This window comes from Spinacia oleracea, chromosome 3, assembly GCF_020520425.1.
Source record: "Spinacia oleracea cultivar Varoflay chromosome 3, BTI_SOV_V1, whole genome shotgun sequence".
Taxonomy (NCBI): Eukaryota; Viridiplantae; Streptophyta; class Magnoliopsida; order Caryophyllales; family Amaranthaceae; genus Spinacia; species Spinacia oleracea.
This window is the reverse complement of record NC_079489.1, coordinates 33257626-33329714: the sequence shown is the minus strand read 5'-3', so window position 1 is coordinate 33329714 and position 72089 is coordinate 33257626. Positions and strand designations below refer to the sequence as shown.

General features: G+C 36.1%; 4 protein-coding genes across 5 annotated transcripts; all 4 read left to right on the top strand.

The window, feature by feature from the left end:
* Positions 1-379: 379 nt before the first annotated feature.
* On the top strand, positions 380-8828 carry LOC110779328 (transcription initiation factor IIB-2). Its single transcript, XM_021983852.2, has 7 exons — positions 380-928; positions 4181-4205; positions 4783-4912; positions 4998-5128; positions 5232-5320; positions 6315-6391; positions 8136-8828. Exons 1-7 carry the CDS (start codon positions 576-578, stop codon positions 8267-8269), a joined length of 939 nt encoding a protein of 312 aa, XP_021839544.1. The 5' UTR covers positions 380-575; the 3' UTR covers positions 8270-8828.
* An 11382-nt stretch (positions 8829-20210) lies between these two features.
* LOC110779080 (pentatricopeptide repeat-containing protein At5g65570) lies at positions 20211-22346 on the top strand. The gene has a single exon (XM_021983611.2). It carries the CDS (start codon positions 20308-20310, stop codon positions 22228-22230), a length of 1923 nt encoding a protein of 640 aa, XP_021839303.2. The 5' UTR covers positions 20211-20307; the 3' UTR covers positions 22231-22346.
* Positions 22347-25423: 3077 nt separating this feature from the next.
* Positions 25424-40264, top strand: LOC110778944 (uncharacterized). The gene is made up of 9 exons (XM_056839006.1): positions 25424-25796; positions 27265-29881; positions 29975-30030; positions 31024-31113; positions 31799-31876; positions 32634-35204; positions 35396-35480; positions 36908-39548; positions 39709-40264. The coding sequence occupies exons 1-8, from the start codon at positions 25752-25754 to the stop codon at positions 39538-39540; spliced, it is 8175 nt and encodes a 2724-aa protein (XP_056694984.1). The 5' UTR covers positions 25424-25751; the 3' UTR covers positions 39541-39548; positions 39709-40264.
* Positions 31802-35894, top strand: LOC110779338 (putative disease resistance protein RGA1). Of its 2 annotated transcripts, none has more exons than XM_056840100.1 (3): positions 31802-31960; positions 32634-35239; positions 35396-35894. In XM_056840100.1, the coding sequence occupies exon 2, from the start codon at positions 32637-32639 to the stop codon at positions 35223-35225; it is 2589 nt and encodes an 862-aa protein (XP_056696078.1). In that variant the 5' UTR covers positions 31802-31960; positions 32634-32636; the 3' UTR covers positions 35226-35239; positions 35396-35894. The 2 variants fall into 2 exon arrangements, with proteins under 2 accessions (XP_056696078.1, XP_056696079.1); XM_056840101.1 differs by lacking the exon at positions 31802-31960 and adding an exon at positions 32482-32556.
* Positions 40265-72089: the final 31825 nt, after the last annotated feature.

Genomic DNA, 72089 nt, shown 5'->3' with positions numbered 1-72089 from the left:
AAAATTAGTAGCAAACTTAAACCTACCTACATTTGCATGCGGTCCATCTTCACGTTACTTTACAATTAGGTCCCACATACTTAAATATTATGCGATCGGTTTTTCAGTTGTTCCGTATTGACTTTGCAAAATATTCACGTACTGATACGGTAATACGAGCATAAAAATATTCTAGTTCACTTTCTTTAATTTGTGTGTAATAAGTACGTATATAAGTATATACAATCATATTAAATCTTGTTATATTCATATACGATTATATTGTTGACGGACGCAACAAGTCAAAGTGAAACCATTAAAGGAAAATGGAGGATATATAAATTCCCTTTTTTAAAAAACACACATCAATTTCCTATGACTTTCCTAACAATCCAACAAACAAACCCCACCCCGTCTATAAATACCCCCTCAACCCCCTCATTTTCAAGAATCTCTCCTCTTTTCTCCCCAAATTTCCACCCTAATTCCGAAATTACATTCATTTCTATAGTTTTCAATTGAAGATTTCTGACAAAAGATCGGAAATTTGATTTGATCTTAGGGAGGTTTGGAATTTAGGGTTTGTGATTTGAGAAATGGGGGACGCGTTTTGCAGCGATTGTAAGAAGCACACGGAGGTGGTGTTCGATCACTCGGCGGGGGATACGGTGTGTTCCGAGTGCGGACTTGTTCTGGAGTCACACTCGATCGACGAGACATCTGAGTGGAGAACGTTTGCTAACGAGTCGAATGATAATGACCCGGTCCGTGTTGGTGGCCCGACTAATCCCTTGTTGTCTGATGGTGGGTTGTCTACGGTAATATCGAAGCCGAATGGTACTACTGGAGATTATTTGTCGTCGTCTCTAGGGCGGTGGCAGAACCGGGGTTCAAATCCTGATCGGGGTCTTATTCTCGCCTTCAAGACTATTGCTACTATGGCTGATAGGTCTGTTCTTTATTGCCTTAATGTTTTTCTCCTGTTTGAGTTATTTACTGTGGAAAGGAGTTAACAGGCTTCATTTTTGGATTAGCATAATTTTGGATGATAAGTAAAAATGGTTGAATCTTTGTTGATTTGTTTGTAGGGTTATTTTTATTTTAGACGTATAAGTAGGCAACTTGATGGGTGACTGTTGTAGTTTGAGGGAAATTTAGGAACTTGGATGAGTTTTTGGCTGAAGAGACTAAGCTTGTGGTGTATTGTATTAATGTTGGTTGGTCCAAAGCTCCTACAATAAGCTGAATTATATCGAACAGAAATACGAGTAGTGGAAATAAGTTTTTTATTGTTGGTCTTGGCTTTCTTGAGCCAATGTTAGTAATGATTTGGGTTATTCTGTGTTTTGGAGAAAATGTAAGAATTTGAATGGATGATTCCTCTTAGTAAGTACTGTTTGCAGTAAGCTCTGGTGATTTTAATATTATTGGTTGTTGCGGTATTCCCACATTTTATATAAGGATGAAATTGTATGGTACCTTGATACGAGTAAGGGAGATTTCTTATGACAGTTAGGGGTGGAGTATTTGGTCATGGCCGAGTGATTATGTGGTTTTGGTTTGTTGCTTTTTGTAGGATATTTTTGGAGACTATGTAGGCAGACTGATCCTTGTAGCTAGTAATATTTTTGGAAATGTAGTTAGTATGTGGAAGACAATATAAGGGGTGGCGTTAATATGCCTAGTTGGTGTTAAACTCCTGTATGCGTCTGAATGTAATTGCATTTACCTTATCATATTAGGCCTGCAATTTGTTTTCTTACATGTGTCAATTGCTTATTTTCATGAACTATGTATATTTTCAAATTTATGTCCTCCAGGGGGAGGCCTGCCATTTGTTTTCTTATAGGTATCAATTGCTTATGCACAAATTTCTAAGAATCCTGCAGTAGTATATGCTTTTGTAACCTGCGGTTTCTGGTTGTGAAAAGAGAAGCTGACTTACAGCAATTGTTGGTTATGTGCTTATTTTAAACGAATTGCTGAAGTTAATGTTGTTTTAGGATACTATGTGAAAGTTTTCTTTAGCTCACACCTGAAAGAAGGAAAGTTGTGGCTTGGTGGTTTTGCTGATTAACCCCAATGAATGGTATTGTGGTGAAATTTGGCATATATTAGGCTCACTTTTTAGTGAAATTGTTTTTGGAGGTATCTCTTTTTATAGTATAGAATTTGAAGTAGAGTTAACTCATGAATTGATGCGCCATGATTGAGAGAAAGGGGTGGTGAATCAAGACTGAAGGGAAAGGAAATGGAAATGGGAGAGTGAGTTCATTCTCCAAATTATTTGGGAAGCAAGTTTAGTGTCTGTAACCGTTTATTAAATTATTGATCCTATATAAGCCATAATAATTTCAAATTAATGAGGTGGGATTCATGGACCAAGATGTCATCTCTTAAGTTGTACTGGATATTCTTTTGGGGAGATGAAGTCTATCTAGTGTATAGAATTTGAAGGGAGGTACTAAACTGCTGAATTGATGCACCGTGATTGATAGAAGGAGGTGGGAATCAAGACCGAAGGAAATGGAAATAGGAGAGTGATTTCATTCTCTAAATTATTTGGGAAGCAAGTTTAGGGCTTGTTCGTTATCACTGCCAACTTTCATTTTTTGGTTTTTTGGTTTTGTAAGTCATATGATTTAGTTTGAATAATGAACTAAAAAATAATCTTACTTATAGTAATTATGTTGATTTTGAAAACGGGCAACAAAAAATTGAAAACTACTTTTTGTGGTTTTCATATTTTTTGGTTTTTAGTTTTGTAAAAAACAGAAAACTGAAAACAAAAAACGATACTGAATGGGCCCTTAGTGTTTGTAACACGTTTTCAGTTATCTGCCTATTGAGTATATAGAAGCCTTAAAAATTTCAAAAGGACGGTACATGCCAAGATGCCATCTCTTAAGTCGATCACGTGAATCCTTCTCCTTCACTTAATTCATTCTAACATTATTCTTGGTCAATACTTTAATGTCACGTCTTACCCCTACCATCTTGGTCATTTTAGAGCTGCTGTTTAAGGAGTGGGTTCAATTTCAGAAATAAAAACCTATTCACTGCAATGCTTAATTTGGTGCTATCTATATTCATGCACCACTGATAAATTGTTTGAATTCTCTGTTCTCTAGATGAGAGGAAATCCGTTATGTGGCCTTTCATTGTGAAGTAGTGTTGGGATTTATTTGAGTTGAGGATTTTAGGACTGTGTTTGGTTCCTTTCTGTTCGTTGGCAGACTATTAATTATTATTAGTTAAAAAAGATGAATCATCCCCCTCTCACGGAGTTGAATGTGAATTTCCAAAGAGTTTTTTCACAATTTGGTCTTCAGTTTTAAAGAAGATTCTTAAGTAGACTCTATTGTTCGTTTTCTCTTTGTTTGGTTTCCGAGATCATTAGTTTTACTGTCTTTCTGACAACTGCTCCACAATGTCTTATGTCAGAGTAGAATTTTGAATTGATTGTTCTGCAGCATCATGTCAATTTTTTGCATCTGATTCCTCACTGAAATTTCATCTCTTGCCCTTTCTTCATTTTTTAAAGTATTTTGCCCACTTTACTTTTTCTCTTCTCGTGTTCAATGAAAGTATTGGAATCCTTGAGTGACAAGGATCTTGATTGGATCTTTGTCATAAAAGCTGTTTACGTGATCACTGATTTCAGCAAACTGTCAGAATTTTTGCATTTGGTCGTGGTTTCCGCTGTTAATACTTTGAATGTATTAATTTGGAACATTGTTTGTATATCAACAGCACTATTCCACTGAGTGAAATTTACTTTGGAGTTGGGAATGAGTATATTAAATGCTCCAAAGTCAGTTTTCTCTACCATGGATCTTTGACTTGGGAGTTTTTCCTTCTCATGTTCTCTTCTAAATAGTTTCTTGCTATACTTAGACCACATGTGTACTAGCATACGTAGTTCTGTTTTTACAAGTAAATTTTTACTGGGCTAGCAGATTCATATGCCATTTAAAGCCTCACTTTGTACATGATTGAGCTCTTGATGGTTTTGAAATATGCCAACTTATAGATAGTTGGCCCCGCATTTGTTATAAATCCTGAAAATTACATAACATCATTCATTGTAACTTCTGCATTATGTAAAGCCAATTGCCTTAATCAACTTTTTAGTTTGCTTTTGAATGTTGAATATGAAATTACGAGAAGCTAAGCTGATGGAGTTCTTTTGTTGTTTCAGGTTGGGTCTTGTTTCAACCATAAAGGTATAGACTTTAGCTTTATATGGTTTAATACTTTAATGCCTTTTGAATACTGATCTGATTGTCAAACATGCTGGCTAGCTAAATGCAACTTTTTTGTAATATTCCTTTGCTTTCCTATGTTCACTTGTACAATCTCTTGTTTTGATTGGTTTACATTGTTTGATTGGGTATAAATCTGCTGGATAAGTCTTTATTAAGATTCCTTACCCATAACACTCTTGGTTATGTACTTATGTACACTGGTAGTGCAGATGGGAATTTATATTCGTAGAACCCATAGAGGTGACCGAGATTAGGGTTAGCACCTTCAATGTGAATTATTAGTGCACCTTTGTAACTGTGATGATTATTACGGATCTGTAACTTTTTTGATATGGAGAACTCTATTAAAATCAGGATGTTCCCTGAAAAGTGTCTTATTTTTTATTTTTATGTTCACTTTTGTTAATATCAACAATGTATCTTCTTGATGCACTTCTTGTACATGAGAAATTTATCTTTGTGGCTGCTTGTGCATTTGAATATGGTATAAAAATGTTTGTTAATCATTTGTGATGGTTCATTTTATCTTTTACAGGACCGAGCTAGTGAGATATACAAGAAAGTAGAAGATCAGAAGTCTAGTAGAGGAAGAAATCAAGATGCGATATTGGCTGCATGCCTGTACATAGCTTGTCGGCAAGAAGACAAACCTCGGACTGTAAAGGGTACAGCCTTAGATTTTTATAAATATGGATCTTCCTCCATTTTTGTGTGTGTCTGAGCTTCATTGAACATGTGGATTTCATATAGAAATCTGTTCTGTCGCCAATGGAGCGACAAAAAAAGAGATTGGTCGGGCAAAAGAGTACATTGTGAAACAGCTGGAGGTCGAAATGGGGCAAGCAGTGGACATGGGAACTATACATGCTGGAGACTTCTTGGTAAGTACCTCTTTCCTTAATAACATGCTTTCTTGGTGATTTTCAGTTTGGTGGTGTGCGAGGTTAACTTTATTCTCTTAACGTCGATTGGAACTTCTTACAGAGGCGTTTTTGTTCGAATCTTGGTATGAACAATCAAGCCATGAAGGCTGCTCAAGAAGCTGTTCAGAAATCAGAAGAAATTGATATAAGGTGGTACTTCTAAGTGTACTGTGGTTTAATCTAGTTTGCTTTATTAAAAGAGGACATAAAATGTCAGAGTTGTTCCTAGCAAGTTAAGTATATCTTAGTCAGGTTACTGGTTTGAAAGTATCATATTATCTAATTATCTTTCAGTATCCTTGTTGCATATGGTTATGTGTTAATTTATTAAGGCCTGTAGTCAGTCGTCATATAGAGGGGAATCGTGGGATGATTAATATGGGAAATGATAAATCCAAGGAAGAATTCACTTCTTCAAAGGAAATCAACTTTGAAAAAAGGTAGATTTCCTTGGAAGAAGTAAAGATTTCCTTGGATTTATCACCTCCTGATTAATATCAGGAGGACAACATCCTGTATTAACAAGACCAAGTACTAAATTAAGATGCATGAAACTTGAATTAGCATTCTATTATTCCAAGTTGAGGCATTCTCTGAAGTTTCTAGGCTATGTTGGAATGTGTGTATGCATGTTTAATATCCGTAGAAAACTTTGGTTTAACCATGCCGAATATTATCTTTAAAATTGAGATCCATGAAACTAGAATCCACTAGCCAAGCATTCCATTGTCCCATATTGAGGTACTTTCTTAGAAGTTGTGAGGCTGTATTGGTCTGCAAAAATGCATGTTTATGCATACTCAATAAACCTAATTGAATCTCACCATAAAAAAAACCCAATCGAAAGTTAGAAAGGTGTTGGAAAACTATAACTCCTCGCTGTATGTTTTGTGACCGAGAAAAAGAGGAAATTCATGCACAACTTTGATGTTATTGTTAGCATTGCAGTGTAGTGTACCGTTTTGTGAAATTCTGCTGTTTCAGAGTTGAACCGTGTGTGATGAATTTGTAAAGATCTTTTTTTCTATAAGAGAAAAGCTTATATGGGTCATGCGGCTGTGCCTCAATTCATTTAATAAGTATAATGTTACATAAATTAATAAGCACGCATGCACTAACATGGTCTTTCTTGCAATACTTACAGGAGAAGTCCCATATCCATTGCAGCAGCAGTTATTTATATTATTACTCAACTTTCGGAGGAAAAGAAACCCCTGCGAGGTTTGTATCTCTTGTTATGTCTTTTTGAATGCTTTTGTTTTACACGCACGAGTCTATTCAGATACTCCCTCCGTATTTAATATGAGTTGCACTTTCTAAAAGCGGTTGTATTTTAATATGAGTTACACTTTCTATTTTTGGTATGTTTTCTCATATTTAATTATTTCTTCTTTACCTCATGGCCCTCACCCAGAATTATATTAATCTTTCTGCCTCCCATGGTCCCGCACTTACTCACATCCTCCTTTTCTCACAAAAAATAATTCACCTATTATCAATTTCTTACAATAAACAACTACCCCACTATCCCACTTGCAATTAGTTTATTAATTTAACTCAAACCTCCTAAAACTATGTGCTGGTCAAAATGTAACTCATATTAAAATACAGAGTGAATATTTATTCACTGGAAGAATTCCTGTTGCTATTGTGCAAATATCGAGAATTGGTGCATGAACATAACATAAATTTCTCTTCTTGGTTGTGGTAGATGAAGCTTATTATAATGTGGGAGATGATTGTGTTTTGATCAAATTCACATTTTCTATAGACATATAACTGTTGAAAATAGACTTCCTTTGAAAAGCTTAGAAGGGTGTGGGGATCAGTGTTGTTTTATGCGGATTTGTACTTTTCAAAAGAGAACTGAAGGTGCCGTAGCCTTTTTTTTCCAAATAGGTTGCTAGGGCTTTGTGCTTTAAAAGATAATTCAAAAGTTCACCATTTCCATTATTTCATAGCAAAGAGTCGGACAAATGAACAATGTGCGAGTAGAGAAGAAAAAGGGGATGCATGTATAAGTTTTCAGTGAGGACATATTGGTCCTTCGGCTTACTGTTGCTTACCGTTAGCCACATGGACATGTTCTAACAATTAGGGCTGTTCTTCCTTGCTTGAGGTTAAAATGTAGCATCAACTTCTTTTTAGGCATGGACTCTTTCTTTTAGTTATTGGGTCATACCAATTTGTAGTACCACAAAGGATTTTGAGGAGTATTTATGGCCTTGTTTGGCATTATTACTTGGCTGTTTGCATATTGGAATAATCTTTTAGTGGGACTTTGTTTTTGGGAATTCTTGGTAAAGGTCATGGATAGGGATGGATTAACCTTTCATAATAAGAGGTGTGTCACTTGGATGACTTGGATCCACTAGTTGTAGTCATGTGCATGCACCTTGTGCTGTTGGCATTCAGTTTTAGGCTCCTGATGTTGCCTGATTAGACATGGGGGTCAAAGTGTGCGTGCATTCGTGCAATATGAGAGTTAATTGGTTCGGTAAGGTGTCAAGGGTCATGCATTGTATCTTACCAACTGTCAAGGGAATTTAGTGCTATGATAATCTCTTTGGCTCAGGGTTTGATGAGAGGGAAAAGTCAAAACCCATCCAAAATGAGTGATTCTGGAGATTGTCGGATTGAATTGCCTCGAATTGCTACTTCATTTATTGATGAAATTATGAATTTCGGCCTTCTTTGCCGATGGGGTTTAAATACTCCGTAATTCGCATTGAGGGTCTTTCCCATGTAAAAATTACATCATATGTCTCTCTGCCTTGATTGTTTGTTCGTAGCTTGGTTGTTTTTGTTTTATGCTTGAATATTACCGATGATACCTCGTTAAGAGTTTTAACAAAAATGGTCTTTATGTTATAGAGTTCCTCTGCTTTCAATTAAATATGAAGATTGGGGATAACAAGGTGGGTTTGATTATTGTAAAAAGCATGAAAACTGTCCTTTTGTGCAGATATATCACTTGCTACTGGTGTTGCGGAAGGAACCATCAGAAACGCTTATAAGGATCTTTATCCTCACATCTCTAAGATAATTCCCATTTGGTATGCCAAGGAGGAGGACCTGAAAAACCTGTGCAGTCCTTAGAAGAAACATGGGAGATTGTCTTACAGATTTTTGCCCTTTTGGTGTGGGGATACAATACAACTGGAAAGCCTGCCCTAACCTTAAAAGTGTAACTCGCATAAAAGTTGCATAACTCCTGAATGTGCAATTGTTTTATTTTTAATACACTTCCCTGTTGCATTATCTCAGCATAATGTAGAATCTGAATGCCCAGGGAAATGGGATACGATTACAGACGCCGCTGAAGAATTAAGGAACTGTTCTCTCTTTGCTGGGAGTGGGGTATGATACGAAAAACAAACTTTAGACTTCCAAGAATTTGTTCAAGGTAATTTTTTTTACGGGGTTTATGAAATATGAACACTACGATGAGTTTCCCCTTTTTGTCCTCGATTGTTTTAGTTGGAAACTCTCTACCTAGTCTGGAAGGTTGAGGGGTCCATGATGACATTCTCATCAAGTACTTTCTTAGAATAATTTGTGCTCAACCTTCTCACGGTAATTTTTCTGTAAGATATGAATGCCAGTGAACAACTGATTGCTAATCGTAATCTGCAAAAAATGTGAAATGTTATCTGAATGTTTTAGAGGTTGTTGAAAATTGCAGTATGTTATTCTTCCTAATGCGACGTTCTTATTACGGAGTACGTTTTTGCCACTAAGTCTGTCTTTCAGCATTGTTTATGATATCTTTTAATACAGTAAATACACTGAATTTCATGTTCTTTTGAGTATGTTTGCATTGTCCGTATGATCTGGTGTTAATCCACCTATAATACAAGTTGGGTCCGGACTCAATATGTTCTTTTAGACATGTTGCAATTAAAAGAAACATAGAAAATCATTAAATTTGTGGAGCGCTCAAAGCTGTCCATACTCTTAAAAGTTAAAATTGTCCTATTATTTTACATTTCTGAGCGATTTCCTTCAATATTGTTTGAAGATCCGTAAATTCCCAAAATATGCTACATTATCACTTATTTCCCATCTTACCGTCCACGTCTGCTGGGTAAACATAAAACTATTTTTTTTTTCTCTGGTTCAACTTTGAACTGCCAATTCAATTGGCGGTTTGGTGTTATGGAAAACCGCCATTTGAATCGGCGGTTTAATGAAATAACAAAAAAAAAAATTACAAATCATGATAATATCTAACGAACAAATTAAAGTTACATAATAACATCATCAAACGAACTTGAATATACTTTAATTTTGAATTCGCAATTTCAAGTTAAAAATACATAAAACAAATTAAACGAAACTAAACATACATAAATCAAATTAACAAAAAAAAAAGGTTAGGGCATGTAACCTGATTTGATTGTAGCCACTGCAGCTGGTGGTGCTGCGACAGAAATGATGGCACCCAGGGAAGGAAACACGGAGGCTAGTGGTTCCTCGCTGCTTGTAGCTAAGCACTACTTTGGTGGTTCTGCACACTCCGTCGATGGTGGAGGTAACAACAGCCGACAATGGGGGCAACAACAACTGACGAAGGGGGCAACAACAACCGACGATGGGAGAGGAGTTGCACATCAAACTCGATGGTAGTTGAGCGGCAGAGGGGAGTGAGTTTTGGGGTTGAGCGGTAGAGGGGAATTAGTTTTGGTGAGTTTTAAGGGTTAATATTTAATCGCTATTTGAGATAGCAGTTCATTTACTATACAAACCTCCCATTCAGTTAGCGGTTTATGTAATTAAACCGTTATTTCAATTGGCGGTTTTTCGCTGAATAATAATAATAATAAATAAAAAAAAGGCAGGCCAGTTTTCTTGCTCACGTGGACGGTAGTGTGGGATTATAAAAAATGGGACGTATTTTGGGAATTTACACATTTTGTAGCATTATCTTTACATTTCTATCTTTACTTTAATTTAACCTTATACTTATATATATTGAGCTTCTACTATTTTATGAGCTTAAACGGCGAATGTTTACACCAGACTCCCCTAGTGACATAGACATTTGTATATTAAGTTCCAACTATTACATAGACTTGTGATTTTTGAGCTTCTGTTGTAGTAAGTTTATACCACGGTACAAGCTCAAAATTCATATATCTCTACTTTTTTTTCCCGAATTAATCACATATGCCTCACCTATGTCTTTCATTTCAAATTTTGAACTTAAAAAATCTTTTGTTTCATTCATTCGATCCAAATCAGTACCAAAAATTAGCATATCATTCACATAAAGATAAATAATTACACAACTAGATGAATCATGCTTGGAGTACACACAAAAGTCACCTGCATTGACATGAAAGTCATTACCGGTCATTGTGTTGCCTGGGTGCTTGCTAAAGTCCATACATTGATAGACCTATTTACAAGACTTGTTCGGAACAACAAAATATTCTGGTTGAACCATATAAATTTCCTCATTCAAATCACCATTTTAAAATGCAGTTTTTACATTCATTTGATGCACAACAAGATAATGAATGCAAGCAAGAGCAATCAAATTAAGTTCTAATAGTTGTAATTTTAGAGACAGGGGAATAAGTATCAAAATAATCAATACCATACTTTTGAGTAAAACCTCTTACCACAATCCTGGTCTTATTCTTGTCAATGGATTCACATAATTTCAATTTTTTCCTAAAGATTCACTTACAAGTAATTGGCTTGCAACCTCTACGCAGATCAACCAATTCCCACGTATTATTACTTAGGATCGACTGAAGTTCGCCATCAATAGCCTCTTTCAAAAATACTGCATCAACTGACCTCATTGCTTCTTCAAAGGTTCTTGGGTCGTCTTCTAAAATAAATACATACACAAAATCATCATTAATCAAGAAATGTTTAGTTGAAAAAGCAGTAATAAAATCATCACCATAAATGCATAAGAGTTGTTAGCATCCTTGACAAGGAAGCGATAAGAAGCACTTTGATAAGCATAACCAATATGAAGGAAATGATGCCCTTGGTCCAAGTATGCATTTAATGGTAAGTCTAATAAATGCGGTTCAGTATTAATTATACAAGTTACTAATTCAGTGAGATCAAGTGAACTGTATGCCTAGCTAGAGGCCGCTTCAGTTCAAGTGGGTTAATGATATTAATCCACAACTTACTCTTGACTGAACCCGTAGGGTCACACAAATAGTACGTAAACGGATCAAGTATTTTATGGCATTAAATACTCCATCTATGAATATTCGGAATCGATGGATCTTGGTTTCAGTGGGAGCTGAGATCGTCAAAGGCAAATAAATGAATACTCCGGAAACGATGATATTGCCGGAAACGGAAATATGGATCGTATCGGAAATATAAATATTATCCAAGTTGTAGATGTTGCCGGAAACGGAAACATGGTACGTATCGGAAAATATTTTCGGAAATAGAAATATTGCCGGAATCGGAAATATTGTCGGAAACGGAAATATTGTCAGAATCGAAAATATTATCGGCATCGGAAAATAATTCCGGAAACGGAAATATTAAATATTTGTTCGAAACGGAAACTAATTCCGGAATCGGAAATGTTAAATATTGTTCGTATCGTAAATGAATTCCGGAATCGGGAAATTAATCGGAAGCGCGTCGTACGAATTAGCATCGGACGAGCATGCTAGACGAAGGCCCAACACGAAGCCAGGCCCGCGTCCAGCAAGCCAGCGTGCCACACAAACAGCCAAGGCCACGCCAGGCCCAACAGGCCGTGGCTGCGAGCGTAGCTGCGAGCAGTGGGCTGCGAGCAGGCTGCGAAGCTCACGTGGGCTTGTAGCTCGCGTGGGCCGAGCGACCGTGTGGGCTGTGCGCGGGCATGGCCTGCACGCTTGCGGGTCATGCTCGTGTAGTGTTTGTGCTTCCGTACGAAACCTAAAACGTATAGGATTCGTTTAATGATTAAATTCCTAATCCTAAAGGATAAATTAATTAATAAGAGTTCTAATAAGATTCTACTTAATTAATTCGTATCCTAGTAGGATTCGATTACTTTTTCCATAGCCTATAAATATGAGATCAATGCTCATAATTTACAACGAGTTTTTAAGTATTCTAAAAGTGAGAATTTTGAGCAAAAAATTCAGTCACACACTTTGCCCATATTGCCGAAAATAATAGTACCTTAAGGGCGATTCTAGTTAGTCAATCTTAAGGCGAATCCGGATGTGCTGTGGACTTTCTACGTAGGGACGACACTTGGAGTCCTAAAGACTTGTTCTTGTTCGGTTCGGGCGCAGCAAGGGAGGGCACGCTACAAAGAGTATGCATCCTAATTATGCTAATTGTTATGTGGCAATTAATTTGGAATCCTGTCGTTTATGGTTTTTCCGCATGATTTATATTCGTTTATATGTATCATAACCTAACAGTGGTATCACGAGCCTCTAATTAATTCCATAATAATTGCTTAACATGGTTAAATTTTACAAATTTGCAAGGAATTAAAAGGGGTGATTAATTTTCGTAATTGTTAATTAATTGCAAATTTGCGTTTATTTAATTATATGTAGGCAGTTTTTCGGCAGTTTCTTCGTTACTCAACGAAATCGAGTGATTTTTGTGTCAATTTCGCATGTAAAAGACATTCTAAAATTTTGACAAAACTACTATTTTTCGGCCGAATCCAGAATTCCCAAATTCGAAGCCTAACTATGACTTTTCGGAGGTTTTAGTTTTTCTAACGCAAAAGTTTGTAATTTTAAGATGATAAATTAAATATTTGCGATTCTTGTTGTTAAATCTTGAATTTTTGATTGACCTACTGCATATGTTTAACAAATTTGAATGCATAAGCTTGTTAAATATACAACCTAATTTGTAATTGTAATTAATTTGTTGAAATTCGAATAATTTAGAATTGATTTGATTTTCATAATTAATTAACGATTTAATTAGGTATCAATGATTAAAAACCACCATAAAAATTGTTAATTTATGATAAATTTTAAATTTTTATGACCTTGATTTGAATCCATGATAATCGGAAATTAATTGATTAATAAATTTTCGATTTTTTGCCCTAAAATTATGAAATTAATATGTTTTATTAATTTGTCATTAATTTTGAATTAAAAAGTTTTATTTTTTTTATGAAATTCGCTCATAAAAGTTGCACGCACAAAGCAATGGACGCTACGTGTTACCCTTAAGGGGTGTTGTATAGTGCGGGCATGCGACGACGAGCAAGGGAGCTCGTCGCCCATGCGGTACGAATGCAGCGAGCAACGAGCGTGGCATGCACAAGGCAATGGTGCCTAGGGGCTGTGTGCTACGCGTGTGGGGCGATGGGCGAGCAGTGCAGCGAGCAAGGCAAGCACGCGTGGGGCAGAGATGGATGCTGCGCCATAACGTGCGTTGCCTTGCCCAGCAAGCACGCCAAGGGAGCATCCAAGGCAGCGACAAGCGCAGCACAACGTGCACGTGGGCATTGTTGGCTGGCCTGTCCAGCAAGCATTTCCTAGCAGCGCGCCAGTGCGATGGGCGAGTGGGCTGCGCGCAAGCGTGACTCGTTGGGCCTGCTGCATTGGTGCGTTGTTGCTTGGGCTTTGCGATACGATCAATCGAGTGACAAGGGGTTTGTTGCTTGTTGGACTTGACGAGGCATGGGCGCAAGCCCACGTCCTTGTCTTGACCCGATTGGTTCGTTTTAATTTTAATTTTGAATTTTCAGTTCAGAAACGATTCTAATTAATTTTAAAATTCGTAATTTAAATTGTTTTCTCGGAATTTAATTTTGAATAATCTAATAATTATAAATTTTAATTTATACTAATTATTTTACTAAAATTAAAACCTTGAATTAATTTAAATTCATTTAATTCAACTGAAAATAAATTAAATGGATTCAATTATAAATTTATATGAGCTTTACATTTTAATTAAATTTGTATATTTCCGGTTAGACTAGGAAATACATTTTTATTTTTAAAATTAGTAAAGCATGTGAATTTATTGGTTTAAGTGGGAGCATTTTAGTCATAAACTCTTGATTAGGTCTACATTCCTTTAAGGTTAAAACAAATTGATTAGAATTAATAAGGACTGAATAATTGGTAGATTATTGGTGTCCTTGATTAATTGCTGCAAATATTTATGTGATGCATAACATGTTCTACTAACCAGCTATGTGGGCCATTCATGATAATGAATGGGTGAATGGTATATATTGTATATGTACTGTTTTGCAGGTTATTGAAAATTGACTAGTATGGCCCAAATAGGATAGAAAATATGGTCTGCGTACCATTAATTTTAATGTAATATTGGTCTAAAGTACCAAATTTTATTGCTTTTAAATATGGTCTGCGTACCATCAAATAGTTGTAATTAGTTTAATTATAGCTTATCCTATTTGAAGAAAATGGCGCCTCCCATGGTGAAATTCAAGACGGAGTTTCCAATCCATTTTCAAGACGGACTTTGAAGTTGAAGCTTCAAGATGAAGTCGGGCCATACTAGATCACATTTATATCTTATGCATGTTTTAAGTTATTTATTGCTTTAAATATGTCTTTATTATGCATGAGATTATGGCTTGATTATGTTGAATGATTAAGGATTTTAGTTCACTTAAAATCTAACCAACATAGTAAGAGCCTTAAGTTCCAAACTTAAAAATTGAGTTAAAAGGTGATATGCCAAAATAACACTTACTTGGATAACCTTTACATCAATCTTAGTAATAGTTTTCCGCCATAGCGAGGTGTTACTTATTGATTCTAAAGGGGTAAGGTACACAAATAATTGTGAGTACATGTTAGTTTTGGTGAAACTCAACGATATAAGTAAGGAGTCCTTTTATGTCGTGGCAAATGCGATAAGTTTACCTAATAAGTTCTTAGACGTACCTATCAACCAAGAGTAGTTTCTAGACTATTAGCAAAGGCTTTGCTTACCTAAAATATTTTAGAATTAAGTCTAAATACATAATGTGCTTAATTCTTCAATGATTTAAGGATCTTGGAATGATTTTATTCACACCTGCCGGAACACATAATTCGAATAAAATGCTAATGACTTGTTTAAATTGCATGATTGCTTTAATTTTCAAGTTATTACTCATGATAAATGTTTAGACTTTCCATGCTTCAATGTATGTTTTAATTATTGTTTATAATTAAATATCTTGCACTGCAGTAAATATTTTTAGAAAGGTAACAGTAAATTTCCTCGATTGGTGGTAAATCCAAGAACGATTCACGGAAATGAGAGAAAATGAGCAATTTAAAATGTACGTTTCTTTAGCGACTTTTATGGTTGTTATCGAGTATCAAAGTCGAATGGCAAACCGATTGGTGCTTGTGAATTCAAAATACAATGTAGTTTTGAGATCATAAAGCATTGAGTTTAAACGCTCAGCTTTACCAATGGTTAACAACCTAATATCTTTGTCCATTTAATTTTCGAATGAGTCTAGTCCTTAGACATTCGAATAGATCGATGCTTAGAGAACATTAGAAGCTTCTGGTAAGATCATCTATTTGAAGCAAAATATTCAACGTAAACTAAATGGTTAGGACCTTGTTGGAGTGACATTGGACATGTCTAAACAAAGTGTAAAAGTCAACACTAAAGAATTCAATTCTTAAGGCTATAAGAAAGGGTACAAGAAATAGGAAAACAAGGAACAAAAGAAAAGAATTTGCATTCCGTTTCTACCTATAAGTTTATATTTAAAGAGAAGTGACCTAGCAATCAAACTTCCTTGGTATCATATAGCGCTTGAGGTTCTTACTTTGGTAATAAATCAAACAATGGAAGCTAGGCTACACTAATGGCCTACAAGTGGGAAATGAAGCATGACAATGCTACATTAATTGTAGGGTCATCTGGTTTGTTTTAAGTCCTTTCAAAGGCTGGAACTTAATGGCTATTTTGTTCCATAATCAGCATACCTAAATTTCTGCTTCAAACACAGAAAGACCCTCATTCAAGAAAAACAAAAACAATGTTTGTTTGTTTATTTGAATGAAATGGTCATTTTCGGGTTGAGTCAATATGCTTGATTAAAACAAACAACTCTTCAACAATAAGAACTTTACTAGGTTCAAATCAATCTCTTGATTTGAGTTCCACAAATCTTTGGCATTGTTACTTAGACCATATCAACAAGTTAACGTTCTAAAGCTCTATTTTGATGGACTTTTGAAAGTTGATTGATTTCTAGATCAATTCAAGACAAGCTAGTCTCACTTGTTGAAAGTAACAAAAGATATGAACTATTGTTAGAACGCCTAGACAATAGAGTTCAAAGCTAAAGAAAGATTTTATGACTTTATTATTTCACCTAAATTTGAGTGAATATTGGTTTATTTACTCAAAGTGATATGTTCAAAGATTCAGAAATATAAAATACACATGGCAAGAAATCATAAAGATCTAGGTTAGATCACGACGATGATTACTTTAAGACCAAAAATGATCATCAGTGATTGTATGTTGTAATTTCACGATCGAGCTCCATAAGATATGGCATATCTAAGTTGGAATGATCGAAGTCAATTAGTACTTGATTCGATCAATGATGAATCATAAAGACTTTTCCTATAATTCTAAAACAAAATGCTCAACTACCACCAAACTAAACCAAATTCGTCAAAGCTATTGAAAAGTAATTTCAGAATATCTTTTCATAAATATATATCTAAAGAGTTGCTAAACTCAGTGGGAGCTTAGTGTTTGTTATTCAACAAACTAAGGCCCAAGTATATATATATGTTTCATTGTGATTTATTGAAATGAGACACAAGAGTATTGTTTCTACCACGAATTTTTGAGAACATAATGTTTGTTTAAAATGGCAACATGGATTGGAGACCATGGGTTGTTGCGTGGGAAATTAAAATATTAATTTCTATGTTCTAAGATACATATGGAAAGTTTTCTACATATCTATGAACTGCTTGGATAAGCAAATCCAAACAAAGCATCACTAGCAACCTATACAGTTGAAGTAAAAGTACTTATTGCCTAAGAAGCAATAAAACAGGGTTGTTTATGTTAAAGAGTTCTTAATTGAACTTGGGTGGATCACATAAAATGCGTAGAATCACTATTGTAGCAAGAAAGACTAGATCACAAAATAAACACACTCAAAAGATCTTATCATCATATCTCGAAAGACTTTCGATGAAAGGGATATTAAGATTGCCAGAGCATGATAACTAAACCTATGCAACAAGTGAGAAGCAACACTCACATTGTAGCACTGGAAATCAAGCATAGCTTTGTATTCCATGAACTGTTTTAAAGATGGGTTTGAGGCCCATGGTTGTAAAACATTAGGGTTGAACATTTATCGTATATGAAATGTATTTTTCATATTCCATTTAATCTTGGTTTAGTATTAAATGATGAGTCCCTTCAATTTGACGATATATTCAAGATAGACTGTCAGGACCAGTCCTGTGACTAAGAAATGTCTATCAAGTGAACTTGAATGTCAAAAGTTGAAAATGGTCCCTGGTCGGAGTTTTCTATAAAGATGGACGCATAGAAAACGTTAGACGACTAGAATGCAAGATGACTAGTAATTATGTTTCTTGAACTATGGGAAAAACGCAAAATACATTCATTGTTTATATTTGGGGACTTGAGGGAAACATTTGTTTAAGAAAGCATGAGAGTGTCATGGGTGGACATGCACACAACATACACACGCGCATGCGCGCGGGCTGGGCCGTGGGCCTTAATACTTGGTACTTGGCGGTTCGTGGACCGGGTTATTCTTTTTGGTAGAAAGTTGTTTTCATTAATTCTAACGGTCAGAATTAATTCACCCACTAATGATGTTGTAACTGCCCCATTAATTAACCAGTAAATCATGGTAACCACCCACTACTTCCCGTTTTCCCATTACTAGCTGTTTTATGGCTGTTACAATTTTCCTATAAATACTTTCCTCCGTTTTTCCCTAAACACACAATTACAGAAACAGTTCTCTGCATTCTCTCTCAAAATTCTCTCACACTCTTCTGTTCTTCTGGCAAGTATTCTGGTCTCCAACCGAGCCTTGTGAGTGCACACAAACCTTGGTGTCGTGTTAACCCTGGAGGGCAACCGCAGGTGTTCTACTGCATCCGAGGTAGTGCGGAATTGTCTTTTAGAGCAGTGGTTCGGCCACGGCACGACAAAGTGTTCATTTCGTACATACGTATGATCCAGCTAAGTTGTTCTCATTATTATAGCTAACAATTTGTACTTTCAAGATAAAGTACGTACATGTTTTATTTTAAATTTGTTTAAAAACAAACAAAACGTCAATTAAAGTATTTGGATTATAGTGCTGATGTTGTAGGCCAATAACAAGTGAGTAATTAACATGCCAAGTCACTAATCCATACAAATATTAACTAACCAATAAAATTTCTTTATTTCTCAACAACTTCCAATAGGATTACGTGCATATTAAAAAACACATAGATTACTCCCTAAATCACATTTTTGAACTTGTGACTCTTTGATTCACACCCACAATATAAATACACATAATTAAATAATAAGCCAATTATATTGCCTTAAAATTTGTGCCAGTCAAACCGGTAAGAGTATTCCTGGACGGATGAAGTATTATATTCTATCTCTCCTCAACCTAAAAACTTAAAAAAAGATTTTAACTATATTTGAAATTTGAATTTGAAAGAGGTTTGAATTTTGAAATGCAAATTGAAATCGGTGGAAAAGGGAGAATTGAGGCTGAACATGGTAAGAGACTGCCACATATTGGTGTATTTAGGAACCACATACACCAAGTTTATGTGTAATTTTTTCGATAAAAGTTATAAAAACAAGAATTATTCATGATTTAAGTCGTGTCATTGGAAAACAAAAAATAATAAACAATTGAGGAGTGAATATATAAGTTACCAAAAATAAAATCGTGTCATAAAAAGTAAATGATAAACAATTGAGAAGTGCGTATAAATGTTACAAAAATAGAATTGTGACTACTAAAAAAAATACGGCGGGAAACTGTGACTCTTAACGATATACGAACGAAGTACCAAAACAAATGGTACTCCATACAATACTACAAACACCTTTACTCAAACATATTACTCCCTGATCCCTTAATACTCGCACCGCTTTCCTTTTCGGGTCGTCCCTTAATACTTGCACCGCTTTTATAAATATAATTTTTTTACCAATATTATATTATTTCTCACCCTTTCTTACTAACCCACCTACGCCCCTACTCCCTTCAAAAAATCATTTAAAAATTCACACCCCCCACTCACCACTCTCCACCCATTACACATATCCCATAAACTATATTAAAAAATACCCCACTATCCCCTCCATCTCTTTTTATTTTTTACGTTTGGTATTTTGCACGCGTTTTAACGACTAATTAATGTGCATTGAGATTCTTCTAAGTTTTTATGTAAACGAGAAAATTACGTTTATTTAGAATAATTTCACTCTTATCAAAATTCTGATATTGGAAAAATGAGAAAAAGTTAATTTCTCAATGGAAAAGTGTTAGAGATTAAATGACTCAATGGATTTAATTGGTTAAAATAATAATTGAACACAAATTTTGATAGAATATTAAATTATTTACGTGATAATATAAAAGGAAATGTAAAGAATATTTTGAGACACCCAAAAAGGAAAACGTAAAGAACAAAAAGAGACGGAGGAATTAATACCCAATCCGTGGACTATGGACCATGGTGCACATAGAGCATGGTGCACCATGTGCACCAAAAGAACACATGTGCATAAACAAAAGAACATGATACTACGGCAAAAAAACATGCAATATCATGTTTTACTTTTTTATTATAAAAAATCACAATTTATTAAAAATAAAAATAAAATATATGTCCATGTTCTTTTTACGTAACCAGATGTTCTTTTAATTATATACTAATGTTCTTAAGGTGCACCATGCTCTATGTGCACCATGGTCCACCTTCTAAATTGCGATTAACACTCATTAAATTAATAAGTCAGTTTAAATGTTCCGCATCGGTTAAACCGGTGCGAGTATTAAGGTACCGGGGAGTAAAGAGGACAAATAATGTACATCGAAGACTCGTCTGCAATGAATTCCGTGCCAGACTCATCTTCCTCCTTCGATCTTGTTTTGTGACAAAATGGCTACATTGAAATGGCGGGTAAAAGGATGGAAATCTTCAAAATTTGTGAGGGTTCTACAGACCAACGCATTCAATCAAACCCAACAAATCATCAGAAAAACGACTACATCTTCTACCCAAATCCCAAGTCAGTTGGATCTTCCATTGCATTTTCGTGTCACAAACCTCAACGAAGCCTCAGGGTTCTATATCTCTCTTATCCAACAATCAAAATCAGCTGAAGAAATCAGGAAGATTCAAACCCACATGACGAATCACAGTTTTCCTCACCTAAGATTAGGAAATAAGCTATTGGATGCGTATTTAAGACTTGGCAGCCTTGGTTATGCACACCAACTGTTCGATGAATTGCCTCAAAGGCATGTTGTTGCTTGGAATGCAATGATTTCTTGTTATATAAGGCAAAGGAGGAGTGCTGAAGCTGTGAGTTTGTATAAAAGAATGGCATTGGAAGGAGTTTGTCCGGATGATTTTACGCTGTCCAGTATTTTGAAGGCATTTTCTGATCTGGGTCTTGTTTTTGATGGCCAAAAAGCTCATGGAAAAGCTGTTGTTTTCGGGTTGGAGATATCAAATGTGTTTGTTGGAAGTGCCCTTGTTGATATGTATGCCAAGCTTGGTAAAATGAGGAATGCCCACTTGGTAGCGGATCGAGTTGTGGAAAAAGATGTGGTCTTGTTTACTACTTTGGTTGTTGGCTATGTTCAAAACGGGGAAGATGGTAAAGCAATGCAGGCATTTTATCAGATGATTAGCGAAGGAGTTAAGGGGAATGAGTATACTTTTACTAGCTTATTGGTGAGTTGTGGTAACTTGAAGGATTTATGTCTAGGCAATTTAATACATGGGTTTATAATAAAATGTGGTCATGAGTTTGGAATTTCTTCGCAGACATCACTTTTGACTATGTACTCGAAATGCGGCATGGTTGACGATTCACTTAAGGTTTTTGAACATGTTCTTAACCCAAATTTGGTGTCTTGGACATCCCTTATTGTTGGTCTTGCACAAAATGGCAGAGAAGAAGTTGCCCTGTCCAAATTTTGTCAAATGATACGCAGTTCGGTAATTCCAAACTGTTTGACCTTGTCTGGGGCTCTTATTGCATGCTCCAGCCTTGCAATCCTTGACCAAGGGCAACAAATACATACCATTATACTAAAATTAGGTTTACACTTGGATAAGTTTATTGGAGCTTCCCTAATTGATTTCTATGGGAGGTGTGGTTGTGTGGAACTTGCAAAGCCGGTTTACGATAGCTTGTTCAACCGTGATCTGGTGATTGTGAACACACTGATGTATGCTTATGCTCAGAATGGTTTCGAACATGAAACACTAGAACTGTTTCAACGAATGAAAGCCATGGGGCTTGAACCCAATGATGTTACTCTTGTTAGTGTTCTATTAGCATGCGGCAATGCAGGACTGGTTGATGAAGGCATTCACATCTTCGACACTTTTGTTGGAAAATGTAACATTCAGATCACTAAAGAACACTATGCTTGCATGGTAGATATTTATGGACGTGCTGGAAGGCTTCAGGAGGCAGAGTCACTTATAAATGAAGTTGGTAATCCAGATATTGTTTTGTGGAGGATACTGCTGACTGCATGCAGGCTCCATGGAGACATTACCATGGTAGGTAGGATTCTTAAAAAAGTAGCAGAGCTATCACCTGGAGATGAGGGAAGCTTAGTTCTATCCTCTAATATTTATGCAGCAGAAGGTAATTGGAGTCAGGTTATTGGGGTGAAGTCGTTAATTTGGGGGAATGGATTGAAAAAGAGTCCTGCTATGAGCTGGGTCAGTATAGACGGCGAGGTTCACACTTTTATGGCAGGAGATTTCTCCCATCCAAGATTTAAAGAAATAGATTACATAATTAAAGAACTCATGAAGAAAGTTAAGGAGTTTGGGTAACTGTTGTAGATGTAAGGACTGTCATAGAGGGGGTATCCTTTCACAATGGTTTAGAGGAACCGTTATTAAGTGTACAAATACTCATTTCCTAATAACCATTGCCTTTTCTTTCCAAATATTGGAGGCGAAACTGAAAACTCATTACACTCTTTTCAGCCTATGTAGGATTCGAACCCACATCCATGTGCAACAACACATTGCTCTGCCTTTTTGAGCTAATAGGCTTTAGAAGATCATTGAAGACTAAGAGTTGCAACTATACAATACTACAGAATATAATAATAAACACAACATTAAAGAACACCGGTATTCACAGCTTTTTTTTTATAGAAAAAAAGATATAGTGAAATGATAATACTCCGTAATAAGTATCCAAGTCACAAATATGATTGCAACGCCACAAAACGCATAAATTATGTAAGGCATTTAAAAAAAAAATACTTGGATTAAATATAGGGAGGAGTCTGAAGAGAATAAAAGTAATATAGTAGTGAAAGACAATCCTATACTTCAAACTTTAGCACTAAAACTCCCAAAATTTGAGTAAGAGAGCCGTGAGAATAATACATCTATGCAACGTTTTCAAATAAGAATAAAAATCTTAATTAAGGAGGGTTAAACATAAAACAATATAATGACTAGATGAGTTTTACTGAGGACATACATGTATAAATTATAGTGTTTTGATCAATAGTGAGCATATACCAGTCTGCTTCTTATCAACACTTGATTCACGCCCGTGTTGCTATCAATTAAGAACAGAAAAAATCATTGGTACACTAGACGTATAAAACTCGGTATTTGGTTTATAAAAAAAGAAACTACCACAGTACCACCTACAAGAGCGTAAATTCCACTTGAGACTGCAATAAGGAAGAACATACTATCTATAACGAATAGTACCAAAAATATATTTTTGGATGTATAGCTTAATAGGTCTAGCACTAGATAGAAAGAAGCACTAAATAATTGTCATGTTGGAATACCAAAAAACTACATACGGAGTAGTAGATTAAAAAGATAATTATACATTAGGTGATGCATAGTATTACCAGGATTTAGAAAGCGTGTAGGAGCTGATCCTAACAACTCATTGACATATATAACTACATAAGCATACATCCTTCTCCCGTCAAGAATTATTAATGTAGTTTGTTGTTCCTCTGCAGCCCTATATTGGCTCTGAACTTTACACGATAAGTAAATGGTACCAAAAATTGATAAAACTTCCATTAAACTCAAAGAGATTTGATATTTTTTTTTTTTTTTTAAACAAAGACTTTAGTTCTCTTCTTAGACTAAAGCAATTGGCAAGTTAAAGTTGGAATAATTGGTATAGCAGTATACGCCAGCATTTTCTTTTCTTACTCGAGGAGCTAAAGCAGCAAGAGGCAAGTCTAAGCTATAATTGCTCCAGGAAATGCATCAGTTCCTCCAAGTAACCTCACAATCACATATGCAAATACGTGCCACAGTTTTCGAATAAGTCTCCAAACAACAAACCCCTAAAGCCATCGCAATAAAACTACCATAGCATCGTAGTAATGATTCTACACTACATGAGCCCGAAAGAGATAGCTACTTCTAGCCAATCACCTTCTACATGAGTTGCTAGGAGAAAAACTAAAATACTAAAATACATCGTGTTCATTATTCAAGGCTAATGGACACCAAGTATTTAACAACTAAAATACTTATCAGTATCAATTCTAAACACTATCCCAGTGAAAAATAACTTCATTTTGGTTTCGAATTTCATAAAATTATGTCAATTTCACCAAAATTATACTACGTATCAATCAACCAACATGAATTCAACAAAGCCATATCCAAAACTTCTCAAATTTCTTAAAATTATGTCAACTTCACCAAAATTATACAAGTACTTCGTATCAATCAATCATTACGAATTCATCAAACACATGTCCAAAATTTCTTAAAATTATGTCGATTTCAACAAAAATATATGCTTTCGTATCAATCAATCAACATGAATTCAACCAAGACATATCCAAACAAAATTATACCCTAATTCAGAGAAATCGGTATGCCCGAAAAAAAACTAATCAATTAAACACATAAGAGAAGAGCTATTACCTGAGACAAATCTGTATCAGTTCTCAACCAACTGGAATTTCCCCAAATTGAAACCCTTTCTAAATCGGATTCTAACCCTAACAGACAATTCAGCATCAAAACTCGAAAATAACCAAGGAATGGGGAAAAGGTGAGAAGTTTTTTTTGGTAGGAAAGAGTGACTAGATTAGAAACTTAGGAAACCAGAATACAGCATGTTTAAATGTTATGTCAATCCGTGGACTATGGACCGTGGTGCACATAGAGCATGGTGCACCAAAAGAACATATATGCATAAGGAAAAGAACATGACAGTACGACCAAAGAACATGCGATATAATATTTCACTTTTTATTATAAATATAATATAGTATTTTACTATTTATTAAAAACCTAAATTAAAAAAAACACTCATGTTCTTTCCTCGTAACCAAATGTTCTTTCAATTATATACTAGTGTTCTTAAGGTGCACCATACTCTATGTGCACCATAAATTGCAAGTTCAGTTCAGTTCAGTTCAGTTTAATTCAATTCAATTTAACTTAATAATAATAATAATAATAATAATAATAATAATAATAATAATCTGATCTGATATGATATGGTCTGATCTGATCTGATCTAATCTGAACTTATTTTTTCTGGTCTGATCTATTCTGGTCTAATCTAATCTGATCTGATCTGATTAAATTTGAAATAAGTAATAAGGTCTTGAGACAAAGTGTCTGACTCGGAACTTCTCGGAAAAAGTTGGTATTTTGTCAACACACATTCTTATTTACATGAGGTGTACGATAAATATTGTACACCGAAGTTAAAGTTGACGTAAAATGTTTAAAAGTCACCATTATATATATGTAAAAGTTATCTACTTTTTAGTAATAAAATTTTTTGTTTTAATAAAAAAATATTTATTCAAAATCACTAATAATGTATAAAATTAATCATTTAACACTTTAAAATGTTTATCTATTAACTTTTTTTTTTTTTGTAATAGTATAAAAGTTAGAGAAAACTGAGTAAAAATTACAGAAAACTGAATTAAAGTTATGTTGGTGTACAATAAATTTATTGTACAACTTGTACAAACAAAACCTTTTGTTTTTTCAATGCTGTACATTTTTTTTTCACTCTTCTCTTTTACATTTCCGACCAGAACTTCCGACGACCGCCACCACCATTGCCACCACCATCACCAGCATCTCATCTCTCTGTATGAGTCTCTGTGATTCTCTCTCATTTTTTCTCACGCCAAAGGTAAGTCGCCGTCGTTTGAAGCCTAGTGCCAACCCTTTCCGCAGCTAAGTCGCATTTATTTCTCACGCAATGTCCCCAACCACCATTTTTCAAGATAAATATGGACTTCAAATTATTGAATTTTGACCATTAAAGTTATTGATCAATAACTTCAATTGCCAAAAACAACAATTTATTGTCTAGATTCATGATCACAGGAGAGTCAGTACGCAAATTCTTCTTCTTTTTTAAGGTATTGTTTCTGATATATGGAGTTTCCCATTTCTGTGGCGGGGTGGAATTAGTGTTATACTTGCTTCTTTTGAGTACTCCGTATAATTATTCTTGTGATTTAATTTTCTTTGATTATGTGCGAAGAACATGTAATTACGAATTAAAGTATACTATTTAAGAGTATTAAGATTGACCATTAGATTTCCAGCCAATTATTTATTTTTAATGCGTTTTAGTGACAATTTTATTTTGTTGGTGGGAAGGAGCCACGAGGTCAATACTATTAGGGGTGTTTGGTTTGCACGGTGGTATGGAATTGGAACTTGATTCTTAATACCATGTGTTTGGTTCCTATCGGAAATTAGTTTTTTTTTGTGTTTGAGGTATGAGTTTGAAACTCTTAAAATTACCAACCAAACAAATGGTATGGGCTTAGAACATATTAAACCTATATCTCATACCTAGAATTCATGAACCAAACACCCCTTAGTGATACAAATGAGAGAGGGAGTTCGAACCTATGACCTTCCCAGTCTTAACAGCTAGTGCAAGACATCATTGGTAAACTATAATTGTTGAACTTTGTAAATACGCTCCCATCTATTAAGTTGTTTAGGTATAGAAGTACTTGATTTAGTAGGTTTAAAAATTGTCAAGCGAATGCAAGTTAACACATACTTTGTGTACAACAAAGATTGATGGAAGGGAACTAGGGAAGTATAGGAAATCCAAGTGCCTATTTGGTTGAAATAAAAAAAAACCTGGAAGTGGAGGCTTTTTCTATGTTGATTAACTTTGTTTTCTTATATCATTAATTCATTATCATCCATTACACAATAAGAAAAGTAGATATTCAAGTAATGACACGAGGATAGCCGTGTTAGGAAGAATATAGCTGTGCATTTTGAAGGAAAGTACAGTTAAGAAAGCCTTGTTAGCAGTAGTGTAGAACTTTAGATGGATGGACTTATTTGTAACAAAACACCATTGTAAATTGTAAATTGTAAATTGTAATCATTCACCAATGCACTATTGTTCGTCCTTAAAATATCAAGATAATTTCCTACGTTTTCTTAAAACTTGTGTATAACATCCAAAGGTTATGAAATACAGTGAGTAAATATTGAAGATTTGGCATATTATAAGCATTCATACTGATAGTACAAGTGTGAGATAAAATAATTTATATTCTTGTATTGTTTTTTATTATTGATAAATTATGATCATTGTTAATTTGTTATTACTGTTTTTTATTCATTTGTTTTTTGTCGTATTTAATAGTAGCCGTTGAGATTAAGGTTGTTTGAGAAAATCGAAAATAGAACCATGTGCGACCTATCTCCACACTTGTTTGTGCCTTTAAACTCAGCTTTTGCCTTTCCATGACTCTGCATTGACTCAAAAGTGCTCACTATTACATTTTCATCCACCCACAACCGCAGTCTGCAAACTAACTCACTGTACTTTAAACTTGATCTTTTCCCCAGATGGCAGAAGCAATCATTTTACCTGTTGCAAAATCCATTCTTGAAAAACTGGCATCCTTTGCTGGTGACCTCGCAACTGATTATGTTGTTGAAGAGATCAAAGCAGCCAAGTCTGCTAAGAAAGATCTTAAGATCATAGCCGCGAAGATGGAAGCCATCTGTGCTGTCCTTGAAGATGCAGAGGAGAAGCAGTTCACTAACAAGGCTATGAAACTTTGGCTTAGAGATCTCAAGAGTGTTGTTTATGATATTGATGATCTCTTGGATGAAGTGGCATTTGATAGTTTGAAACGCAAGGTTAATGAAGGGGAGTTTCGCCGTCAGTTGAGGTACTATCTTTCCTCTTCAAATCCTGTCATTTTCAGCTTTCAGTTGAGTCGCAAAATAAAAGACCTCCGTGAAAAGCTAGAAAACATAGTAAGTAAGAAAAATGAATTTGGTTTGACTGAGCGTCCGGTTGAAACCTCAAGGGATGAGATCAGGGATCCTCTAGATGAGAGTGACTATGTGTATAAACTAGCTGTTATGGGAAGAGATGAGGCTAAGCAGGATATTATAAGAAAATTGTTAGCTTTCAATGATACTCGTCACCTATCCATGCTTCCTATAGTCGGAATGGGTGGGATAGGAAAAACCACTCTAGCTAAGTTAGTGTATAAGGACGTCCACCATTTTGATCTCAAGCTTTGGACGTGTATTTCAGACAAATTTCAAATACGCAAGATCATAGAGGACATTCTAGAAAATGGTAGTGGTGAAAATATATACAATCAAAGTTTTAACACATTGGTGAAAAAGCTCCATAGTTTGTTGAACGGTAAGAAGTACTTTCTTGTGTTGGATGATGTCTGGGTAGAAGACTTTGCGATGTGGGCCGAGCTAAGGAACGTGTTGTCAGTTGGTAAAGCTGGGAGTGTGATTTTGATCACCACAAGAAACCCCAAAGTTGCTTCCATTACTGAAACAACTGAGTCATATAATTTGGATTGTCTTCCTGATCATGTTTGTTGGTCAATTTTCAAACAATTGGCGTTTAATAAAGGTGAGGAAGACACATATCCAGATCTTTGTGATATTGGTAGGTCTATAATTAAGAAATGTCGTGGCATCCCACTTGTTGTGAAAAGTTTGGGTAGTTTGTTAAGAAATGAGAGGAACATGCAAGAATGGAAACGAATTAATTGTATGGATAGTTTTATCGAGCTAAATCAGCATTATGATAAAGTCATGCAACTTTTAAAATTAAGTTATGATAAACTTCCATCCCACTTAAAACCATGTTTCGCTCATATGTCATTGTATGTGAAGGATAGGGATCTTTCTACAAATTATGTATCACATGTTTGGAGTGCACTTGGTTTGCTTCCGCTGAGAAATAGAAACAAAGATATCGAAGACTCGGGATACTCTTACTTCATGGAACTGGTATCTAAGTCCCTTATTCAAGAACCGACAAGTCACTGTCTTGGAAATTATTGCAATAGTAGAATGCATGATCTGTTGCACGATCTAGCTGTGAAAATTTTGGGAGAAGAGTTAATTGTCGTTGTAAATAAGGATAAGCTGGTAGTTTCAGAATTTACAAGGCATATTGTTTGGGGATACAACAATTCTATTAGTTTACAAGACCAGGAATTTCCTAAAGAGCTTCTCAAAGCCATTAACCTTCGAACATTCCTATTGGGTTATCGGATGAATCAGCCTATGAGTCAAGCCTTTCTTGAAGGGATTATATCCAGTTTTAGCTGCTTACGCTTATTGGATCTACAGAGTAGTTGTTTTGAGGAGTTGCCAAGGTCGATTGGGAACTTGAAGCACTTGAGATATCTAGACTTGTCGTGTAATCCCATCATCAAATCACTTCCAAATACAATATGCAATCTATTGTACTTGGAAACATTTTGTATCCATGGATGTGAGCAATTACAGGAGCTACCCAGGAATATACATAAATTGCAAAGCTTAAAGAAATTCATAGCGACAACATGCCAAGTGAGCTTAGTTGGCACCAAATTCATTGAATTGAGTTCTCTACAAATCTTGTGTTTGATTTCATGTAAGCAACTGATATCGTTGTGGGATGATGATAATGTTGGGCGTCTCACTTCGCTCCTTAGCTTGGTTATCATTAACTGTCCAAAATTAACAAGTCTTCCAAACAGTATGAAGTTTCTTGCTGGCCTTAAATTTTTACAAATAGATAATTGTGAAGAGCTAGATTTAGATAAAGGAGAGGGGCTTCAAGGCCTTCATAGCCTCCGCGCATTGTTCATCTGTCATATGAAGTTGTCAAATCTGCCACAGGGTATTCAATCTGCCACAACTTCCCTTCAAAATCTCATAATCATAGGTTGCAGAAATTTGGTGGAACTTCCAGATTGGTTGCATTGTTTTACCTCTCTCAGATCATTTAAAGTTGAAGATTGTCCTAATCTGTTGGGTTTGCCCCAATCAATCTGCCGCATCACTTCTCTGCAAAAGCTCTTTTTCAAGGGCTGCCCAGCCTTGTCAAAACGATGCGCGGTACCAAATGGAGAAGATTTCTATCTGATAAATCATGTCCCCAAACTCATGCTTGATGGCGTTCGTTTCTTTCCACAACAAGTCACCGAAAAAGGTTTCAGTCTCTTCACTCATAGTTGATTAATTACTGTATGTATTTCACTCCTGATAAACCTTTTTGGGAATGCAATGTTGTGATACTGGATAGTGTTAGTAGTTAGTCACTTGGTTCATATCTTGGTGAATTTCGCGGGTATCCCTAGAGTTAGGTGTACCTAAGACTATTTGTTACTCATTTGCTTACTTAGTTGAGCAAAAAAGTAACTCAAATCAGCAAATGACAATTGGTAAAAGGTACACCCGGTTGTATGTAGCTCTACATGCAACCGGGTAGTTTTGGTTTTTAACCCCTCAAAAAGCACAATTTTATAGTTTAAAGCATATTTTTACAGGTTAAAGTACATTTTTATTGCTTAAAAGCAGATACATTTCAAAAGAACACATTGTTAGTACAAAAGAACATACGAGCGCGAAGAATTTGAGAGGATATGTAAACTGATGTTGGTTGCTCATCTTTTAAGTTTAGGTTCTTTTCCCAATTGGAAGAAGATATTCAATATCATAATTTTTGAAAAACATATGTGCATTAAAATTGTAAAAATGTGTTTTTAAACTGAAAACTGTGCTTTTAAACTGAAAATGTGCTTTTAAACTGAAAAATATGCTTTTTTTGAGGGATTAAAAAATACAAAACGATCCGGTTGCATGTAGAACTACATACAACCGGGTGTACCTAATAATTTGTGAGCAAATGAGAACCACTGTAGCTTTGGCTATGCTTTGCTAGCACTAGGTGTACCCGTTAACGAGTGTATAGGATGGAAGTTCTCATGTTAAAGATAAGGCTTATAAGGGGGATTATGCTATAATTAAATAATAAGATAATACCGTTTTTTACTATTTGATAATCACATAATTTTTGTGCACTGACGAGATTTCCGGTTAATTGTTGTACAGATTCGTGATCACTAATTTCTCAATCTTCCAGTTGGAGCAAAGTTTTGGTCTAATTGCTGAGTGAAGATGGATTTTTTACATGGCGGATTAAAACAAACGGCTGTGTTCACTCGAGACTGAAGGTAAATGTCCAAGGATTAATTGTGTGTAGATGCCCTTGTTGATGTGAGTCAAATCCTATTTTTGTATAATATCTGTGTATGATACTATTATATTATCTATATTTTGAATGTTTTATAGGGAGTTGCATGGTTTTACCTTACTCTTAAAGTGAGGGCTTTACATGTGATTAGCTTTAAGCAACTGATATCGTTACGTTGTGGGGCGATTGTAATGTTGGGCACCTCACTCCCCTCCGACAGTTAGTTATCATTAACTGTCCAAAATTGAGATGTCTTCTAAACAGCATGAAGTTTTTTGTTGGTCTCAATTTGTTACAAATAAGATGACTGTGAAGAGCCATATATGGACAAGGGTTAAGGCCTTCAAACCCCCATGTATTGTTCATCTGTCATATAGGGTATTCAATCTCCAATCTCTCTTCAAAATCTCATAATCATAGCCTCATAGGTTGTGAAAATTTGGTGGACTTTCCAGACTGGTTGATTCTTTTAGCCTCATTACAGGTATTGTATAATCTGTTGGATTGAGCAAGAACTCTACATCAACGGCTGACCGCACCTGTCAAAAAGATGCACTGTACCAACAGGAGAACACTACTCTCTAATAGGACACATCTCCGAAATCTGACTAAACGGAGTTCATTTTACTCCAAATAAAGTCAGTGAATCAGGTCCCAGTTTCTATACTCACTAGTAATCTGTTAATTCTTATTTTCTCTTCTGATAACTTTAGTATTTCTCCAGTATGTTACTTTTTAAATTTAAAATTTCTGTAACACGTCTGTTCTTTGAGCGGTTAAGTATTTGTAGTTACAATGCCTCTGTTACCCTATTGATTGATAGAAGGATAAGTTTTTGTGCGTTGATGAGATTTACCATTAATTGTTGTACAGATTTGTGAGCACTACTTCTCAACTCACCAGTTGGAGAGAAGTTTTGGTCTCATGGAAGATTGGTGTTTAATATGCATGGTTAGTTAAAAGCAGCGGCTAGCTAACCGAAGACTGAAGGCAAAATGTGCAAGGAGCAGATTGTAAGCATATGCCTTTATTGATGTGAGTCAAGTCCAATTTCCGTACAACATAGTGTCTGACGATATATTATGTTAATAATGTTATCCAGAAAGAAAATAGGGTAGTATGAGTTTGATTAGCTTTAATTTATTATTTTACTGATCCAATAGACAGTCGTCCAGTCGTGTATGCACGACAACTTGCATTGCAATATCAAACAATTTTAAGATTCAACAAAACATTTCCTATTAGTTTGGTATCCTAAATAATTAATTAGCTTCATTGTCTTTTGACCAATGCACCGTATTAGCTTTGTTTATGTGATTAGATAGGGCCGGCATAACATTATTTGTTCAGCAAGCATGTGCGGACAAGCCATTTACACACTCATTTTCATTATCCATTTGGTGATTGATTGCTGCTGTGTTATGATACGTAGTCACATGTATAGAGTTAAGTTAAGAGAGTCAACGAATCATTGTCATTAGGGACACACAATCATGAAATAAAAAAATCTCCATTATTAGTGACAAACAATCATGAAATAAACAAATCACCATTATACAGGAGCTTTTCTGGAAAATGCAAGTGATTCCAGAATTGGAATACATGAATAAGTTAAATGGAATAATTAAAGGGTGGTTGTGTCTAGTCTATAAACAGTTTTAGTTTCTTCAATTCCTTGATATATCTCTAATCTCTTCTCCTTACACAGAAAATGGCCGAAGCAATCATTTTGCCTATGGCGAAACTCATTCTGGGAAAGATCGCTTCTGGTCCAAGTGATCTTGTCTATACATATGTTACTGAAGAGATAAAAGGTGCAAAGTCAGCTAAGAAGGATCTTAAGATCATAGCCGACAAAATGGAGGCCATTTGTGCTGTTCTTGAAGATGAAGAGGAGGAGTTTTCCAATAAGGCTAACAAAATTTGGCTAAGAGATCTCAAGAGTATTGTTTATGATATTGATGACCTCTTGGATGAAGTGGCCTTTGATGCGTTGCAGCGCAGAGTTAATCAAGGCTACTTTGGGCGCCAGCTCAGGTACTACCTTTCCTCTTCGAATCCTCTCATTTCACGCTTTGATTTGAGTCACAAAATAGAAAGCCTCCGTAAAAAGCTAGAAATCATAGTAGCTAAGAAAAATGAGTTTGATTTGACTAAACGTCCAGTTAAAGCCTCAAAGGTTGAGATTAGGGATCCTTTCGATGAATGTGATTATGTGTATGAACCGGCTATTATTGGAAGAAATGAGGCTAAGCAGGATATAATAAGTAAACTGACAGCTCTTGGTGATGCTAGTGAGCTGTCTGTTTTTTCTATAGTTGGGATGGGTGGGATTGGGAAAACTGCATTAGCTAAGTTGGTGCATCATGATGTCCCTAACTTTGATCTCAAGCTATGGGTATGTGTTTCAGACAAGTTTCACATACCCAAGATCATAGAGGACATTTTGAAAGCTGGTACGGGTGACAATACACCAAACCAAGATATGAGTATGTTGGTGAAAAAGCTCGGGAATTTGTTGAATGGAAAAAAATACTTTCTTGTGTTAGATGATGTCTGGGTAGAAGAAATTGATGAGTGGAGAAAGCTGAAGAACCTGCTAGCAGTTGGTAAATCAGGGAGTTCAATTTTGACAACTACAAGACTTGCCAACGTTGCTCTCATGGCTGAGACAATGGAGTCTTATAACTTGGATTGTCTTTCAGATCATGTTTGTTGGTCAATTTTCAAGCAATTGGCTTTTAAGGAAGGTGAGGATGGCAGATATCCGAATCTTCATGCTATTGGCTGGTGCATTGTTAAGAAATGTCGTGGTATCCCACTTGTCGTGAAATGTTTAGGGAATTTGTTAAGAAGTGAGAGGGACGACCGAGAATGGCTACGAATTTGTAATTTGGATAGTTTTACTGAGCTAAATCAACACTATGATAAAGTCTTGCAGCTTTTAAAATTAAGTTATGACAAGCTTCCCCCTCATTTAAAACCATGTTTTGCTTTTATGTCATTACTTGTAAAGGATGTAAATTTTTTTACGACTATTATACCATATATGTGGAGTGCACTTGGTTTGTTGCCACTAGAATATAGAAATAAGGATATTGAAGATTTGGGGTACTCTTACTTCTTGCAAATGGTATCGAAGTCCCTTCTTCAAGATCCGAGTCCTCACGTTAATGGAATGTTCTGCTTGTGTAAAATGCATCATCTTTTGCATGATCTCGCTGTGAAAATACTGGGTGAAGAGTTAGTATTTATTGTTAATCCAGATAAGCTGATAGTTTCAGAATTTGCAAGGCATATTGTTTGGGGATACGACTGTACAAATACTCTAAAAGATCAAGGATTTCCTACTGAGCTTCTCAAAGCTAAGAAATGCAGAACATTCCGATTTGGTTATCCAATGAATCAGCATATAAGTCAATCCTTTCTTGAGGGGATCATATCTCATTTCAGTTGCTTACGCATATTAGAACTTCAATATAGTTCGTTTGAGAAGTTGCCAAGTTCGATTGGGAACCTAAAGCACTTGAGATATCTTGACTTGTCATATAATCCTATCATTAAATCATTCCCAAATACAATATGCAAGCTCTTAAATTTGGAAACATTACTTGTCCACGGGTGTGAGCAGTTAAAAGAGCTGCCGAGGGATGTACATCAACTACAAAGCTTAAGGAATTTCATGGTGACAACTTGCCAAGTGAGTTTAGGGAGTAGATTCATGGAATTGAGTTCTCTACAATCCTTGTCTTTTCATTCATGTAAGAGATTGATATCGTTGTGGGATAATGGTAATGTTGGGCACCTCACTTCCCTGCGAAGCTTGTTCATTTACGACTGTCCAGAATTAACAAGTCTTCCAAACAGTATCAAGTACCTTCAAAAATTACAAATAAAGAATTGTGAAGAGCTAGATTTTGACAAGGGGGAGGGCCTTGAAGGCCTCCAAAGCTTGCGATTATTGTACATCAGTAATCTGAAATTGACAAGGCTACCAAATGATATACAATCAGCTGCAGCTTCTCTTCAACATCTCTCAGTCGAGAATTGTTTAGGTTTGGTGGAGCTTCCATATTGGTTGCATCGTTTTGCCTCTCTTCGTACCATTGAAATTATATATTGTCGTAACTTGTTGAGTTTGCCCAAGACAATTAGCCACCTCATTTCTCTGCAAGAACTCAAAATCAAGGGTTGCCCGCACCTATCAAAAAGATGTGGTGTACCAGGCGGAGAAGACTACTCGTTGGTACAACATGTCCCCAAATTCGAGCTTGATGAAGTTTGTTTTCTTACAAAGTAAAGTCAATAAAAAAGGTACAACATGTCACTATTTTATTTTTGTTTTTCCTAAAGTGGTCTTTGTGTGATTCCAAATCATTAGTGATTATTTTTTTTAATAAAGAATTGGATTGGAGGTTGGTTTTTATGCATTGAAGACTATGATGAGATTTTCAATTTATTCTTGTACAGATTTGTTGCACCATTTTCTCAACTCTCCTGTTGGAGATAAGTTTTGGTCTCATTGCTGAGTACCTGAAGATGAGTGTTTTACTTGGTTGGTGAAAAGCAATGGCTAGACTTATTTGAAGATTGAAGGCAAAATGTTCAAGGAAAAAACCGTGTACATGCGGATGTCTTTGTTGATGTGAGTCAAGTCGTGTTTCTATAAAACATAGTGGTTGATGCTATTATGTTATCTATCCTTTAAACGCTTTCTAGAGAGTTACATGGTTTTATCTTACTCAAACTAAGGGTATTACGTGTAACCAATTTTATAGTCCGTAGCTTTTAATTTTGTTTAGTTGCTTGTTTGTTAGGGCTTAATGGTTTCTTCCAGTTGCATAATTTAATTGATAGGCCAATTTGATATCATCAATTAAGCTATTATGGTTTCAAGTTGTGTTAAGCCCTGTTTGTTTCACGGTTGGGAAACAAGTTCATTGTACTTATGAAGTGGTTATTGTAATAAGCATTGCACTTGATTGAATTGAACTTGTGCATTTAAGCATTGCTTAATCATCTACTCCTTACATTATTTTCTCGAGGGATGAAGAAGTTTGAATTCGTTAATTAGTGTTGGATTGTTGGAACAACAGTAGAGATTCATGCTCTGTTCAGTCTGTAGTTTATTGCAATAGCCCGTTTTAAGGCGATTTCTATTAAATGTTAACTATGTTTTAGATTAATTGCCTTCTAAATTGATTTAGAAAATATGACTTAGATCTAATAAACATGTATGGAGTATAGGTAAATTTTAAATTTTCTCTTATATTACTAAATGAGAAAATTGGTTGTCAAGTTATTTGTTAAACTATATTTGCAGGTTCTGAATTGATTAAGCTGTTATGGATACTTGGGCTATAGTGTTCAGGTTGGTTTGTTTCTCAGTTGTTAGGCTAGTTTACTCATCCTAGTTATCAGAAACAAATTTTCAATTGAAGTGATATATTTTTCGGTTTAATTTCCAACATAAAAAGCTAAACAAAATTTCTGATTTATTGAACCTGATCTGTATTAGCTTTGTTTATGCAAGAGTGCATGACATAAACTGTTGATCTAGCATGTGTGGGCACACCATTAATCTTTATTATCCATTTAGGAACGGAAGGAGTATGTATAGTATAAATTGATATTTTAGTTTGAATTTATACTAATTAACTGACTTATTTGTCTCTGGTTCATTGATTCTGATCTAAGCTTTGTTTATGCATTATATTATTTACTGATGAAGTGTGGACAAGCCATTAATTTTTATTATCCATTTAGTTGTGACATAGTCACATGTGAGTTAAACCAAGAGTCAACTGACTGGATTATAATTAAATTTTTATTTTCCGCGTTTAATTAAACAAATCACCATTATTAGCCACAAACAATCATGTAATAGCTCTTCTGGAAAACAACCAAGAAATAAGAATACATGAATATGTTAATGGAATGATTAGGAGGTTGCTGTATGCCTGTGCCTATAAACAGATTAAGTTGCTTCCTTGATTCATTTGTTATTTGTTAAACACAAAATGGCCGAAGCAATCATTTTGCCTATTGCAAAACTTGTTCTTGGAAAGATTGCTTCTGGTCCAGGTGATCTTGTCTATACATATGTTACTGAAGAGATAAAAGGTGCAAAGTCAGCTAAGAAAGATCTCAAGATCATAGCCGACAAGATGGAGGCCATTTGCGCTGTTCTGGAAGATGAAGAGCAGGAGCTTGCCAGTAAAGCTAACAAAATTTGGCTAAGAGATCTCAAGAGCATTGTTTATGATATTGATGACCTCTTGGATGAAGTGGCCTTTGATGCTTTGCAGCGCAGAGTTAATCAAGGCTACTTTAGTCTCCAGCTCAGGTACTACCTTTCCTCTTCGAATCCTCTCATTTCACGCTTTGATTTGAGTCAGAAAATAGAAAGCCTCCGTAAAAAGCTAGAAATCATAGTAGCTAAGAAAAATGAGTTTGATTTGACTAAGCGTCCAGTTAAAGCCTCAAAGGTTGAGATTAGGGATCCTTTAGATGAATGTGCTTATGTATATGAGCCGGCTATTATTGGAAGAAATGAGGCTAAGCAAGATATTATAGACAGATTGATAGGTGTTAACGTGGTTAGTGATCTCTCTGTTCTTCCTGTAGTGGGGATGGGTGGGATTGGAAAAACAACATTGGCTAAGTTAGTTCATAGAGATATCCACCAACACTTTGATCTCAAGTTGTGGGCATGTGTGTCCAACAAGTTTGATATTTGTAAGATTATAGAGGACATTCTAAAAGATGGTGGTTGTGATAGTATAGTGAACCACGATTTGAATACATCGTTAAAAAGGCTCCATCAGTTGTTGGACGGGAAAAAGTACTTTCTTGTGTTGGATGATGTTTGGGTGGATGATATTGCAGTTTGGACAGAGTTTAAGAATATGTTGGCAATCGGTGATGCAGGGAGCGTGGTTTTGATCACTACAAGGAACATAGAAGTCGCGTCTATTACTCAAACTATGGAGCCATATGACTTGGACGAGCTTCCATTTCATGTTTGTTGGTCCATATTTAAGCAATTAGCATTTAAGGAAGGCGAGGAAGCAACATATCAGTATCTTTACGAGATTGGGAAGTCTATTGTTGCGAAATGTTGTGGCATCCCACTGGTTGTGAAAAATTTGGGGAGTTTGTTAAGAAGAAACAGGGATGAACAAGAGTGGCATCGAATTAATAGTATGAATAGCTTTACTGAGTTGAATCATCAGTATGATAAGGTGATGAAAGTCTTGAAATATAGTTATGATACACTTCCGTCCCACTTAAAATCATGTTTCGTTTACATGTCGTTGTATGTGAAAGATTTGCATCTTTCCGCGTGGCATATACCATATATGTGGAGCACGCTTGGTCTGTTATCTTATGGTGGAAACAAAGATATTGTAAGTTGGGGTTACTCTTATCTCATGGAGCTGGTATCAAAGTCCCTTGTTGAAGAACCAAGTTTTCAGATAAATGGATTGCTTAGTGAGTGTAAAATGCATGATCTTTTGCACGATTTAGCTGAGAATATTATCGGGGAAGAGTTGGCTGTCGTAACTCAGGAAAACATCTCAGTTTCAGAATTTACTAGGCATATAGTGTGGGGATATGAGAGTTCTAATAGTTTAAAAGATGCTAAATTTCCTCAAGAGCTTCTCGCAGCCAAGAACGCCCGGACCTTTCGACTTGGGTATAGAATAAATTATCTAAGTCGGTCTTTTCTTGAAGGGATCATAACACATCTTAATCGCTTACGCATCCTAGAACTTGGTGGAAGTTCGTTTGAGAAATTGCCAACATCGATTGGCAATTTGAAGCATTTAAGGTTTATTGATTTGTCAGAGAATCCTATAATTAAATCTCTTCCAAATACAATATGTAAGCTGTTGAATCTGGAAGCATTCTACCTTGACGGATGTGAGCAGTTAAAGGAGTTGCCTAGGGGTTTATACCAGCTGCAAAGCTTAAGGAATTTCACAGTGACAACATGCCAGATGAGCTTAATTGACACCAAATTTCACAAATTAAGATGTTTACAATACTTGTGGTTTGCATCATGCCAGAGATTGTCAACTTTATGGGATAATGAAGGACTCACTTCTCTACGATCATTGATCATCGAGAACTGTCCCAAATTGACATGTCTTCCAGATAGCATGAAGTTTTTTGTTTGCCTTAGGACATTAGAAATAGAAAATTGTCAAGAGTTGAGTTTTGTGAAAGGGGAATGCTTCAAAGGCTTACAAAGCCTTAGGACCTTGAGCATAATCGGGGTTCCAAAGTTAGTGAGTCTGCCACTTGATATACAATCTGCTGCAGAGTCTCTTGAATATTTATACATTGCAAATTGTGGAGGTTTGGTGGAGCTTCCGGAATGTTTACGACATTTTGGCTCTCTTCGAAAATTCAGAATCAAAGAATGCCATAATTTATTAGCATTGCCTACAGGATTTTGCTATCTTAAATCTCTGCAAGAATTCTGGATTTTGAATTGTCGGTACCTATCAAAAAGATGTGCTATACCAACTGGAGAAGACTTCTCTCTGATAAGACATGTCCCTAAAATATGGCTTGACGGTATTCAGTACACTAAGCGAAGTAAATGACTGAGCAGGTATTATTTCATTTCTATTTTCACTTTTGATACGATGTAGTATCCCCTGCATTGTTTTCCATAATTCTCAATGATTTAGAAATTGTGTGTATGTCTTGATTGAATGACAATGTTGTTCTTGTTGTCCTAAAAGGCATTAAAAACTGTTATTTTTGTGCAGATGTATCACTTGCTACTGATGTTGCCCAAGGAACCATCAAATGCTTAAGAGGACATGCATTTATCCTCCTTAATGTGCTATTGCCTTTGCTTTGAACTTTGAAGATCGATATGCACCATTCTCGATCTGGTGGGAGCGAGCTAGTAAGATACGGTTCCCAGATGCATTATATTGGAAAATTTACAATCTGAATGCCCAGGGAAGAACATGGGAGTTGGGATGAAATTACAGGCAGGGGGCTAGTGAAGAATTATGATATTGGGTTTGATTCAAGTGTGTAATTGTTGTCTCTTTGCTATGCCTATGCAGAAAGTAGGGGTTCTGTGGTTCTGCTATGCATGTACCCGGGTTGCACATAGTCACATAGAATTATGTTCATTCAAATTTCAAAGTCATATTTCTATTTGTTGCAAAATCTTAAAATAAGCAAAAATATACCTTTAAGGTGACACCTATCTAGGGGACACAAATATTCCCGGGTTGCACATAGCTAGTCACATAGAATTACTTTACTTGGCTCTTACATGATTAAACATACGTTTATTTTTTTTGTAAATATCTTTTGAGCATCATTTTTTCTAGAGGTACATGAGAGAAAAATAGATCCAGCAATGCTAGTTTCGATTCTTTAAGGATATTTGACACAAATAAAATAAAATAAAATTGCAATTTAATTTAGGCACAAACAAAAAATTATCAAGAGCTAATCCACCCTCCAAAGTCACAGAGCCATATTAATTTGAATTCGCCGTCTGACCATCCGGTAACACTACCGGGCAATTTCCAAATCTGGTGATAATTCTTAATATTGAAATATGCGTCACGTGATTAGAGGCTCCAGTGTCAACAATCCATCGTAATTCTATATGACCTTGCAATCTAGACTTAGGCTAGACAAAACGTCCATAATTTGTTGTACTTGGGCGCTCGAAACACCCGCAATCCCTTGCATAGCTGCTGCCGTGAGTACCTCCTTATCTTTAGCCATTAAAAAGGGATAGATTTAGTTGTTTGGAGCATTGAATGATGGCGGAGATGATTTGAAGGATGGCAGATTGGCAGTGGCCACACTTTGTCGAAGATGGAGATAGTTGTAGTCATTTATCGCCGGAGGTGGAGCGTCGAACTATTGATGACCAGAGACGAAATAATGTCCGAAGTATTTTCCAATTTGGACCAACAATAAAATGAATTAAAAAAAACAAGTATGCGATGTGGGCCAATAGAAAATAATGGTACATTGAATGGGATAGGGCCGGGTATGGACAGAGGATTTCAACCCCTTGGTAATAATAAGCCAAACATTATTAAATGGTTCACATGGTTATATAGACATAAAACACTTTTTCATTATTAAATGGTTTACATAATTACATAGACATAAAACACTTTTTTTTACTACACGTAAAACCTAATCCTTAGGGGACTAGTAAAACCGTGTAGGATTCTTTAAAAAACCAATAAAAAACATGAGTACACGTTATGATCCTAGTTTTAATTTAGTTGTTCAACCGCACAGTGGCCGATTTTGTGTGCGGTTTCTTTGATAACAACACCTTCGACCACTCTCCCTGCGAGCTCAGGCTGCTTGTTAATGAGGTGACGGACGACGTCAACCACCGTGAGGACTGGAAGTCCCACAGCATGATGTACTGCATACTTGATTCCTAACCAATACATTTCACGTCTCCGGACTTTGAAGTTTGTACTGACTTTATAAAATGTGCACATTTTACCGCAACACTTCTCCAGTTCACAACAGTCTTCGCAATAGATGTTGTATTTCAATTTTTTAGCAACAAAAAAGTTTACGTAAGGGTATTTATTCATCAAGGTCTTTCTCTGTTGGTGACCCATATATGCTTGGTCTGTATGTAGAATTGAATGCCCGGTGATCGATGCTAGCTACAACCGTACAATGGCGTACCGCAGTGTTGCTGGCTACCTTGTTGATGGTGTTCTTTCCTGATGAACGGATATATGTAGATGACCCAAATCATATACAGTACAGTGCATAACAAGGGCAAAAGACAACGTTAATTTTTGTAATATACAGTACATAAAAAATAAACAACATTTCAATTCTCTTATAAATAGAATAACCAAAGTTAAAAGAATAATATATTCCCTCTGTTTTTTAATATTAGTTTCTTTTTGTAATCTTGACACTATTCACAATTGAGGAAAATCTTCTAATTTCTTTCCAATACGGCAATACGTACTTCAAAACATATTCATGTGAGATATTATTTTGTTCGTCTTAATGTGCAGTTTAACAATATCAAATTTTTATATTTTTTTAACATACGTATTTGGAGATTTTTACGTTAGAATATTGAGTTGAAACGAGTTGAAAAGTGAAAACATGACTAATATTTAAGAACTCATGAAGTATACTTCGTATATATTATGATAAATACGTACCTATACTATACGGACTAAAAAATAAATACGAAGTAGATTTTTTTAATTGTAAATGAGCCACAGAGGTAGTGACAAAAAATGAAAAGAGAGAGAAAAAAAAAGAAACATGAGAGGCCTAAGTTTTCTAGAGAGAGAGTGAAAACCCTAAGTTGGTCTAGCCCCCTTCACAAGCTCAATTTGTTCACAGATCTAAGTTTTGCCTTGCAAAACTCTTCGTCTTCCTCCTTGTCCTCTTACCGGAAAGAGATTCCCCAAAAAATCTCTAGACTAAGCCTTAATAGGGGTAATTATGGCTTCCTTGGCAGCAGATTGGTGCCTCGTTTGTATCGAGGTGATCTTCCTCTTTTCCGTCCTTCAGATTGCCTTCATCAGCAAGGCAAGATTGATCCAAAGGTGGAGATCGATGCTGAGTCACTAGATCTTGGGTTTTTCAACAATAATGATGGTTTAATGGGGTTAATTAAAGGTTTTACTCCACTAATGCATTTTTACCGTCCTGTTTGGGCCAATGGAGGTGCTTATCCATTTGCAGGAGCAATAAGATTTCTTCTATTTCCAAAAAATGTCGCAGGGAAGTCCTTCTCTATACTCTTCTTTGCCTTTTCACTCCAATTCTGTCATTTATTACTTGGGTTCGCGTTTTTTCAATGCTTGCATTTTGTTGGGTTGTGTTTCGGTTTTAGCTGTGTGATGATTACTCAGTTGTTGCAATTTATTTCTGGCTTTCTAGATCCTTCTGTGGTTGTTTTCAATCTTATGTGGTTTTTTCTTGCAACCATTAGTATTCTTAAGTCTTTAACTCAAGCCTATAAATACTGGTCTTTTTTCTTCAGTAGTAGCACCTTCTCCACGTTTTTCAGTCTTCATCAAATTAGCTCTGTCTTTTCTTCCTGTGTGTTTGCAAGGTTAAACTTCCCAATTTTAGTGAAAATTCCCAGTTTCAGTCCTAGTCTTTGGGTTTTAATGTCTAACAACCCTGTAGTGCCTAGCTATGCCTCACTTCTTAAGAAGAACCCTTCTCCAGTTTCCAATGAATCTCAACCTACCAGCTTACCTAGTGATCCAGGTTCTTCCAGCTTCTTCAGCCACCCCACCCATAGCTCCTTTCTCTTGGGAGGTAGCAGTCTTAATCATGATTCCAATCCTCCACCTAAGGACAGTTCACACAGTAATGCACCACAGGTTCCTGGTTCGAATAGTGCCACCATCACCTTAGATGCCCCTAAACTTGACAATGAGCAAGTCAAGCTTATGGAAGCATCCTGTCTGTTTGGGAAAGTATGGGGGGAATTTGTGCCACAAGCTGCTGTTATAGCTAGGATGAAGAAAGACTGGTCTTTTTTGAGGGGTGAGGTTTTTCTTAGGTTCATTGGGAATGGTTGGTTTCTCATCAAATTTTCTAACCCCCTTGACAAGGATGAGGTTTGGGAGGGTAGACCTTGGTTTGTGCAGGGTCTTAATTTTGTTCTCTTGCCTTGGAGAGCCTCCTTCAAAGCTCAGTTTAGCTCCATTACCCATGTGGATCAATGGGTGAAAATCCCCTTTCTCCCTACTGAGTACTGGACTTGGCACTACCTAAACCAGATTGCCAGTTGTGTAGGTCAACCCATCAAACTTGACAAATTCACTTCTGAAAACACTAAAAAGGGACAGTTTGCTAGAGTTTGTCTCAACCTTAATATAACCAAGCCTGTGCCTAGGTCTATCACTCTTAACTTTGGTTATGATATCCAGGAGTACTTTCTGTCTTATGAAGGTGTTTGGGAGGTTTGCCCTCTCTGTGGTGATCCAAACCACTTTCTGAATGCTTGTCCTAAGAGGCCTCCTCCCTGTCTTGAGCTGGTTGTGGCTCAACTGGACGAGGCTAAACTGTCCATGGGGATGCCTGGGGATAGTGGAGGGCAAGCCACTCCTTCTGACTGGCTGGCTGTGGTGCCAAGAAGAAGAGCCAAACCCAGGAGTAATACAAGGAAGTCCCATGACAAGTCTTATCATCATCCTCCTCCTGTCCAGACTAGACCTTTACACTCCCCTTCTCATGGTTTGGGTGCTAGTTTGCCTGTCATTCCCCTTGCCAACAGCTTTCAGGGTCTACAGGATTTCCAAGTGTCTACTGGAGACACCATTACTCTCAATCCTCCTGCAGTTCAACCCTATGAGGATATTCTGCCGGATTTTGACCCACTGGAGCTTGCTCCACTTGGTGTCAAGGATGTTCAGGGGGATGATGAGCTTGATATGGACTTGGAGATTTGTGATGGTGATGGTTTTGATGAGAATGACCCGATTTTTTCTGACTGCGCTCCTCCCATGGAAACTGAGAACTCTAAGAGAAGGAAGAGAGGTGATGGTGATCTCTCTCCTTCTCCTTCTGCTGGTTGACTTGTGTGTCTCCTTCTACTTCTTTTTGGATGTTAAATATCTCAACACATCTTTTTGACCAGTTTTTACTGGTAGTTATGCCTTTAGGGTTTAGTAGGGATATGCTTAGCTTGTTCTGCTGGTTTATTTTCTCCTACAGGTTCTTTTTTTTCTACTTTTGTAAACCTGTAGGTAGCTTCTTAGCTAGGCATACTACTACTGTAGTTAATCAGCTTCAGCAATCTTGCATTGTGCCTAATTGTAATATTAATGATATTTTGACTTTAATGGCTTTTGATCTGAGTTGGCTATCTTTATTTCGTTGTTTGCCTTGGCTTCATGTTATCTTGGACTTTAAACTGTGGAACAGTTCTTTTGCCTTGATCAGAATCAAGGTTAGACTTTGGACCACCTCTTGGTTCTCTTTCAAATGGAGGAACCTAAGTTTCAGGAAGCTCTTTGCTTGGTGCCTTTTGGTTGAGTCCAAAGATAGCCATTGGTTCATCTCCTATGATGTAGTAAGAAACATTGCATGTTTCCTACCTGAGGACCTTTTTGATCTAAATAACCATCACCTCCACATGTCAATTTGGTTCCTTTTCTTGGTGTCTTGGTCAACTTTTCAAATGTTGTTTAGTAACTTCTGGCTAACTTTCAATTCTGTTTTTTGTCTTCTCAGTTGGTATTTTACTCATACCTTCAATGCACAAGTATGGCGTTTCCACTCCTGGACTTCGAACATTTTTTGCTCCTTCTCCTGGAATGTCAATGATGTTCCTCTAAACTTTGTTTATGTAATAAGCTTTCCTTTTCAGTACAAAGTTGTTGCTTTAATTCGTTTGATCTTAGCCTCCATTGCTTGGGCTAACTGGAACCGGACTTTGTTCCGCTTTGAAACATATGGGCTAAAGGCCTCTTATTTGTGCTAATTCATAATTATGAAAATTCTCACATGGAATATTCAAGGAGGTAAAAAACTCCAAGCAATTGGTGATATCAACCACTACATCACCACCTTTAAACCAGACATTTTATTCATTCTGGAAACTATGACGACTAATTCCACTAGTAGAAATGTAATCAGAGGTTTTCGTTTCCAAAAGCATATAATTATCAACCCTATGGGGCATAGTGGTGGACTTTGGGTCTGCTGGAATAACGACTCAATTCTGGTTCAAAACTACACGCTTGTGGATCGGTGTGCTCACCTTAACGTATTATTTAAACCAACTAACGACCAGATTCTAGTATCAGGGGCATACTTCCCCGCTCAAAACCCAGACAAAGACCCTTTATGGGAGTCAATGTCTACTTTTTACGAAAATATCCACACCCCTTGGATTCTAGTCGGCGATTTCAACGAACTTTTACAACCTTCAGACAAGCTCGGGGGTAACCCTGTCACTCAAAACCAATGTCAAAGACTTCCCAGATTTATCAATAGGATCAATGCTACAGACATCGCTTGTCTGCAACAGTCTTTCTCCTGGAAATCCCAATCCCACCCAGGATTATATCAACGACTAGATCGAGCCATTGCTAGCACTAGCTTCGCCCACAAATTTCCGAATGCTTTTATAAAGTATGGTACCTACACGAGCTCAGACCACGCCCCCATGTTTTTCGACACAAACTCAGAGGCGTTACCGTCTAACAGAATCTTCAGATTCCAGAACTCGTGGACTCTGTATGAAGAACCAACTAAAATTGTTAAACAAAAGTGGAACTCAAATATTCAAGGTTCGAGATTCTTTAGAATAAGAACCAAACTCTCCAATATTAAAGATGACCTAAAATTATGGGCCAAGGAAAGATTTTCCCATAAAACCATGCAACTTAAAGCAAACGCAGAGAAAATCCAAGAATTGGAAGATAAACTGATTTCACAACCTTTCAACCCTATATGGAAAAATCACCTTTTCAGAATGCTAAAGCAACGAGAAAGAATTCTTATTCATAGACAGTATGCCTGGAAAAGCGCAGCAAAGAAAACCTGGATTAACCAAGGCGACAGGAACACCAGATTTTTCCATCAGATTATGAAGCATAGAGCGGCTAGAAATCATATCTACAGACTCAAAAATGAGGACAATGCATGGGAAGAAGGTCAGGAAAATGTTCAAAAAATTCTTTACGAATCTTTTAAAAACAGGTTTAAGTCCTCCGTCCAAAATGGTAGGACTTTTAATTTGGATTTTCTGCCACAATTAGTTACTAGTGCAGAGAGTGAAAATCTAGTTGCCCCCTTCTCTGATGATGAAATCAAGGAGAGTTTCTTCAGTATGAATCCACTTAAGGCTCCAGGATCAGACGGGTTTGGTCCGAAATTCTTCCAAACTTACTGGAAAACTATTGGGCCAGAGATCTCTTTAGCGATCAAGAGTTTTATCTCTCATGGTCATCTACCGCCGTTTCTTAATCACACACTGATAGCCCTTATCCCTAAAAATGACAATCCTGAGAATCCCAACCACTTTAGGCCAATCAGTCTTTGTAGTACGATCTATAAGGCTATCTCTAAACTCCTAGTCACTAGGTTAAGCCCTTTTCTTAAGAAAAACATTAGCCCCTTTCAAAATGCCTTCACCCCTGGTAGATCAATTCACGATAACCTCCTGCTGGTGCAAGAAATTCTGAATGTTTTTAAAAAATCAAAATCGAAAACTGGCTGGTGTGCGCTTAAGCTAGATATGGAAAAAGCCTACGATAGGATAGAATGGGACTTCCTATGGGCAGTTCTAGACAAATTGGGATTCCCGGCAACCTGGATCAACTGGGTTAAAGCAACGGTCACAACAGTATCTTACTCCCTTAAAGTTAATAACGAGACGACCAAGTTTTTTACCCCATCTAGGGGCTTAAGACAAGGCGACCCTCTTTCGCCGTATCTCTTCATCATCTGTATGGAAGTCTTTATAATTATGCTTAACAATGCTAGTGCGAGGCCCAGCCAGGGACTGGGGTTTAAAATTGCTCCGCAGACCGCTAAAATTCCATGTCTTATGTTCGCAGACGACAGTCTACTCCTTTGTAAAGCCACAAACTCTGCTTGCCATAACCTTCTAAAAATCATTACTGATTTCTGTCAACTCTCGGGACAACTCGTCAACTTCCATAAGTCGGCTATTATTTTCTCAAAGAATATCACTCATTCAAAGAGAGACTCTCTTGCTAGCATTTTCAACATGACAAAATCCATGTCGCTGGGTAGATACCTGGGCGCCCACTTCTCGGGATTCACCCCCACCAGAGCAGACTATCAACGCATTCTGCAAAAAAATGAAAACCGCATCAACTCATGGCAGGCCAATTTTCTGTCTAAAGCAGGAAGAATGACTCTCATTCAGAGTAACCTCGAGTCGCTTCCAGCCTACATCTGCTCCTCCTTCCTGATTCCGCAAAAGCTATGTCATCAAATGGATGTTTTTCACCGTCAATTCTTTTGGAACCAAAACAGAACAGGGAATGCACTCCCTCTAATCGCCTGGAAAAAGGTCTGTCAACCCAAGGAGCAAGGGGGTCTCGGCCTACGAAGAACTTATCCGCTAAATAGAGCCTTCATAGCTAAACTTGGTTGGAAAGTCCTAACAGACGAAGATAATATGTGGGCTAAAATTATGCGTAAGAAATATCTCCAAAATAACAATTTTTTCTCAGCAAAAAAGAAATCTAGAGACTCGCCTATCTGGTCCAGTATTCTGAACCAAAGAGAAATTCTTAGAAAAGGTATAAGGTGGAAATTAGGGAATGGAAACACCATTAATTTTTGGAAAGACAATTGGATTGGTCAATACGCCTTGGCTGAGTTTCCGGGTATATCTACGAATCTTATTGACAATAGTAAGACGGTAAGCTTTTTCATTGACGAGACTAAAAACTGGGATATTGCAAAGTTATATTCAGTTCTTCCTCCTGATGCGGTCCAATTGATTAGAGGAATTCCTATTCCTGTCAACAACCTACAGGACATTCTCATCTGGGGCTGCACAAATTCTGGGGACTTTTCAGTTAAATCTGCAACCTGGCTTGCTCACGACCTCCCCAAAACTGACGACAAATGGAAGTTTAGATGGATCTGGAAGCTTAATATAGCTCCGAAACTGAAATTTTTCCTTTGGCAAATCTGTCATAAAAGCCTCCCAACCAAAGAAACGCTTTTCCATAGGAAAATCATTCCTACAAATTGCTGCCCAAGATGTAATCAAGCTAGCGAAAACTTAGATCACCTATTCCTCCATTGTGAACACTCAAAAAATGTTTGGACTCACAGACTCACTAAAAACTGGCTATAATTCACCTTCCCTATGACCGATTTTTTCAAAACCCTAGACTACCTCAGACGAAACCAGGTTGCTCTTCGCAAATTCATTAACCTATGCTGGATTATTTGGAAGGAACGTAATGCCTTAGTTTTCTCCAACAAGAAGGTCTCGACTTGCCGCTGTTTCTTCAGAGCCCTCAATACCTTTAAAGAATGGGAACTCAGACTCCTTATTGACTCTCATCAACTTAGAGGTACCCATTTCACCACTCATTCATCTTCTCCTAACCAATCATCCACTTCTACCACCATCCTTGTGAGGTGGTTCCCACCCCCCACAGGCGCCTTCAAACTAAATTTCGATGGTTCTCGCAAATCTTCGTCAGCAGCAGGAGGAATCATTATCAGAAACAGCACCGGGACTGCTATCGAGGCTAAGGCTTTCAACTTCGGCAACTCTCAAGTCTTTATGGCCGAAGCCCTGGCCCTTCACAAAGGAATCCAAGAAGCAATAAGGCTAGGTATAAAGGATATTCACATCGAAGGAGATAATCTACTAGTGATTAACTCTTTAAAAGGAACTTGGAAGCCCCCTTGGAAACTGCAAAACATTATTCATGACAGCAAGATTCTCCTTCAGCTGTTTGACTCAGCTCACATCAGTCACATATACAGAGAAGCAAACAGAGCAGCATATTGGATTGCTAATGTAGGTCATCTTATTTGTAATCCTATGTGTATTTCCCCGAACTCCAGCCCCAAGTTAGACGAAATTGTACAGAGTGACTACTTAGGCTACACCCTTGTGCGAAGGGGTACCTAAGTTCCTTTTTCTTACCTTTTAAAAAAAAAAAATGAGCCACAGAGGCATATAGTTATACGAAGTATAAGATAAATACCTAATATGTACATAAGGAGAAATATATAAACAGAACTAACAGAAGTATGATTATTACCTATGGACAGCCCTCAAGAGTTGTAATGGCTTTCTTGGCTTGGGATTATTATTTTCTAAAACGGAACTCTTTATATACTCCGTATTTATTTGGAAGCAAAATTGAAATTTGATTATTACTAGGAATTTTCTTCTTCATTCCCTCTTTTTTATTTTCGGATAAAACTATAAGTGGATATTTTCAGAGAGGACGTCCATACTTATGGGTCGTCGCCTCGTCGATGATTGAGACTTTTTAGTCAATTACGAATTTTCTAGGAAACCCTTTTTCTGAAAGGTCTAAAAACTTACTTAAACATGCAACAAGAACTTACCTTAAAAAACAAAAAAATAAAAAAAAATGCAACGGGAACTTGCCTTTTCTTTTTGGTTGACTTAGAGAAATTTAGTTCAATTCAGTTCAGAAAAATTCAATTCGATTCAATTAATTCAATCTAATTTAATTTAAATCAATACTCCCTCCGTATTTATTTAAAAGATATATTTGATCGGATACGGGTATTAAGAAAAAGAATTGAATGAAATAAAGTAATAAAACAAGTGAGGTTAGGTAGATATTTTAATAAGTAAACAAGTAGGGACCATGTCATTTTAGGGGATGGGGGTGGGGGGTGGAGTGTAGATATATTATTTAATTAGATGGTGGGGTTGATAAGTTACTAAAAATGACAAGTGTATCTCTTAAATAAATACGGCCGGAAAAGGAAAATGTATCCCTTAAATAAATACAGAGGGAGTAGTTTGTTATCATTATTATTATTATTGTAATTATTATTATTATTATTTAATATTTTATTTATTTATATCATTAATATAATCATTTATTAATAAACCTATTTTTTATTATTAACATAATAATAATTATTATTATTATTTACGGTTTTTTCATGAATTAAATGCCCTTGATTTGTGCCATAATTCACCAACTACCCTTCGAGCTTCAATAATACATAACATACCCATAAAACAAAACTTAATACCCCAAATACCCTTACTTTTAGCGCGTTGTTAGTGCTCTATTAGCCCAAATTTCAAGTTCACCAAATACCCTTATTATAAAATTTATTAGTTACTATAAATTATTTATTACTTATTATTTATTTCAGTTAATTTCAGTTCAGCTCACTCCAAAATCATTTCAGTTTAGTTCACTTTATCTCTAAAGAACATGGTCTTACTTTGCCAATCTGCCAAAAAGAAAGTTAATTTAAACCCAACTTTTTGAAAAGTTAGAGCTCAAATTAACTCTCAAAAATAAAATCCATATCCGAGTTCAATATTAGAGTAAAAAAAGATATATAAAAGAAATTTTAAGTTTCAAAAGAATTTTCTTATTCACCTGTTCTTTTTAGAAGTTTATGGTGATCGTAATTTCGTGCGGATTTACATTACAATACAAGGAAGATCTTGCCAAGCTTGTTGGCCCACACGTTATCCATATGCATGAATGTTTCCAAGTAATTCTAGCTATGATTGGGAAAGTTCTCTTTGACACAAAGGTTTTGTTTGGTAGGGCGTAAAACATTTTCAATGTAAAATGATTTTCCATGGAAAACAATTTTTAAGGGAAAACACAATTTCAAACTAGTTTTCCTTTGTTTATGTTGTAAGATGGTGAAGATTAAGGGGAATAAAGGAGAAGGGGGTAGAGAGGAAACAAGGAAAAGTGGTTTCCCTCCCTTTCAAATGGAAAAGGGGTTTCCACATTTGAGGGAGTCATGGAAAATTGTTTTACTTCCTTACCCAACCAAACAACGTAAAATGATTGAAAAAGGGAAAATCGTTTTCCATAAAAACGTTTTACGCCCTACCAAACGGAGCCAAAGTCATAATCTCGTTGACATAGTCTTACAAGTTGTGCAAACCTACAAATGTGTTTTTATTTTTAATATTTTTTAAATTAAAACTTACGGGATAGATTTTTAAGTTTCAAATGAATTTTCTTATTCACCCGTTTTATTTAGAAGTTTATGATTGTCGTAATTTCGTGCACGTTAATAATACAAGGAAGATCTTGCCAACCTTATTGGTCCACACATTATCCACATGCATGATGTTTCCAAGTAATTCTAGCTATAATAATCGGGAAGTTCCATTTGACACAAAGTCTCATTGACATAGTCTAGCTTACAAGTTGCGCAAACCACAAAACATGTTTTTATTTTTTATAGACAAATTTGTCAAAAACTACCTTATAAAAATTAATTATTTGTAAAAAACTACATTATAAAAAAAATATTGCAATTAACTACCTTATAAAAAATTTATGTTGTAAGATACTACATTTACCCGAATTACAAACGTTTGATCGATATTCCGGGATTGACTTTACCATATATAACGTGCCATTTAATTACGTATTTCCCGTTAGATGTCGCGTAAGATGCACCTAGTAAAGTCAACATCGTAATTTTGAATTAATGCTCATAATCCGGCCAAAGGTAGTATCCTACAACATAACATTTTTATAAGGTAGTTTATTACAACATTTTTTTTTATAAGGTAGTTTTTCGCAAAAATCATATTTTATAAGGTAGTTTTTGACAAATTTGCCTTTTTTTATATTTTTTAAATTAAAACTTACCAATATTTTTCTCTATCTCCTTGTTTTGGCGCAAACCATAAACATATACACTTGTGGAGTTGTAGTGTGCAACAACACAAGCCAAGAAGCTGAAGTAACTATTTCAAAGGCAAAGGATCGGATCTTCACAGGGTAATCCATATACGAAGTTTATTGTTTAAGCATCATCATACATTTTGAAAGTAAAGAAATTGTTACGATTATGCATCGTATTTACGTACAATGGTATTTTTATTTTATAATAAGAGAGTGTTTTATTGCAATTGATTCTTATCCACGTTATTTTTTTCTTTTACTTAAAGAATACGTTCATTGTAGTGTATAGTGATTAGCGTGCAACCGAGTACAAGAGTGATTAACCATCGATCACTATATAATATTTTTTTGATTGAAATATTGAATGTACTGCCTACTACCTCCGTTTTATAAATACGTTTACGATTACTCTTTGCACAAATATTAAGACAAAAGTAAAAAAGTTAGGTAAATATAATAATGCTTTGGAACAAGAGAAAAAATGTTATATGCTTGTCCTGTCGTTTCACTACAAGAAATTGTACTATTAACGACGGGAAATCCCGTCGCGAAAGGCCAATAATCGTTGATTAACGACGGGATTTCCCGTCGCGAACCCGTCATAAAAGAGGGCCGTTGTTAATAGAAATCCCGTCGTAAATCCATCGTAAACCTGTCGTAAAAGACATTTGCGACGGTTATTCCCGTCATTGTTTGGTTGTTAGCCCCGTCGCAAAAGGCTTTTGCGACGGGATTTTTGACCCGTCGTAATTAGGTTGTCGTTAAAGATACAAATTCTTATAGTGTTTCAACGAGTCTTGTCGTTACTATCGATTCAAGGAGTCCGGTCGTTTCGTACAAGAGAAAAAATGTTGTATGTCTGTCTTGTCGTGTCAAGGAGTCCTGTCGTTACTGTCGTTTCAAGGAGTCCGGTCGTTTTGTACAAGAGAAAAAAGTGTTATATGTCTGTCTTGTCGTGTCAAGGAGTCCTGTCGTTACTGTCGTTTCAAGGAGTCCGGTCGTTTCGTACAAGAGAAAAAAAATGTTATATGCCTGTCTTGTCGTGTCAAGGAGTCCTGTCGTTTCAAGGAGTCCTGTCGTTTCTTACAAGAAAAAAAATATCATATGCCTGCCTTGTCGTGTCAGGGATTCCTGTCGTTACTGTCGTTTCAAGGAGTCCTGTTGTTTCGTACAAGGAAAAAAATTGCCAATATGAAAAGCCTCTCTCACGGCAGAAGGAGAACCGTCCATGTCTTACGACACATGAAAAACCGTCCATATCTTACGACATATGGAGAACCGTCCATATCTTATGACACATGGAGAACGATAAATTATCAAGAGAATAAAATAGAAGAAACGTAAAAATTACAGCGGAAGTATAATAATCAGATAAAAATCTATTATTTTGGATATAGTATATGAATCCCGCCGGTGGGTTAAAGCCGGTGAGTTTAAGTTTTTAACCCACCGGCAGGGGAAATTTTTGTAAATCGATTCCAAGATCTAACCTGCTTTTGATACCATGATAAAATATATTATTGATGGGTAAATATAATATTGTGTTGTGTTTTTACGTGGGCATACACCTCTATTTATAATATAAACTAGATCTCCTACTCTCCGTAGGTTTCCTAATTCATATAGACTTCTATCTTATATCATATACCTTAGTTATAACATAAATCTACTACATACGATATTCTATCATATAGGATAACTGCATTATCCTCAATATTTACGTTTGGAAAATTTCCTTTTATATTATGACATAAAATATACTCCGTACTTCGTATAGTTTTTTAACTAGGGTTTGTCATCTTTTTAAAAGAAATGGTAACATTTTACGCTTCGTACATGATTATTTTCCAGATAAGGAGTACAAGTTAAATTCTACACTCCCTCTGTCCCCTTTTCATTCTTTACATAATCCGTTTTGAGTTTTCTATTTTAGTCTTTGTATTTGAAATATTTTCTTTTATACGAAGTATGTAATAAAGATTTCCCTCAATATTATGTCAAAAATCGTGTCAGTTATTATTTAATCAACGAAATTCATTAGCGCATTAAATCTATAACATTTACCTATTGAGGTATTAGATCTATCTCACTTTTCCAACGTTAGACTTTGGATAAAAGTGAAAACAATATTAATAAACGTAATTTGCATTATTTAAGTAAATAAAAAATAATCTTCATCCATATTAATTATTTGTTAAATCACATGCATGATAGTGTACTACCAATTGCAAAGAATAAAAATCAACAAAGGAAGTAGTTTTTAATGGTCCGAATCCTCTAGATTTTTAATAAAACTCTACAAAGTAGAGTTGTATCCCAACCATACATTTTAAAATCAATGACTCATATAAGTGGGAAGAGAAATCAGGGGGTGGATATCGAGGAGAAAAAATAGGGGAAATTTTGATAAGATAATATATGAGCCATTGATTTTTCATTAAGTGGTTGATATTGCTCAAAATCTATCTTGTAGCGTTATTTTAGAACTCCAGAGGATCTAAACACGGTTTATAAACGGGCTATTTTTGTATACTTTATTCTTTTTCTTCCTCTTTTTCTTTGTTGCATCGTGTTTAATTTGAAAATTAAGATTTATCGTTCTTTTGGCGGGCATTCGCGCGCGACCTGAAATCTAGTATGGATAAAAGAAGATAAATGGGTAAAAATGTGAGTGGGGGAGTAAGAGAAAAATGAATAAAAATAAGAGAAAATAAGTGAAAAATTGTAAATATTATGGGGTAAGAAGGATAAGTTAATACAAAAGGTCTTGCGCGCACAAGGTGTACAATAAATTTATTGTACACCCAGATAACTTTTATGCAGTTTTTCATAACTTTAACCTATTTTTCTGTAACTTTTATATTATAAAATAAAAAAGTCGATAGATAAACATTTTAAAGGGTTAAATGATTAATTTATACATTATTGGTGATTTTGAAGAAATAATATTTATTCAAATGAAAAAATTTATCACTAAAAAATAGATAACTTTTACCTATATAAATGTAACTTTTAAGCATTTTGAGTCAACTTTTACTCCGGTGTACAATATTTATTGTACACCCATTATAAATAAGAATTTGTGAAGTCAATAAATTTTCATGTCCATAAATAGAATAAAAGAAAGTGTATTATGAAACGAAAACACAGAAAGCTTAGAGATCATTTTGAACGAAGGTAGTGTATGATAATTACTCATATTTCACTGGATTTACATTTAGGTGCTTATGTAATTGTTCGTTTTAGGTACGTTGATCTTATAATCATTACGATGAGCCAGCAGAAGCAGAAAGACTGCAATTGCGAAGGTTGCAAAAAATCAGGGGGGGTGAAAGAGGATGCAAAAACAAGTATTGCCAAGGAAGTAGCGTATTTCATTTGGACACTTGCTAAACAGATATTGACTACCATCATTACGGAGGAAATTATGGGAGATTATCATGACAGTGCTCATTATCATCGTCATCGTCATCATCATGAATCATGATTCTGATACAAATGCGCAAAAACCAGATAAATACTTGACCACTATTATTGGTTGTTAACTTGTAACGCATCCGATCTCAAAATCAGAAACTTCCATATCTGGCTACATAACTCATTATTAAGACTTCTCTCCCCAACATAACGGATGGTGCTACATGTATTCCTAGAGTACATGGAATCTTGTACTCCATGCCATTCATTGGCTGAAATGACAACTTTAAAGATGTCCTCCTTTTTTAAAATTTCCCAAATTTTCAAATTAATTTCAAATTTGAATTTCAAATTTTACATAGATTACAATACACTTAATTAATGCATTATTTTTTTTTTCAGAATTTTTTTTCAATAGGAGAGAGAAAACATATTTTTGGATTTAATTTTTTTCATCCATTCTCAGTGTTCTATCTCGTTCTTCGTGATCTCCTCAGTTCTTGGTGTTTGATTTTCTTTTGTTCTTCATATTCTTCCTTTTTTCACGTTCTTCCTTGAATTAAAGTTTTTGGTTGAATTAAAGTTTTTGTAATTAAACTTTGATTTTCTTATGTTCTTCATGTTCTTCATAAACCACCCAGATTTATGAACCCAGATTACGGTTTAGGGTTTTGGCGGTTGTGGTCTTCGACCCAAGGGCGGTTGTTGGAGTCAAACCACGACGGCAGTGGGTCGTTGGTGTTCTTATTTCCGGCCGTAATCTATGGTAAGAGGGGTAATATTAGAAGGAAAAAGAAATAAGAGATTCGAAAGATAAGGGAGGTTTGTTGAGGGTGGTGACGACGGTGATGGTAAGGCGGCCAGTGAGGAAGTAGGCGGCGGGTTGGGAACCCAGATGAATAACCTAGATCTTAAAGTTGTTCAATCTTTTTTTATACGCCTTTGATTTAACGGGATCATTTAAAAAATAATGAAATCAAGGTAAATTGAATATACGGGGTCATTTGTTTTATAGAATCAAATAAAGTGATTCTAATACAATTATGGCAGCCATATAAAATAATTTACTTTACCAAAGGTTAAGTGCTGATACCCCTTGCTTCAATGGTCACTGCAATGCTTCCTATATTTCTTTCAGCCTGCGTGGCGTGTTCGATCCCTGATATCAACAATTTTTTTTTTCATTTTAACTCTGAATAAAAATTTACGGGATCTTTTTAACTTTAAGGAAATCAAAAGGTGATTTTTTAAACACTGACTAAATTTTTTGATTTCGTAAATTAACAAATTGTAAATTTGAAATTAAGGGATCATATTCGTTTTCTAGAAATCAAACAAAAATGAATTGTTCTCATTAAAATAGATAAATAAAATAACGTTACAATATTATATGTGCTGATACCCTTTGCTACAATGGTCACTGCAATGCTTCCTATATTTCCTTCAGCCTGCGTGGCGTGTTCGAACCCTTAGAGCAACGTTTTGTCTACATTTTAACTATGAATAAGATTTTAAGGGATCTTTTTAACTTTAAGGAAATCAAAAGGTGATTTTTTAAACACTGAATTAATTTATGATTTCGTAAATTAACACTTAATTAACAAATTTGAAATTAAGGGAACATATTCGTTTTCTAGAAATCAAACTAAAATGAAATGTTCTTAAAGTTAAAAAGATACCCCCTACTACAATGATTACTGCAACACACTGCTTGAGTTTCAATGTTTGTGCACAGCAGTGTTCGAAACCTGGCAAAAAGAGGAATATTTTTTTTTTTCTAAAGTATCGTTTTCTAATTAAGATAATCAAAGTAAACCATTGACAAATGTTAAATATACAATAATGATCCTTTAAATAGGTAAATACTATAGTTTTATATTATTTGCGAAGGGTATAATTGTAACCTCGATAAACCAACGGGTTCTTTACTACTTTTTAAAGTCAGTTATATGTTTCTTTTATACACACTTGTTAGTTCAACACAAGGAACAACAGTTTGTGCAAGGCGATATTACCCAAGAATTACTAATTCAATCAAGCTGTGAAGCCCCAAATTGAAGTTTGAAATTTTCTATGGGAGTTGTGTTTTAAGAGACGTTTGAACTTCTCTGTGGGAGTTGTGTACTGAGGGACGTTTGAACTTCTTTATGTGAATTGCGTTTTATAGGTATCAATTCATTTACACTCGAAGGAGTTGGTATATGACGTCTGATTGAATTTCTGGGACGGTATCATTTTTAATAGAATCCCTTTTGATTTGTAAGACTCTATATCCATTTTAACGGATTGAAGTTTGAACCCTATAAAAAAAATGACTTCTCTATATTCAAAATGATCCCGTATAGTAATGTTATGTTAAAAACATTTTGTCTGTCCTTGAAAGGAGTCGAACATGGGTGCGTGGGGATATTACTCAATATGATCAGCGTTTAGTAACCATTACGGCAAAGGGGTATCAACACATCTGTATTTTCAAAAGAAACAATTTGTCTATTGAATTAGGGTTTGACTTTTTTTTTTCCTTTTTACCTTAAAGGTGTAATGATCCTGTAAATTCATGGTCAAAAATTATACCAAGTAATTTCCTCTTTGGCCAGGATTCAAAAGCCTAGTTAAACTTTAAAAAGATGATTTTTGCTCTAGGGAAATCCATAGTCAGGGTAACATTTTATTTTTATTGTCGTATTAGATGTGTTTACTAAAACATAAATTAACTTCTAGGTGTGTATGGATTCTCATCCTAGATTCTTCAAGAGTAGTCGTCTATTAAAAAGGTAAATGTAACCTTCTTTTACGACGGTATTGTTTTAGCAAATATCTATAAACGTTTGTAATGAATGAATTAAATATTACATGTAAATTATAATAGTACTATGATGAAGCATTTAGCGCAAGTCGTGAAGGCTTGAAAAGACTAATTATCTTGAACATATGCTTAATTACTCCATAATTTTTCAAGTGCTTGAATTATCAATCAATATTCGGTCCTAATTCAATAAAGGGTTATTGGCAGAAAATGCTTTTTTATTATATTTTTACTAGGAATTACTCCGTATGTTTTTTTAATGAAAATTAAATTTTATTAGTATGTATTTTAATATGTGGGATCATTTTATTTATTATGAAATCTAAACATTCGCTGCTTATAAAACCTTATTCTCAAAATCTCAAATATATTATATATTTTCTAGCACAAATGGATGTGCTGATACCCCTTGCCAAACTGGTTACAACGAAGTTTATATGGTCATCTTTAAACTGCCTAGACCTGCGTTCGATCCTTTATATGTGGGGTTTTTTTTTTTCCTTTGTGCAATTGTTGTTTTATGTTTCTATACTTTTTATAGTTTCTTTTTAGTATTTACGGAATCATAATAAACAATACATAATCAGATTGTATATTGCAATATACGGCCATTGTCACTTCTGAAAAGCCATTGTCGTCTTCATCAACCTTCGGTAAAGGGTCCAGCTTTTGCTTCCATTCAAGCACAAAACATACACATAGCTAGTTTCTTCTATACCTTCTTCCAACCATCAATATAGCTAGCTCTTGCAACTGAAACTAATTTAGAAAAGGTAGATTAAATTTATTATTTCAATTGAGCATTTTATCAAACACCTTATATGCATCACAAATGGAGGTTTATGTAATAAAAATTCTGGCTATCTCATAGCCCAATTCGAAAGATATTAAGGGCAGCTCTAATTGCAATTGATAATAGTTTATATCTAGCACGAATGTCCAGCTATGAAATTAATTAAATTTCAATTTTTATTCTTAGCAGGAATGAATATGGACCAACAATGGCAGTTTTTTTTAATGAACAACAATGGCATATTTCTTTTATAACAACAATGGAAGAAAAATGAAAGAGAAGAAGGGAGATGAAGGACCTACAATAATTTCGTTTGGCGCTCTTCAGATTGGCGCAATAAGTGAAAATGCATCCCGCCCAATTCTCACTAATTGGCGCAATATGCATTAGTGTATCCCGCCTAAAAATTCTTTTTTATTTGTGTTTTCCCTCCCATTTTTAGTGGGATTGATGTGTTGTCAATATATTATAGGTGATGTACAAAAGGCTCTTGTACTCTAGTAGTACATGTAGCCTTTTCCCAACATAACTAGCTACATGCATGGAATTCAAAACAAAATAGACGCACTAATCAACCAAAAATCGTACTCAGTACTCACAAGTAAAAGATTTGGCATAATAAACAAATTATCCAAAAAAACCAAAAAAGCTCCGTGAGCAAGTAGCTCAAATCAATTAGCAAGTAGCTCAAAATCAATTCTCTCCGGAAGTCGAGGGTTCTTCCCTACTAGTTTAGGGTTTGCTTTTCTTGGATGGATTACAGTATGCAAGATGATGCTAGTCTAGTTTTGGAAACTAATTTTTAGGAATTACGAAACACCAAAAAAGGAATTCCAGGGAAGTTCTTTGGTTTGTCCGCCAATTTTGCTTTGCTTTTCCTATATGCTCTACTTTTACTAATTACTACTCCATATTAATTTCTTTTTAGTATAATTTTCTTGAATTAATTAGATTTTCCCCTCTTTGTTTTGTTAATTATGCATCACCAAGCAAGACCTTCAGCCCAGTGATTTGATCGATTAGGATAACTAAATAGACAATAACCCAGTTAATTGTACCTGGGATTCGAGGGGAGCAATTACAGTTCATAAGAAAGGTCATTTTTATATTTTTGAATGTGCAAACAATTAAGATTTGGAAGGCCTGTTAGAGGTTCATACTACCATTTTTTATGGAAAACTAATTACTTTTAGAAGGTGTTGTGAATCCTCTGTTCCAAAAAATTTGAACTTTGACTTGGCCCTATTATGGGTGAGAATAAGTGACATTCCTTTGGCTTATCTTCACCCTGAATGGAGTGAGCATATACTTACTCATGTGGGTAAAGTACAGAAGGTGGATTACCATTGTCAAATACACTCCAAGGATCCTGAATTAAGAGCTCAAGTGTTAGTAGATTTATCCCGACCCCTTATTCCAGGTTGTTTCTTACCAATTTCTGGTGGAAGAATGGTGTGGGTTAATTTTTGCTACGAAGGTATTTTTAGATTCTGTAAGAACTGTGGCCGGGTTGGTCATTGCACGAGTCGATGTAAACTTTCTCCATGGGATGCAAATAAATTGGTTTCGAACCGTATTTATGATGATGTTCATGATGGGTTACGAGTAGTTTATGGGTCCTAAGTGTAACCAACTATATACTAATTTTATTATAGGCCTCCCTAATCGTCGTCAGTTTCGCAACTGGAGAGTAGAACTAGTCCGATATAAGGGAAGTTATCAGCCGCCAACAAGCTTTGATAAGGATACTATGGTGGATGATTACGGTGTATTAGTGAAATCACCCAAAATTTCTAATACAAATGTTGGAGTCACTGTAAGTGAGGAAGGGGAAGTACAAAGTACATGTGTAGATTTTGATGCATTTGGGGAGGGTGGGTTTCCAAATGGAAATACAATAAGTGTGGATTTATTAAGGAAAGTTTCGGGTTTGGATTCGAAGGTCTTTGTCGTTCTACAAAATATATTTGATCAATCTAATGTTGGGTATATGAGTGATATTGGAGATGAAAGGGAGAAGGTTGCAGGTTTAGTGGAGGAGTCAGACCCAATTACTCTTCCGTTACATCAGGATCCCCATAGACTAACGGTAACTCCAACTTTAGAGGATGTTATTCATGTTATTGATGATATTGTTGGTTATTTTGTCAAAACTGATGTTGCTCCAATTGTCGAAGCTAATCCAGTAGCTCCAGCATTCTCACTTCCACAACCAACTGTGGGGTTTATTCTCTCTATGCCACATACTCTGGCTTCTAAAATTGAGGTAAGTGTGCCTATGAAGAGAACTCGTCCGAAGGGGTTTGAGAGCGTTAGAGGAGTTTCTGTCAAAACTCTGTCTTTAGCTAGCCATTACTGTGATACGGATTGGCAGCATAAGAGGAGAAAGCTGAGTTTTAAAAAAAATGAGCTCAAGGAGGGGTTTAATCTTAGTTCCAGTAACTCCTCGACACTTAAAGGACCAAAAATACATATTCATTCACCTACATTGAGTCTGGCTTCGAAGTTTGAAGTAAGCTGGCCAAAGAAGCGTGCTCGGCCAAAAGGTTGTGAAATCGAGAGGGGGAGTTCAGTCAAGAAGTTGCATTCTCCACGTCTCTACTGTGAGTCTGATTGGCAACTTAAGAGAAGAAAGCTCGGGCCTAAAAAGTTGGAGCTTAAGGGTGTTTTTAATCGTTGGACTAGGCTTCATAATGCGCCTGTTTTGAAATCTAAATGTGTGTTAGACTTGGAGTCACCTCGTGATTTGGGAGTTAAGGTGCAACGGGATTTGGTGGTTGCTTATGTGTGTGGTAAGGCAGGTAAAGGTAAGAGGGGGAAAAAACAATTAATTCCTCCTTTTACGAAGAAAACACGATGTGGAGATCCTGGTAATCTTCAAATTCGCAGTAGATCAGAGTTTTTCAGTAAGCCAATATGTCTCAGGCTTCGATTTGTCTTCTTCAGTTAATCAAGCGGGAACTTTTCCCTCTTCACTTTCATGAAATCAATATGCTGGAACTGTAGGGGTTTAAATGGCACTGAGACTCCTAAACTTCCGTATGTTTTTTGGCTTCTGCGTGTTAATTCGCCTACGCTTTTGTTTTTGTCGGAGACTAAGATGTCAGTTTCAAATGCTGCAGCTTTGTTAAGTTGTACAAATCCTACCTTTTGTGATGGTGTATATGCCCTAGGAAGTAGTGGGGGTTTACTTGCAAAGCCTGAAGTAGCCTTGATATTAGTTGTGTTCTAAGCTCCCCTAATTTTGTTTTGTGTAAAATAGTTGAAGCTAATGGAAAAATATGCTATGTGATGTTTCTTTATGGCTCGCCTCTCATTGATGATAGGAAGAGAGTTTGGGATAATTTATTGCAAATTCTTTCTTCATTTCTTAAATGTTTAGTTTTAGGAGACTTAAATCAAGTTGAACACTTTGAGGATAAATTGGGAGGGAGGCATATAATTGAAGGTTGGGATTTGTTTAATGAATTTGAATTCGTTTAGAAAGAAACCTTCTTGAAGTTCCGTTTTCAGGACCGAGATTCACTTGGACTAATAAAAGAGAGGGTGCTCATCTTATTCTGGAACGTTTGGATCGAGGATACATGACTAATGATTGGTTTTTTAGAATTTCTAGATAGCAAAATCTCTAACCAACCTTTTATTGCTTCAGACCATTCCGCAATTATATTTGATAGCGAGGTTGTTTGATTTAAAAAATCAAGACCATACCAAATTGAAAATTGGTGTCTTCAATTCGAGGAAGTTTGCAAATTAGTTGATGAAGTTTGGGAGGGTAATTTTAATGGCTCACCTATGTTTTTACTTTCCCGAAGGCTAGTTAACCTTCGCCTCAAAATTAAGTCGTGGTGTCTGGGGAATAAAAAGTTTTGGGGTGTTAACTGGAAAGAAATGCATGATAACCTTTCTACATCTGGTGCAAATGTGCAAAATTTGGACCAAGCTGTGAAATACATTGACAAAGTTGACAATGCATTTTCTGACGCTTCTATCAAAGTTCAATTTTGGAGACAAAGAATGAAGGAGCGTTGACTGGCAGATGGGGATTTACCGACATCTTTGCTTTATTCCAGAGTTAAGGTCAGACAGAAGAAGAATGAAATTTTAACTCTTAAAGATCAAAATACTTGGATTGAGGGGCAACAACAGGTTCAGGAGCTAGTGGTTGATTCGCTCAAGAATGTTTTCAATAGTGATATCGTTCTATCACATAATGATGATATTGAAATGGTTATAAGGGAATTAGGGTTGCCACAAATTTCAACTTTTCTGGTTTCTTGGCTAGAAAAGCCTTTCACGGATAAAGAAATTCGTGATGTTATGTTTTCTATGGGTGACTCAAAATCTCCAGGCCCTGATGGTTTCACCGCTGGCTGTTTCAAAAAGCATTGGATTAGGGTAGGATTTTCGGTGTGTAAGGTTGTCCGTAGTTTCTTGACTACGGGTTACCTCCTTAAAGAGTGGAATCATTCTTTGTTGGTGATGATCCCAAAGAGAGATCATCCGGAGGATATAGGACATCTAAGGCCAATAAGCCTTTGTAATACGGTGTACAAATGTGCTTCAAAGTGTATGGTCACACGTTTGAAGTTGGTACTTCCGAGCATTATTTCTCCTAATCGGCATGCTTTCATATCGAGAAGATTCATGGCTGACAACATTCTCCTAAGTCATGAATGTATTGAAAAAATTAATATAATTGTCATCGTAGGGACGAAAGCTACCTTGCATCTCTAAAAATCGATATGAGCAAGGCCTATGATAGAGTGCATTGGGATTTCCTTCTCCGAATTCTAAGAGCATATGGATTTCCAGAACATTGGATCCAGTTGATACATCAATGCATTTCGACGGTATCCTACAAAGTTCTAACTAATGGGAATACTTCAAATCAGTTCAGACCAAGATGTGGAATTCGTCAAGGAGATCCGTTATCCCCCTTTTTGTTTCTCTTTTGCATGGACATTTTGTCTCGAATGCTTCATTTAGGAAGTGATCTAAATCAGTTTAAAGGTATAAACCTTACTAGGGGGAGGCCGCAAATGACTCATCTTTTCTTTGCGGATGATGCTCTGCTCTTTTTCACTGCTACAAAGGATAGTTGTGTTGCAGTCTCAAAAATTCTACATCGATTTTGGGGAATTTCAGGGCAACAACTCAATTTGTAGAAATCCTTTTTTAAACTTCGTCCTAATACTCCTACTGCAGAGCGACAACAATTCAAAGAGGTTTTGAGAATGAAACTGGTCCAGAATTTTGGAACACACTTAGGGGTTCCAATTGATTTGTCGGGGAAAAAATATACTAATTTTCAATTTTTGGTGGATAAGGTTGCGGGGAAGATCTCAGCTTGGAATTCTTGCAGGCTTTCTCAATCCCAGAAGTTAGTTTTGATTAATTCTGTGCTAATAGCGATGGGTTCTCATGTTTTCAGTTGTATGGAGGTTCCTTTGTCAATTACGTCGAAAATGGATTCCATATCACCAGGTTTTTTTGGGCTGGTAAAACGAGAAAAGGTTTACATTGGGTTAATAGGAATATTCTACAATTACCTCGTGGTCTTGGAGGTTTGGGAATTAGGAGTACCTCTTGTTTAAATAAGGCTTTACTTATGAAACAAGTTTGGCCGTTGAACAATAACCCTAAATCATTGTTGGCTGAGATAGTAGACCAAAAGTTTTTGAAGCCACTAAGGACTGGAATTCAGGCTCTACTGGTAGGTCGTGGTCTTTCTTGGGGTATGCGAGGAATGGGAAGAGCTAGCAACCACATTCTCAAAGGCTATAATTGGAAAGTAGGCCATGGGAAACGAATAGTTGCAGGGAGAGGTAATTGGGTGAACGGGGACACTCCTGTTTTCAGCTCTTCGGTCACTCTACGGCAAGCTAAGGATTGGAAGGTGCATCACTTATTCTTCCGTCAGGTGAAGGTTGGAACCATGGGAAAATTAACTCGTGTTTTGAGTTTCAAGATGCTCGAAGAATTGTGGGAATAGAACGTCCTTCAACTGATGCCGAGGATTTCCTTTACTGGAAATTTCATAAATCAGGGAAATTAACGGTTAAAACAGCATATGCAATGCTCGCAGCGGAGGAGGCTAATGAATGTGGATTGGATTCGATCAATGATTTTTACAAATCACTTTGGTCCATGAACATTCTTCCTAAGTGGAAGTTGTTCCTTTGGAAAATTCTTCACAATGGAATTGCTACTAAGGTAAATCTCGGGAGAAGAGGAATCCAATTGTCTATGCTTTGTGATTTTTGTAATGCAGAGGAAGAAGATATTCAACATCTTTTTCGATTTTGCGATGTTGCGCAACAAGTTTGGAGGAGTGGATCGCTAGCTATCCATTCAAATCATAACGATACCATGTATTTCACAGAATGGTTTTTGTTTTATATCCGACTATTTCAACGTCAAGATGGTAAGAACAGCCCGAGATGTGTTTATTTTGTAAGCACACTTTGGGGTTTGTGGTTGGTTAGGAATAATCGCATTTTTAGAGGGGAAAAGAATACTACTTCTGTGATTCACGCTTTCATTAAGCAAGGAATGGATCAACATGGAATTTCTCTACAACAACGTATGCCTATCTTAAGGGTTCTACACCCTCCTGACACGGATCCTGTCTATCCTCCGGGGTTTTTCAGGGCAATCTTAGCTGGGGATGAAAATCAAGGACCGACTACCATAATTGTGATGGATGGATCTTGGCATAAGAATACTAGGAATGCAGGTATGGGTTGGTTTCTAGATAACCAACATTTTCCAAGTGAAAAAATTTTAGGCGGAGCACAAGTAGGCTCATCGGATTCAGCCCTTCACACAGAGGTTATGGCATGTCTTCTTAGCTTGCGATGGGCGTCACAGGTAGGGTTTGATCGAATCACAATTTTTTCAGACTCCCAACGACTGGTTGAAGTGCTAAGATCAACTGATGTGACTGAAATTCAACTCATTTGGACGCTTGACGAAATTAGGGGGATTGGCAAGACCTTTAACTGGTGTAGCATCAACAAGGTGGACCGAGAGCGCATTCAACGCGCCCACGAGCTGGCAACGGCGGCATCTACTTTACTTTTGTCTTTTACAAATTTTCCTTAGTTTGTTCCTTTACGCTTATGTCAAAAAAAAAAAGATTTGGTATGAACGTTCGAAAGGGAGTTAGGAAGTGGAATGAAAACAAATAAGAAGGGGAAAGGCTAATGTTAACTATTTCCATTATTGGTTGTTTGGTATGTCATGAGAAACAAATCACTTGTATATGATTCATTTACTTAGGCTCTGTTCTGTTCGACTTATTTCTGACAAAATAAATTCAGATAAGTTCAAATAATATAAATTCAGCAAAATTAAGTTTTTTCAAACATTTTCACACACAAATATGTTTTTTTCAGATAAAATAAGTTCAGATAAGTTCAGATAAGTTCAGTTAAGTTCAAATAAAGTTCAGATAAGTCCAGATAATATAAGTTCAGTCAAAATAAGTCTAATAGAAAGGAGCCTTAATGTTTGGTAGTAATAAGGAAATAAATATACTCAACAATGTCTTGGCATAGTGGAAAAGATTACACCTTCTAACCAAAAGGTTGGGGTTCAATTCCCACTAGGAGCACTTTGATGCGGGGAAGTATAAATCAATATCTGATATGTATTTCAAGATACATATCACCCCACTAAACGACAAAATAGGCTAAAGGACAAAATCAATTTTTTTTGATAATGGCATCGGTTTCTAAAAAATGGCATCCATTTTTCCAAAATGGCATATGTTCTTTGAAAAATGACACATGTTTTAATGTTTGTCTTATCCCTATTTTGTCATTTAGTAGGGTGATATGTATCTTGAAATACATATCAGATATTGGCCTCTCCGCCCTCCTTTGATGCAAGGTTCCCCTTACCATCTCCCCACTCTCAAAAGTGTCTAGCCTGCTAATTCGGGCAAGTTGAGCCGTGCGGCGTTTCGACCCGATAAGACACTTCATAGAGTCTAGACAATAACGGAGCTATTGCACAGGCAAATGAGCCTAGACACCACCAGAGAGTCAAACATGTACTTCGTAGATTTCACCTGCTACGAGAATTCGTGGAGAGAAAAGAAGTCGAGATAAGCAAGATTGGAACTGACGACAACATCTCAGATCCATTAACTAAACTTCTGCCGCAAGCGAAGCACAACTCACACATTGTAGCTATGGGAATCAAGCATGTTGGAGAAAGTCTTTGATGTCCTTATTGAATGTTTTTAAAGTTTTACAGTTTAATATTTTGGAAAAAAAATTGGTTAACCATTCATAGAAATGAATAAAATTCAATTTTCCATTTAATTTTGTGGTTTATTAAATGATAAGTCCTTTCAATTTGACAAATATTCAAGATAGACTATCAGGATCAGTCCTGCGACTAAGAAATGTCTATCAAGTAAACTTGAATGTCAAAAGTAAAAAATGGTCCTTGGTCGAAAGTTTTCTATAAAGGTGGACGCATAGAAAACGCTAGACGACTAGAATGCAAGCTGACTAGTAGTTCTATTTCTTGAACTATGTGGACATGGAAATGTCGCAATTTTTTGCATAGATACTTACTTGATAAGATTAGTATCGAACAGACCTATGAACCTTTACTATAAGAGATGAAAATCTTTCACAAGTAAATTTCATTATATTATTAGACATTAATCCTCAATACCTGAGTGATTTGAGATTACTTATTTGACAACAGGTTACTTTGACGTTGTCAAACGTCGCACCATAAAAGGAGACTATAATGGAAACGCTCGGGTAATCACCTATCAAACGAAGTCTAACGTCAAGATCACAAGATTGGGATTGTCCTCCCATAAATCAGGATGAGATGCCGAAAGTTGTACAAGGCCACTCGGAGAGCTAGAAACTGTTAAATGCATGGTCGTGCTCAGATGAATCATAGGCTATGATTATCTGTTTATTTGATCAGTTGAACTCTGACATCGAGAAATACCTCTGGACATAATAAGGATGACTACTCTTACCGTATGTTCATGAGCAGGCATCGAGCGACAAAGGAATTAGGAAATGCACACTTATCCCTACTGGAGGAAATAGTCCAAATTTTCATTTAATGCTAAGTCTAATAAATGCGGTTCAATATTAATTAACAAGTTAATAATTTAGTGAGATCAAGTGATCTGAATGCATAGCTAGAGGCCGCTTCGGTTCAAGTGGAATTAATAATATTAATCCACAGCTTACTCTTGACTGAACCCGTAGGGTCACACAAATAGCGCGTGAACGGATCAAGTACTTAAGTGAATATTATATTCATTAAATACTCTATGTATGGTCATTCACAAATGATGAATCTTGGTTCCAGTGGGAGCTAAAATCATCAAAAGGCAAAGAAAGAATATTTACCGGAAATGAAGATATTATACCATAAACGAAAATATAAATATTATCAAAGACGTAGATATTGCCGGAAACGGAAATATGGTTCGTATCGGAAAATATTGACGGATCAAAATAGAAACATTGTCGGAATCGGAAATATTACTGGAAGCGGAAATATTGTCGGAATCGGAAATTATTATCGGAAACGTAAATATTGTTCGAATTGGAAATAAATTCTGGAATCGGAAAACGAATCGGAAGCACGACGAGCAAGCCCGCAAGACGCAAGGCCCAGCGCAAGCGCCAGGCCCAGCGCCCAGCGATGGGTCGTGTGCTATGACTTGGGCTCCAAGCCACAAGCAGCAACGCGGGCCTCAAGCCACGCATGCTACAGTGCTGGCCCAGTCTGTGCCCTTGGCTTGTGCGCCAAGCAAGCTTAGGCGCCAAGTCTACTTGCGTGGCAAGTAGCTTGGGCCTCAAGCCTTTGTTTTCCTAATCCTACAATCGTTAGAATTCTAGCATAATCAGAGTTTAATTGTTTCTAGAATACTAAAGAGTTTGCATTTAACTAAAAGCCTAAAAGCTTTAGTTATTCGATTCCTAGTAGGATTGAAATTCCCTATTTCCACTTATAAATATGTGGTTCATAATCACAATTTATAACACAAAATACAACATTGAATACATTGAATTAAGCACATAATTCTTAATATTTGCCTATCACATTTGTGAGTTTCCCGAGTGCATAAAACCTTAGAGAATATTCTAGTTGGTTAAATCTAAGGCGGATCCGAACGTACTGTGGACTATCTACGGAGGGGAAACATTTGGAGTCCTTTACTTGTTCTTGTTCGGCTCGGGAGCAGCTAGGGAACGCACGCATCACATAATATGTATACTAAATTATGCTAATTGACTATGCGAAAATTAATTTGGATTCCTGGATTTATGGTTTTTCCGCATGAATATATTGTTCATAACCTAACACTTGGTGGTGTGGTGTCATAATAAGTTTGGAAGATTGTTTATGAATCCTTGAAACGAAATACACTTTTTGATGATGTCAAAGGGGGAAGAGAAAAGGCAAAGATACTTATTTCCTACTTCTAGAAATGATTATTACTTATTTATAATGATCTTGCTACTGAGTTCCTGTTAGTTTTTATTATTACTTTGCCTTTGTTTGTCATCACCAAAAAGGGGGAAATTGTTGAGTCAATATGGTTTTGATGATGACAAACTAAAGTAATCAACTAACGTGGTTTTCAAATTGTATGTGTACGTGAAAGGATCATTAATAAATGGTTGTTCCCAAATAATCAATAAAAGAGTTTACTGGATGTTGATGATTGTGAGATGCTTATATCAAAGAAGCATAAACTTCCAGAGCTGGAACTGCACAACAGTTCTCCATACAAGCTGGAGCACAAGAAATTTCCCGATGGAACACTATCGAGTTCCTGGGGAACAAAGACATGAAAGTTCCTGAAGGGAACACTACCGAGTTCATGCGGAACAAAGACGGGAAAGTTCCTGAAGGGAACACTGCCCAGTTCCTGAAGAACAACCAATATTGGGAGTTCCTGAGGAACAACCAATATTGGGAGTTCCCGAGGAACAACCAATATTGGGAGTTCCCGAGGAACAACCAATATTGGGAGTTCATGAGGAACAACCAATATTGGGAGTTCATGAGGAACAACCAATATGCCGAGTTCCTGAGGAACAACCAACATGTCGAGTTCCTGAAGAACAACCAATATGCCGAGTTCCTGAGGAACAACCAACATGCCGAGTTCCTGAAGAACAACCAATATGCCGAGTTCCCGAGGAACAACCAACATGTCGAGTTCCTGAGGAACAACCAACATATCGAGTTCCCGAGGAACCACCAACATGCGGAGCAGAATGGAACATGAAAACCGAAAATAAGAGTTTGTTTTCTAGGGTTCATGTAAGTATGTAGTAATTTGAAATACATGGGAACAAGGTATTGAAAGGAACATAATAATGGATTAATTGGAACAAACTTTGTATTACGCTAAAACTAGAAAACTGTTTTACTAGAAAAAAATTGATGTTTTGATTAGAAGTGTTAAATTAAATTAAAAAGAAGTTTTGGAAAATAAAACCTTGGATTCTTATTTTACAAAATCTTTCTTTCTCCAAATATTTGATTTAACCACCTCCTAAATATACTCAGACTTTTTCTAGGCAACTACATCACGTTACTGGCCCGGTAAACATATTCCCTTCTTCCCCACGTTTCTCTGTCAACTTGGTCTTAGTGGGTTCCTAAGTTTTAGGAACACTAACAGCTAGTTGATGAAAATCTGGATGAAGTGGTTTAGGTTTTAAAATACTATAAAAGATTGTTTCCTTATTCATTCCAAATTGTCTGACTCAAGTAGTCATTCCAGGAGGTCCGGTTTCGGTGGAAAATATCATGCATAAAAGAAATATATTTTTCCTTCCACGTTACCAAGTCAGTTCCTCTGTTCCAAGTTCCTTAAAGTTTCTTGTTCCTCATTGTTCTTTCATGTTCTACATAGTAGAGGGATACCAATCTTTAAGCGTTTATTTTGAGAGATGGTAAAGGGTTTGAGTGAGCTCTTGTAAAGGGGAATTGGTCAAGGGTTTGAGTGAATTCTTGTACCAAGTTTTGGGAAGGAACTTGAGTAAGTTCCTGATGTGTATGGGGTAGGAATTTAAGTGAGTTCATGTCCTAATTGGGGTAGGAACTTGAGTGAGTTCCTGTTGTATTTGGGTAGGCTTTGAGTGAAGTCTATAAGAGAGAAACATGGAGGCCTTGAGTGAAGCCAAAGAGTCAAGAGATACTTCTAGGGAAGTCAGCGAGAGCGTAGTTTTTTGAGGAAAAAACTATTGGGAACTTGAGTTCGTAGAGGAACTCAAGTAATGCCCGAGTTCCTTATAGTTTTGTAACTGAGTTGTTTCCCTATAGTGAAAAGAGTTTGAGTTGAAATCTCTAGTGGGTCGAGGTTTTCTTTCTAGTTGGGCCTAAAAAGTTTCCTCGTAAAATATATCTTGCATTGTTTCTCTACTTTTTTTAAGTTTCTTTATAATTCCGCGAAATTGGCTAGCAAGATCCATATTACAACTCACCCCCCCCCCCCTCTTGTAATGTTCCATCTGAATAACACATACAGGTGGACATTCATAGATATTGCTGACTCTAATGCAACATGGTCATATAACACACAAAATACTCAAATCACAACATCAACAATGGCTTAGAGCCTTAGATTGTTCCACTATCATCTTTTCCTAGCACACGACCAATACAACCACAATCAAAGCATTCCCGTATAGAAGGGAACGTAAAACGGAAATCTAAAAGAACCTAAGCAGC

Excerpts from the sequence above, each read along its gene's own strand:
- LOC110779338 (XM_056840100.1), top strand. The coding sequence starts at position 32,637 with ATGGCCGAAGCAATCATTTTGCCTATGGCGAAACTCATTCTGGGAAAG.
- LOC110779328 (XM_021983852.2), top strand. The coding sequence starts at position 576 with ATGGGGGACGCGTTTTGCAGCGATTGTAAGAAGCACACGGAGGTGGTG. Across the intron at positions 4,206-4,782 it reads GTCTTGTTTCAACCATAAAG|GACCGAGCTAGTGAGATATA; the intron begins GTATAGACTTTA and ends TATCTTTTACAG. Across the intron at positions 5,321-6,314 it reads TCAGAAGAAATTGATATAAG|GAGAAGTCCCATATCCATTG; the intron begins GTGGTACTTCTA and ends CAATACTTACAG.
- LOC110779080 (XM_021983611.2), top strand. The coding sequence starts at position 20,308 with ATGGCTACATTGAAATGGCGGGTAAAAGGATGGAAATCTTCAAAATTT.
- LOC110778944 (XM_056839006.1), top strand. The coding sequence starts at position 25,752 with ATGATCACAGGAGAGTCAGTACGCAAATTCTTCTTCTTTTTTAAG. Across the intron at positions 30,031-31,023 it reads ATTTCGCGGGTATCCCTAGA|GGAGTTGCATGGTTTTACCT; the intron begins GTTAGGTGTACC and ends AATGTTTTATAG. Across the intron at positions 31,114-31,798 it reads CGTTACGTTGTGGGGCGATT|ATTTGTGAGCACTACTTCTC; the intron begins GTAATGTTGGGC and ends ATTGTTGTACAG.